General features: G+C 45.4%; 5 protein-coding genes across 5 annotated transcripts; 3 read left to right on the top strand and 2 right to left on the bottom strand.

Moving 5' to 3' along the window:
- On the bottom strand, positions 13877–14623 carry LOC8075332 (abscisic stress-ripening protein 2). The gene has a single exon (XM_002455560.2). The coding sequence runs from the start codon at positions 14477–14479 to the stop codon at positions 14174–14176; it is 306 nt and encodes a 101-aa protein (XP_002455605.1). The 5' UTR covers positions 14480–14623; the 3' UTR covers positions 13877–14173.
- LOC8075331 (abscisic stress-ripening protein 1) lies at positions 17207–18132 on the top strand. The gene is made up of 2 exons (XM_002457757.2): positions 17207–17623; positions 17924–18132. Exons 1-2 carry the CDS (start codon positions 17367–17369, stop codon positions 17970–17972), a joined length of 306 nt encoding a protein of 101 aa, XP_002457802.2. The 5' UTR covers positions 17207–17366; the 3' UTR covers positions 17973–18132.
- On the top strand, positions 21846–25475 carry LOC110433649. Its single transcript, XM_021456152.1, has 3 exons — positions 21846–22267; positions 22354–22513; positions 25311–25475. The coding sequence occupies exons 1-3, from the start codon at positions 21846–21848 to the stop codon at positions 25473–25475; spliced, it is 747 nt and encodes a 248-aa protein (XP_021311827.1).
- LOC8075330 (serine/threonine-protein phosphatase PP1) lies at positions 44314–49388 on the top strand. Its single transcript, XM_002457756.2, has 4 exons — positions 44314–45047; positions 46737–47296; positions 47520–47711; positions 48895–49388. Exons 1-4 carry the CDS (start codon positions 44846–44848, stop codon positions 48916–48918), a joined length of 978 nt encoding a protein of 325 aa, XP_002457801.1. The 5' UTR covers positions 44314–44845; the 3' UTR covers positions 48919–49388.
- Positions 49532–56319, bottom strand: LOC110433383 (peroxisomal fatty acid beta-oxidation multifunctional protein MFP2). The gene is made up of 18 exons (XM_021455356.1): positions 56016–56319; positions 54408–54479; positions 54206–54271; positions 54038–54094; positions 53881–53948; positions 53706–53787; positions 53542–53597; positions 53119–53421; positions 52933–53019; positions 52685–52859; positions 52450–52571; positions 52024–52187; positions 51700–51954; positions 51442–51563; positions 51229–51350; positions 50483–50631; positions 50242–50380; positions 49532–49928 (listed from the first exon to the last, which is right to left on the bottom strand). The coding sequence occupies exons 1-18, from the start codon at positions 56110–56112 to the stop codon at positions 49893–49895; spliced, it is 2172 nt and encodes a 723-aa protein (XP_021311031.1). The 5' UTR covers positions 56113–56319; the 3' UTR covers positions 49532–49892.

Genomic DNA, 71292 nt, shown 5'->3' with positions numbered 1-71292 from the left:
CCAATGCTTGGTTCAGTGGGTAGGTGACAAGATTGAAATTGTTCTAGGAGATTCTTCATATGTCATTGCATCAGCAGAGGCAGATACTTATGAAAGGACCAGATGCATTTCAGGAGAAATTTGGGAAAAGGATTTTCTCAAAGTTGCCGATTATGAAATTCCACCGATCCAAGCAGTCGATTCTGATGAGGGGTTTTAATGGATTGGTTTGCTGATGATGGAAAGTTAGGCCAGGGGTTTACATCGGCCGATGATTTAGTAGAAGTAGATATAGGTGATGGTGATAGGCCAAGGCCTACTTTTATTAGTGCTAAGTTAGAATCTGAGTGTAAGCAACAATTAACCGATTTGTTAAAGGAATATAAAGATTGCTTTGCTTGGGATTATACCGAGTTGCCGATTTGCTGGTTGATGCTGCAGCTGGACATAGGAACATTAGCTTTATGGATGGTAATGCAGGATACAATCAAATATTCATGGCTGAAGAAGATATTCCAAAGACCGTATTTAGATGTTCTGGTCTTGTTGGGTTGTTCGAATGAATAGTCATGACCTTTGGCTTGAAAAATGCTGGTGCTACTTATCAGAGAGCTATGAATTTTATCTTCCATGAGTTCATCGGCAAGTTGGTAGAAATCTATATTGATGATGTGGTGGTTAAGTCTGGAGATTTTACAAAACATCTTGCCGATCTGCGAAGAGTGCTGGAGTGCACAAGGAAGCATGGTTTGAAGATGAATCTTAATAAATGCGCATTTGGTGTATCGGCAGGGCAATTTCTTGGTTTCATGGTGCATCAGAGAGGAATTGAAATTAGTAGGAGATCTATTTATGCTATCAACAAAATAGTTGCTCCCACCAACAAGACTGAACTCCAATCTCTAATCGGCAAGATAAATTTTATTAGGCGATTTATATCTAACTTATCTAGAAAGATTCGTGCTTTTAGTCCTTTACTCAAGTTAAAAGCCGATCAAGATTTCGTATGGGGAAAGGAGCAACAATTAGCGTTAGATGAAATCAAGAAATATTTGACAAATCCTCTAGTTCTAATTCCACCTCAACAAGAAAAGCCTTTCAGATTATACTTGTCTACCGATGGGATGGTCATCGGTTCGGCTCTAATTCAAGAATTTGAAGGGAAGGAGCGTGTGATTTATTATCTAAGTAGAAGACTGGTGGATGCTGAGACAAGGTATTCGGCAATTGAAAAACTATCCTTATGTTTATACTTTTCATGTATCAAGTTGAGTCACTATTTGTTATCGGCCGAATACACTGTTATATGCAAAGATGATGTAGTACGATACATGCTATCAATGCCGATTATGAGTGGTAGGATCGGCAAGTGGATTTTGGCATTGTCAGAATTTGACCTACGTTATGAATCGGCTAAGGCAGTTAAGGGGCAGATTATGGCTGATTTTGTAACTCAACATTGTGGTGTAGTAAATGCCTTGGAAATTGTTCCTTGGACACTCTTCTTTGATGGATCGACATGTGGCCGGGGGGCAGGAATCGGCATAGTACTAATTTCTCCTCGAGGAAAGAAGTATGGTTTTCTTTGCTGATTGTTGCCACGCCAACAAATAATCAAGCCGAGTACCAAGCTCTAATTAAGGGGTTGGAATTGTTGAAAGAGGTTCATGCCGATGCTGTTGAGATCTTCGGTGATTCTATGCTTGTTATAAATCAATTGGCTGGAATTTATGAATGCCGAAGTGAAGTTTTGATAACTTATTATGAAAGGAGCATACAACTATTAAAGGAATTTAAGGATTTCCGATTAGAGCATATTCCTCGGTTGCATAATGAGGAGGCTAACCGATTGGCTCAGCATGCTTCGGGATATCAACCCATCTTGGGTGTATCATCGGTAACCAGTGCCGATGATTGGAGAAAGGAAATTATTGATTATTTAAAAGATCCATCCTAGAAGGTTGAGAGACGTGTTAGGTTTCAAGCAACAAAGTATGTACTCCTCAAGGAAGAGTTATTTTATCGGACAGTAGATGGAGTTTTGCTCAGATGTTTGAGTAATGATGAGGCTAGAAGCTTGATGGGTGAGATTCATGAAGAAGTGTGTGGAGCACATCAGTCGGCTTTTAAGATGAAATGGATGATTAGAAGGAACGGATATTATTGGCCAACTATACTTGAAGATTGCTTTAAATACTTCAAAGGGTGTCAAGGATGTCAGAAATTTGGCAACATTCAAAGAGCACCCGCGTCGGCTATGAATCCCATCATTAAACCTTGGCCGTTTCGGGGCTGGGCTATTGATCTCATCGGCCAAATGTTGATATTTGGGAACGCAATAAGGAATTGATCCGCAAGCGCACGGATATCGGTGAGCACTTCACCCGGGAGGTTATCCAGAGTATCGTATTTATTTTTTTACCACTAGGAGAAAGAGTGCATCTGACTAACCAGTCTATTACTACTAACCCTTTAGGCAACAAAGAATGTCTCTCGATGTGAGTGATAAATAGAGAAGACTGCAACCGTAGTCTCCTTCTAACCTTGGTAAGGATGATCTACTGTTCTATTGGGGAGGCTAACGGAATCTAGACACCACAAAGGATGTTCAACCCGCACCTATAAACCCTATCCTTCCTGCTAACGAGATATGGTCTGCAAAGGTAACTCGGAATTGTCACGTTCCTCACTACTACCACAGTCCAGCTAGTCAGGGAATATCTATGAGTACCCCAGCCTAAACACCACGTTTACGCCAGCAATGATTACTCTAAACTCTACGCGAAGAGATTAAAATAAACTCATAAACCAGAAGAACAATAAAACAAGAACTTACTAGAATTTAGAAGTCGAAATACTGAAGAATCCTAGGAGCAAGCTTCGGGTTAGGAGAACTTGATCCCGCAAGTACAAGCTTGGAGTAGACACCGACAGGCCGGGCTTCCTCCAATCTACACCTCCACTCTATCTCTCTCAATCTAGTTGCTAAGCCTAAAAAGAAATATTAATTAGAGAAGAGGTTTTCCTTCGAGGGCACCCCTCAATCTCTATGATAACTTCTTGTCTCCTCCAGGGGCCAGGGGGGTCTCCTTATATAGTCCTTCTCCTCTATGTGTTTTTGGATTGGTAGGCGAGGTGGTACTACGTTATTCTTGATCCAATAGGTCGGTGGAACATCGTGTGCGAAGAGAGTCCCGAAAGACTTCCAGCAGGGGGCGGGCGCCCAGGTCACCAGGGCGGGTGCCCTGGGCCTGGCCCCTTTCGGCCTCTGCTTTCTTCCCGTGGCTTCTGGAGTCTTCTAGATGGTAGAAAATCGCGTGGTGCGTTGATATCTCTATGTAATCCCGACATGTGGGCCTTTCTTCCTTATTTCCTGATAACCCCCTGCAGAAACAGATAAACAACAAAACTCGTGGAATTCTGTCAGATCAAACCCTAATTCTAGGTGTTGGTTGCATATTGGTCCTTTCTCTTGTTTATTTGATAATTAAAATTGATACTTAAGAACCGTCAACAAATACCCCCATACTTAGGCTTTTACTCGTCCTCGAGAAAAGGATGGTTAAGAACAACATCTGGGGTAAAATATTTTAAAACATTCTTTATATTTGCTGGGTGTTAAAATTCCTCTGTGTACTGTAGTCAGGGAAGTATATGGTTAAGAGTAAAGATCCTTTCTTCTCAACCCTATCACTTGGAGTTTTTGTATAATTTTGAAAGAAAGCTAGCATACCTTTTTATCCTCATAGGTTCTCTCAGATCACTCATTATCCTTTATATATCTCAATGAGGCTGTTTTCATTTGCAAAAATTCTTAAGTATACTTACTTTGCATTTATTGCCTGATCAAAACGGGATCCAAGGAGGGGAATGTCATACTCTTAGATCAAAGACTTTGGAAATTAAAACTTTGTCAACTCTTGCTGGCATATTGCTTATTAGAGGGAACATAGGCTATCATTTTCTCTCTTTTTTTTAATGGATACCGAGGTATCCCTAATTCTACTGCCGGACACTTGTCCATTTTTCTGCGAGGTTGTCGAGCACTTGCTCCTTTTTATTTCCTTGAAAATATCTTTATTTTTGTATAGCCCATGCCTCTAATGCAATAATACTTCGGAAGAGTGAATCTTTCTGAATAAATGTCTTGATCTTAGGAGCATGATAAATCTCTCAACAAGGGTCTAACTCATTTTGAACAAACTCAATACAGAGTAGATAGCTTTTATAATCATAATTAATATTTTCAGTTTTTATCAGGCATATAAAACACTGAGGATGGTAGCTAGAATTTTAAAGATTTTGAAATAAATTATCCAAGCAACAATGATATCAAGAATAAGAAACTCTACCATCTCACATTTCACACTATCTTAAGTAACACAGGGTTTTATAATGATTTTATAATAATTGCAAGTTTCAGGAAATATAACAGAGTGAGATTAATCATGATTAAAAATATTTTAATCTTTTTAATTTGTCATGTCGGAAACAGTATTCTGCATAATCCAAGATATGTGTATGTGTAAAGTAAAGTGTGCAGAGTGTGTACCTGAATCGTGAAGTGGTGTAGTCGGAGTGTGTTTGGCATGTTGAGGGATCTCCCCCATACTTGTTTTCTGCTTTCTTGCACAAAAAATAAAGTAGAGACACACGAGACATAATAATAATAATAATAATATTCTTTATTAATCTTGAGGCATTTATTACAAATAACTAGTAGCAAACTGACGATAGTAGTAAACTGATGATAATAGTAAACCTAAACCGAATTTAAAGATAGATGACTAAGATGCATTGCCTCAAGATCTAATCTAGATAACTTAGCGGCGCTCTAATTTCTTGATCTTCTTGTTGGCACTAGCAAGATCCTGCCTAAGGCCTAGTATGACGGTGTTGTGGTTAGAGAGCTACCTAGTGAGGGAATTAATCGAGGACTGGAGATCTATGATAACTCGGTCTAGTCTGCGAACGTCCTCCTCAATATCCATTATAGTCTTGCGACGCTTGGGAGGTATCTCAAAAGCATTGAGAGCGTGCTTCGGGGCTGCCTTTGGAGGGATGAAACGGACTTTGGCTGCTCTAATCCCTTCGAAGTAAGGCCTTTCCTCCTCCGTAGTGTAGCGTACGCTGCTGATCTCGCCGCTCCGATTGGTCTTGACTCCAACGACCCTCTCATTGGGTCTAGGTGGAAGGAGCCTTGTGCCGGTTGGCACCTTGATGGTGGTCTTCGTCTTGGATGATGATCCCTTGAGGAGTAGGGGTTGTGGCGGTGCGGTGAGAACTGGTTGAGCATGGTAGGATTGGGCGGAGCTGCGTTGGCGTAATGGCATGGCTTCTAGCTGTCGCTCTGTGTTGGCCGGGACGAGAGCACGGGCATCGGGATCTTCCACAGGCTCCATGTTGAGGTTGAAGGGGACGACTTCCCAATCATCGTGGTACTTCTCGGCCATTGGAGCAGCAAGGAACTAATCAATCTCTAATTGAAGAAGAAGAGAAGGCTTGGTGGCTTGGTGTTTGAAAACTGAGGTCAGGGGTCTGTTTATATAGGGGTCAAAAAGTGCCTCTAGGGGTTGATCGGGTTGCTCCCGTTGATGTGCGTGCGAAACTTTCCATCTGAGGGATTATTCGGATTTCCTTAAGTGCATTTTCTATAACAGAGAATGTCGGGACCGAGGGGGAACAGGGGCTGGGCGCCCGCCCTCTCTCTGGCCCCTCTGTGGGCCCACTTTCTCGAGCGCGTTTCTAGATGCAAAACTATTTAGAAATATATATATATGACCCAAAAAAACATCAGACTAAAAGGTTGGGCTCTAATTCTCCATGGGAAGGCAAAAATGGACTACGTCTATTTCTTCTAATTCTTTATTGGGCTCTAAAAATAATTTAAGACGTTGACCATTTACCTTGAATAACGTACCTTCGTCATTTTGAAGTGTGATAGCTCCATGGGATGATGAATTAATTACCTTGAATGGTCCTTCCCATTTGCTTCGGAGTTTTCCTTGCCCGAAAAGCTTCACCCTGGAATTAAAAAGTAGTACCTTATCTCCGGGTGTGAACTCCTTCTTCTTGATTCTCTTGTCATGCCAACTTTTGACTCTTTCTTTGTAGATCCTTGAATTGTGATATGCTTTCTCTCGCCATTCTTCCAATCACATGTTTGCTCAAAATCTCTAATATGAAGGTAAGGGTTTTCGTCTTCCTTTCTCGAAAAAGATAGGTTTTGAATCATGGCAATCAACCTAGAACTTAACTTATACTGGGATGTTTGGATAGGCTGTGATGACTCCCATGGTAAAAGGTCAGTTACTGAAGGGATTGCAGATTCATGGATCGATTTAGAATTTTGGTTTTCCATAAGGTAAGAATAAAGAAAATAAATAAAGAAAAGATAAAAGTATAGATACAAGCTAGTAGTAAGACTCAAGGTTATCTCAGCAAACCGTCTTTCTCCCCGGCAACGGCGCAAGAAATGCTTGTTGATATTTGGAAACGCAATAAGGAATTGATCCGCAAGCGCACGGATATCGGTGAGCACTTCACCCGGGAGGTTATCCAGAGTATCGTATTTATTTTTTTACCACTAGGAGAAAGAGTGCATCTGACTAACCGGTCTATTACTACTAACCCTTTAGGCAACAAAGAATGTCTCTCGATGTGAGTGATAAATAGAGAAGACTGCAACCGTAGTCTCCTTCTAACCTTGGTAAGGATGATCTACTGTTCTATTGGGAAGGCCAACGGAATCTAGACACCACAAATGATGTTCAACCCGCACCTATAAACCCTATCCTTCCTGCTAACGAGATATGGTCTGCAAAGGTAACTCGGAATTGTCACGTTCCTCACTACTACCATAGTCCAGCTAGTCAGGGAATATCTATGAGTACCCCAGCCTAAACACCACGTTTACGCCAGCAATGATTACTCTAAACTCTACGCGAAGAGATTAAAGTAAACTCATAAACCAGAAGAACAATAAAACAAGAACTTACTAGAATTTAGAAGTCGAAATACTGAAGAATCCTAGGAGCAAGCTTCGGGTTAGGAGAACTTGATCCCGCAGGTACAAGTTTGGAGTAGACACCGATAGGCCGGGCTTCCTCCAATCTACACCTCCACTCTATCTCTCTCAATCTAGTAGAAACTAGAAGATCTACTTCTACTTTACATTGGTTGCTAAGCCTAAAAAGAAATATTAATTAGAGAAGAGGTTTTCCTTCAAGGGCACCCCTCAATCTCTATGATAACTTCTTGTCTCCTCCAGGGGCCAGGGGGGTCTCCTTATATAGTCCTCCTCCTCTATGCGTTTTTGGGTCGGTAGGCGAGGTGGTACTACGTTATTCTTGATCCAATAGGTCGGTGGAACATCGTGTGCGAAGAGAGTCCCGAAAGACTTCCAGCAGGGGGCAGGCGCCCAGGTCACCAGGGCGGGCGCCCTGGGCCTGGCCCCTTTCGGCCTCTGCTTTCTTCCCGTGGCTTCTGGAGTCTTCTAGATGGTAGAAAATCGCGCGGTGCGTTGATATCTCTATGTAATCCTGACATGTGGGCCTTTCTTCCTTATTTCCTGATAACCCCCTGCAGAAACAGATAAACAACAAAACTCATGGAATTCTGTCAGATCAAACCCTAATTCTAGGTGTTGGTTGCATATTGGTCCTTTCTCTTGTTTATTTGATAATTAAAATTGATACTTAAGAACCGTCAACACCAGATTTACCCGCCATCAAGCAAGGGACATAAATTCATCTTAGTTGCCACTGATTATTTTACTAAATGGGTTGAAGCTATTCCTTTGAAAAAGTAACATCAGCTAACTTGATTGATTTTGTGACAGAGCATATTGTTTACCGATTTGGTATTCCTCAAACAGTTACTACTGATCAAGGTACTATGTTCACATCGGGAGAGTTTGATGAGTTTGTAATCGGTATGGGGATTAAAGTATTGAATTCTTCTCCTTATTATGCTCAAGCCAATGGACAAGCCGAAGCATCTAACAATGGGATTATTAAGCTCATCAAGCGAAAGATTGAAGAGAATCCTAGAAGATGGCACACATTATTGAATGAAGCTTTGTGGTCATATCGGATGGCGTGTCATGGATCGACCAAAGTTTCGCGCTATCAGTTGGTGTATGGGCATGATGCAGTGTTGCCATGGGAGATTAAGACTGGATCTAGGCGGGTCTCTTTTCAAAATCAGTTGGCTGCCGATGACTATGCTACTTTGATGAAAGATGAGTTGGATGATTTGACAGAACATCGGTTGAGAGCTTTGATGAGTATAGAAGAGAATAAAAAGAGAGTTGCTAGATGGTATGATAAAAAGGTAAAAGCTAAGGAGTTTGTCGATGGAGATTTGGTATGGAAATTAATTCTACCGATTGGGACTAAAAGTTCGAAGTTTGGAAAGTGGTCTCCTAACTGGGAAGGTCCTTATCGGGTAAATCGGTCTGCTCCTGGTAATGCTTATATTTTAGAAACTCTTGAAGGAGTTGAGTTTCCCAGAGCATTAAATGGAAAATATTGAAAGAAGTATTACCCAAGTATTTGGGTTGATGCATAAAATTCAAGTGCCGATAACACTCCTATCGGCTGGACGAAATGTACCTGGGACCGTGCATAATGTTTTAAAAGTGCCGATAACAGTCCTATCGGCTAGACTGGAATGGTCAGAAGTTTCTAAGGGCAGAACGAAACAAGCCTCCGATGAAGAGCTTACAGATTCAGCAGGGCTTGAATGGTCGATATGGTGCGCAGGCGAATCTGGTCAGCTTCTTCTATCTCCCGGATGTCCTCATCGGCAGAACCCTCTACTGGCTTCAGCTTCTTTTTCATCTGTAGTGCCTTACGGGCCTGGATGTTTCGTTCTTGCTGAAGAGTCTTGATCATCTCAGGCAGCTGGCCTTCTTCTTGCTGAGCTTGAGTTAAGGCCTCTTCCACTTGTTTGAGCTCGGCTAGCAGAGCTTCCCTTCTTGCCGATAGATCGGAAATCTTTTGTTTTAATGTCTCCCCTGAGGACTACAGAATGCCGATGCTCTTATGTTTCTCATCGGTAAGGCGCTTTACTTGCATTACTTCCTCTGTGAGTTGGGCGTGAGCAGCTCTATCGGCAAGACGTTGGGTAACTTTCTGGTATTGAAGCTGACGACTTTCTAGATGGGCAGCTTGGAACAGAATCTCTTCAGCATGGACCGGAATTTGACCGCGAAGGGTCTTAAACAGAGCTTTGGCTGGATCGGAGTCATCAACCAACTGGGCAGTATCTTGATGCAGCAGGGCCAACAAATCTTCTAGCTTGGCTTTAATTTCTGCCGATGAGATCCCTACTGCTTGGGAGGAGCTCGCTTCTTCACCCTCATCATCGGAAATATCGATGGCAAAGGAGAATAAGCTATCTGGGTAGTCCTGTTCCTGAAAAAAAGATAAAGATAAGTTATTTGATGGTCAAATATTAGTAATAAAGGATGGAAATCAGATAACTTACTTGCTTTAGAGCAATTTCACGCCTCTGGCTTGATGATACTGTCGGTACTATGGGTTGATCGGCTGGAGCTGCCGATGGAATGATATCAACTGAGAAATTACGAGAGTGATTATGATTAGCAAAAATAAGAGTCATCAGTAATAATGTTATGATCAGTGCTTTACCTTGAGGGGGGACAGTGCTTGTTTGTTGTGGGGGAGCAACCGATGATACACTCAAATCAGCTGGATCGGCAGTCTGCTCAGGTACATCGGCTAGTACTTCTTGTGGCTGAGGTGCCGATCGAAGAGGAGACGGTACTTGATGTGTTTGGATTTCTGGTGAAGAGGGGGAGAAGATGGTGCTGTCCTCTGGCGCTTTGGTTGCGACTTAGTGCTCTTGGGGCCTTTTCTCTTGGCTTGGCTGGGCTGGAGGGCATCGACACTTGTTTGGGTGCTTCTAGTCTTCGCCGATTTGCCAGTTTGCTGTTACAACAAGCCAGATTTCATGAATAAAAGTATGAAAGAATATTGATAAAATCTTGTTAAAAGATAAAGGTTACCGATGAAGTTCCCATAGCAACCGATGTATCCTGAAAAGATTATGTGAGAATGGGAAAAAATCAGTATAAGTAAAGGAGATTGAGAGTCTACCTTGAAAGCCTGTGCCATAGTAGTAGCAGCAACCGATGGGGAGGTCTTTGACCGCTTGGTGGTCGTCTTCTTGAAGCGCACATTCCGATGCGCTAGGGCTGCTAAACTCGGTGCGTCATGACCGATCAGGAAAATCGGACCTGATGGAAGAAGTTCGATCGGTCTTCCACTCCTGCTGACTGTTGGGACTGGATTGTTGACCTGTAAAAATGAAGACTTACAATGTTATCGGGAACCTTATAGTTGGGGTCAATCATGCTGCGATATGTTTGAGCCGATGTACTGAACACGTGTTCCTTCCATTCTTCCCACCACTGCTTGTACATCTGAGTGATGAAGAGGGCTGGGATCCATGCCGATAGATCAATATCTGACGTATCGGCATTTGGCTGAAGCTGAGCTATTCTTATCCACTCGAGTCCGCTGGTTATAGTCTCCCTTTGCTTCACCACATCGGCATGATAGAGTTTAATCGGCAGCTGCCTAAAAGCCAGTTGACGAGCCAGTGACGATGGATTGTAAAATTCATAAGTGGGGTTGGTATTCTTCCCACTACCGAAAATATTCACTAGATGGCCCTTGGAGTGATGATTGCCATCATCAGGTCATTGTCTTTGTTGAGAGTGTCACCAAAAGGGTGAAAAGTAAGCGGGAATCTGGTTTCTGGATCCTCATAAGGCATCCATGCCCGCTGATCTTTGGGAAGACCATCATATAAAGTCTAGAAAAATCGGCTGACTTGGTCTTTGTTGCCACCAGTACCAGGTAGAACTATAGCAGCCTCACCATAGTTCAGGGGTGGGTGAGTTGCCGATTCTTCATCAGCCAGTTCATGATCTTCAGCGATGTCTCTAAGAAATCATTGTGCAAAGAGGTCGAATCAGAGGCGTTTGTGCATATGAACATTGAGTCACATATTGATGAACCACCAAGGGCCTCCTAAATTGCCGATGGGTTGGCCTAACAGAAGCTTCTCAGCTACCTAGTGAAGGAGGTGATAAACAGAGCCTAGCAAGTATCGGCCAAGAGAGAAGCGACCACCGCTGGCTAGTTTCTCTGCTGCCGATAGATAAACAGAAGTTGGCCCTACCGATCGGCCACATAAGACAAATTTATCTAGCCACATGTTCAAGAAGATGGCGTGTTCCCTTTGGCCAACTGGTCCTGTTTTCCGATACTTCTGGATGTACCCTGACCAGTCACCGATGTTGCGAGTTTCTACTTTACGTTCAGGCTTACTATCAAACAGGTGACTATCATCGGCAGTTGCTATTTCCAGACCAGTAAGCATAAGCACATCGACAAGGGTAGGAGAAGCGGGGCCGTGGCCAAACAAGAAAGTGTTGAGAGTGTCTGACCAGAAATACGAGGCCGCTATCAATAGTGATTCATTTCTCTCCATGTCGGCAATAGATAGCCTGATACACTGGTCTAGCTTACGCTCACCCCATTAGACTTCATTTGAGTTACCGATTCTCAGGAACCAATCCTTCCATCCCTTGGTAGAACTGGGCCAGGATCGTAAAGTATCTTTCCACAGATCTAATGAAAAGTTCTCAGTTCTAAAGGGAATCCTATTTGTTTCTGCATTTATCAAATCGGTAGGATCTGGATTTTCCAGTGGGCCAAGGCATTGAAAGTGGGGTTGATCGGTTGGAATGACAATTTTCTCGACCAATTCCTAAAGGTTTGAAGGTTGGAAAAAGAAGGAAAAGAAAGAGAGAGAATACCAACTAAATAACCGTGCAAAAAATAGAAAGTACGGTAAAAAGGAGAAAGGTAATGCTGAATTGACCTCAGGGACGACGAAGTTGATGGCCATTTCTTCCCGAAAGGAGGAAGAGATCGAGGGCTCAAATAATCGTTGGAGGAGATCCTCGCTGGAGTTCTTGAGTTTCTCGAACAGTGCCGCCGCCAGGAAGGTGGGTTTGAGGATGTAGAATGACAAGGTAGAGGAAGAGTGCCAAGGAAGGAAGTATTTATAGGATAAAGTGAGCAGGGGCAATTCTGACTTATCTCTTCACCGTATCCGTGAAATCTGAGAGTGTTCAGGTGGATATGGTAACTGTTCGCACGGTAATCAAGGAATTGTGTAGGTGATTTGACAGCAAGCGGTCATGATTTTGAAGATATCTTACTATGTAAGATCTCCTGGTCGGCTTATCGGTAATCCTCTCTAACGGAAATGTTGTCGATGAACGTATATTTATGAAATTCGGTTCGAAAAGTTGAGGGATTCGAGGTATATGCTAGAGAACCGGGCTGAGGTTGTTTGGATTTGGCAATTAATGATTGTCAGGAGGAAATAATTGCGAAAAGGGCGTATTTATTGGAGAGAATTTTGGAGCATTAATGATTTTATACTCCGAAATTGGGGGGCATGTGTTGACGTCATTTTTGGACACGTATCTTTGGACGCGTATCTGGGAGTTAATGAAGTATAAATCGGCAGACGAAAGAGTGGTGACTGGTTACCAAAGGAGTTGCCGATGGTTTTCATGTCGATGGAGAAACAGCAGGATGTAGCCAATTCCAAGGGTGGTGATTGATCTATGCCGATTAATGATACTCGTGGTTGCCGATGCCGATGGAAGGTGGTTTGCCGATTGCCGATGACAACAGGGGGAGGTGCAGGAGTTGCTGACAGGATGATGGCGGTATGCCGATCGCTTGTGGTGGATAGATTAATGTTTTCCATAGCTATTAAAGTTCGTTTTGTGTACGGATTCCGTTCAATTTGGAATTAGAGTCCTAGTCGTGTCTGGTTGTAACTCTTTTGAACAGGGTATAAATGTAGACCCCGTAGCGATGTAAGAAGGATATACACAATCAATCAAACACAAGTTTTTACATCTATTCCAGCATCTACTTTTTCGACGACTTCGTCAACTCGCATATTTTCTTTTTACCTACGAGTTCTTAAGGATTCATCGAGTCAACCTCGGCGAGTTATCAAGTTCCGCGTGAATACCTGTTGGCCGTGACATCCGGGCGCATCGCTGTTGTTGGGACCAAAGTATTCGAGTTATCACCTTTGTCGATTGTAAGGTCAAATCGGCTGGCACGTCTTAACGTTGAATCGGGTATTAGCCCTTTGTGTTTGCAGATCTACTTTCTCACCAACAGTGACGTCGAGTTATACCACACTATGGGAGAACGAGAGGACGAGAGACGACATAGGGGCATGAGTGATTGAGGATGTCACAGAGACAACGAGCCATAGGAGATCGAGAGATGCCATGGGAAACATCAAGCCATACCAGGGGAGATCAAGAGATATCGTGGGGACATCGAGCCACAACTAGGGATACCGAGCAATGCCAATGGGAGATTGAGAGATGCATCTCATTGAGTAATATAACTTTAATGTTGTCTTTTTTTGTGCATTCGAGGTTGCAACCATCTCAAATCCAATCTAAAGACTTATATTTAATATTTGGACTTATAAATCATCTCAAATTTAAAAGTTTTCAACTATAACTTTTTAGATCTCTTTGATGCCTATATTAATTTTGATATAAAGTTTGTCTTGATCCAACTTCATACGAAAAAAATGAAGATTTTTTTTAACAAAACAAGCTAAACGATACATTTTGCATCGAACGAGAGCAATGTAAGTAAGTTTTCACTGTTTCTTTGTGTCTATCATCAATAACGATATATCAGTGCATACGATTGTTTGTTGTAGCCATAAATCGGGACTGATACATTTTATCACTGCTGGTTACAAACCAATCGGTATTGATAGTCCGAAAGTGATTGCAATTTTGTAGTAATAGTGAATAGCATGCAAGGATGAAATAACCTATGTCATAGTGTACATAAAGAACCGACCAAAAAGATATACAATAATAAATCAAATTTAAAATCAAACATAGGTCATCTAAAACGTACTAGTACGTGACACACAGTAATATATATACTAGGACGCTACAATGATATATATACATATATATTGGAGACCCCATTTATTTCTATACTAAAAAATACTATACTATATAAATCGGCGGTAACATATATATGAACGAGTTTGGCACCCGCGCCTGGTAAATGAAACTAGTCAATAATAACTAGTGGTGGTGTCCGTGGCGGCGGTGCTTCTTGGCGTCTTTCTTCTGGTGGTGTTCGTGGAAGGCAAAGCCGGCGCTGCCCACGGCGACGGCGGCGGCGACCCCTTCCTTGATCTTGTGCGAGTGCGCGTGCTCCGGGTCCTTCTTCGCCTTGTGCTTCTCGTGCACGGCGTAGGCTCCTGCGGCGACGGCGCCGAGCTGGCCGAGCTGCTCCATGTGCTTGTGGTGCTTCTCCTCCTTGCGCCAGTCGGTCACCTTGGACGCCTCACCGCCATGGTGCTTGCTGCCCAGGAAATGGTGCGCCATTGTTTCGATCGATCGAGTTGCGCTAGCTAGCTAGTGGCCTTTGGGGTTCGATCGATCTGCGTGATGATGATCTGCTGATGCTTGCCGGCCGGTGCGTTGATGGATGGATGGATGTATTTGATGATACAAAATGGATGAAACCTGCTCGTGTTTATATAGGATCGGAATGGATGGGAGCCGCTGTTGTTGGAACTGAAGGCGCGTAGATGGATTTTGGTGAATTTCGTTCACGCGTAATCGCGTACAAGATTTTTGTTTTGCTTGTATAAGTCACTGTCAAATAAATGAACGATAAGATCGATCACCGCATTGGTCGTATAGTTAGCTGGTTGCTTCGTAACGAATCCTATAGCCATGCTCCTCCAACAGGAACAGGAACGTTTCCAGGAAGCTTAGCTTGGTGTGTGTCCATGGCTCTATTTGCTGTTATGTACGTACGTGTCAGTGTGCAAAGCAATCCCGGCCGCGGACGGACTGAACAAGACTTTTATTTCTCAGGCCAACAGTGACACAAAGCTATGCGTCGGCAAGAACAACACCACCGGATTAAGTCATTGATCGACGCGGACATGATGATGTGGACCGATTAATTAATTGATGATTTTTTTCCTGGTGTATAAAAAACAACTGAGTGCTCCAGCTGATGTCGATGTAAATCAGTGACGACCAATCAGCCATCCAGGTGCTATCCTCGTACTTGCTGGTGCCTGGCCGGTGGCGGTGGTTGTTCCGTCGACACGGTTAAGCAACTCGACGGGAGCGCGTGTGCGCGTGCTTGCATGACCTCTTCCGTTCCCAAGGTGTTGGCGACCGACTTCTACAGCTTCGCCACAAACCGGTTGCCATAAAGTCTAAAGTCAGATTAATTAGCTAGTCATTAATAATAGTATAAAGTGTTAATTGTTAATGTTAATTAGATCACAAACCAACAAATTGAAGAAAAATTAGAGCGCTCACTAGGGCGGGCTTAAGATCAGGCTGTCTGACTTTTAAGTCAGACATCTCCGAACAACATGTTTGCACACAAATACTTCACTTGGTGCACTAGTATAGAAATCATTTTTAGCGACATCACTCTTTTCTATCAGAGGCGGTTCAACTAGCACGCCACTTCTAATCGTGTCAGTGACCGTCTCTAAAAATTCATCTTCAAGAGCGGTTCTATTAAAAAAACCACCTTTGAAATGGGTCTATCTTTAGAGGTGGTTGTATTAAGACAACCTCTCTCCTGAAAATGGATCTTCTTCAGAGGCAGTCCTCTTCACAAAACCGTATCTAAAAGTGACCTATTTTCAAATACGGTTCCTTAAGAGAACTGCCCCTACAAATGAATTAACAGAGGTGGTTCTCTTTAATCAACCATCCCTAAAAATAACCCTTGTAAATATCCCTTCTTTCTCCTCAAGACAGTCTGCATGCTGAGCACCATTAGCTCACTTGGAGGGTGAGAAATAGCAAAAATAGAGGGGGGAGGTTTTTCCCTTTGAACCTTTGAAAAAGAGTTGGGTTTGAGAGGTGAGATAGTGGCATCCCTAAACTCTTTTCACACTTTACATGTTCATTTCTTTCACCTAGAGATTTAGAGAGAGATATGCATGATGATATTTTTTTTTATTTTTCCTAGCAATTGTAGACTGAATTTTACCCAACTTACTTTGGCTCACATGAACTCTTTCTATACTTACTTTATCATTTTTTAAGCTTTAGATCTAGAATAATATAATATTTGTATAAAAAATAGACTGCTTCAATATTTATATGCAAATAATACACGGATGCAAATATACCTTTTATTTTTGAAAGGCATATATGGACAGGTCATGGATGTATACGAAACGAAGACATTAAGCTCCACTATTCAGCGCAATATTCAAATGCAAGACGAGTCAATGGAGGAGCTTTGTTAGGAGAGCTATACCTATAACATGTCAGCGAGCTCTCTTAAAACCTGAAACCCCCAAACACATTGGAGGGCCCATCACGTCACGTGACGGCTATGAAATTCTCTAGCCAGTCTGATCAGTATAGAGATTCGTCGTCATTGAACCATGAGCCATCAGCAGCGCAACGAAGAACCAACATCAATATTAGATGGAAAAATAGGGTAAAAAATATAATAGTTTTTTTTTGTCGATTGAATAGATGGATCTTTTAATCAGTTGTAATCCTCTCTCATATAAATAGAGACTGTGATCTTATCCTAGTAAAAAACTAAATTTGTGTAAGGTTACCACGAGGTCGGATAAGTTTTTCTAAGATTGAAACCTGATCAGGCTGGTTTCTCTTGGACACTACAAGCACACCTTGCCAAAATCAGTCTGGGCCGGTTTCGTGGACAACTCTAAATTAGCCCAGATCGCTCCAAATTTGATATTTTCTAGTTTATTACATGCGTTTTTAAATCTATCATCACTTTACGAATCATATTTTGGCTGTCAACAGTCGGTTACTTATAGTAGTTAAATAATTAACATTGGCTGTTTAGATTCACTGTTGATATTTAATTGGAGTATATGAATGCACGCAGCTGGAGTATATCTGTGTAGGGAAACTGCCGTACGTGGAGGGTGATCCGCGTCCCCGATAGACCAAGTCAACAAAACGCGTGGCGATTTGCTCGATCGATTACTTTGGTGCAAGGGCCGACCGTATGCGTGTGAATTCCGTATGCAAGCAAATCCGCGTTCGTTCCTAACAGACAGGAGTAATTCTAGTTTCTGTGTGCCAACACTGTATAAGTAGATGCGTGCATGCGGGTGGCATCTCATATCCCAACCAACCATCTCTCTATACATCTCGTCTACAATCACACAACGCAACGCTAACACACAATTCGCAACACACATACTGCTAGCGCTGCATATACATCGTCGTCGTTGCTGTAGCAATGGGTCGACACCACCACGACGACAAGCACAACAAGTCCGAGCAGGCCGCCGGCGATTGGCGCAAGGAGGAGAAGCACCACAAGCACATGGAGCAGCTGGCCCAGCTCGGCGCCGCTGCCGCGGGAGCATACGCCGTGCACGAGAAGCACAAGGCCAAGAAAGACCCCGAGCACGCACGGTCGCACAGGATCAAGGAAGAGATCGCAGCCAGGGTTAAAAATTTCGGCGAAATTTCGCTGAAATTTCGCGAATTTCGGTAATTTCGGTAGTGGCCGAAAGAAAAATCCGAAATTTTATTATATACTAATACATGTGCTATATAACTTTAGACTCATATTTTTTATTGTTTATATTGCATATTCTTCTATTCAATAGATGTGTAATCATAAATCATATTGATACTTGTTTAGATCTAATTTTTTAAAAAATCAAAGCATACTTCAATGCTAGTCTCTAAAAAAATTTCGACGAAATTTTGGCCGAATTTCGCGAAATTCGGTAATTTCGGTGGTGGCCGAAATTTTTACGATAACGAAATTAAAAACCTTGATCGCAGCCACCATCGCCGCCGGCAGTGCGGGGTTCGCCATCCACGAGCACCATAAGAGGAAAGAGGCCAAGAAGCACGGACACCACCACCACCATTAGTCGCTATCGTCATTATATTACCTGCTGTGATGGCTAGCTCTCAATATCCATTTCACATCATATATAATCCGTACCATAATATATATGAGCTACATATGCATGTATGTCTGTTTTTTTTGTCGATAGTACGTTTGATCTACTCTTATGGATTTTCATTGTACCTTTGTACATATTTACTGTATACTATATACGAGTATACATATTATTTATTTTTATCTATACCTATCTATAAAGAGCTAAAATTTCAGTCTGTCCAATAATTTTCTGCTCCTATCCGCGTTCGGTTTATCGGCTTCGGGTTTGCATAATCGGTCACCTCCTCCGTCCAACGTTTATACAGAGCAAAAAGAAAATAAAAAATTTTCTAAGGTAACCAATGCAAAATCTCCTATTATGTTTTTGTCTGCTCCCGTCGATCGCCTCTACTGTCAGTCGACCCAATCAGCGCATCCGGAATTGGTACGGTCGAAGAGAGAAAAAATAATAAAAAATTTTCTAGGGTTCTCAATGTAAAATCTCCAATTTACTTTTATTTTATTCTTTAAATCGGCTGAAAATTGATAAATACGTAGTAATTCATAGATAAATCTAAAAATTATAAAAAAATTTGGTTCAGCTCCACATATATAGATTCATACAGTAAACAAATAGTATCACAAATTTTAGTACACTTTTTTTGTTAGAGATGCTTGCCTATGCTTTTTAGTGTAAAATTAAAATTGTAGTTATCTTGCTCCAAGTATTATAAAAATTTTATGGTAACTTATTTAATGTGATGCTCGATTCATATTTCATAGCAATCCTAATCTAAATAAAAAAATAATGCTAGCAACAAACTTCTCATGTTTTAATATAATACTGAGGTATATTAAGAGGTAATATTAACTAATTTCTATTTTTATTATTAAATAAATATGTCTTCAAGCTACATATTATTGTAAATATTAACTATCTAATACCGTAGATGTTATGGTTATCAATAAAATAAATTATGGACTTTAAATTATATAAAAAAGGATAAATATAAATAGATATATAGCATTATGTCATCACTTTCTAGGGTCATTTGATGTTTTTCTTCCGTTGCAACGCATGGACATATTTGCTAGTATTTATAATATACTGATGAATGTTGTTTTTTGTCGACGAAAGCTGGTCGGCAATCTACCTTGGGGTATGCCCACGGTAGTAGTTTATCGGTAGACGGTGCGCAAGCTACGAACTTGATGGTGACGCAAGACACAGACAAGGTTTTTATCCAGGTTCGGCCGCCGTGTGGGCGTAATACCTACGTCCTGCGTCTGATTGTATTGGATTGTATTGAGAGAATAATGTGTCCTTAGGGCGGTCCCTTGCCCCTCCTTATATAGTCCGGAGGGCAGGATTACAGATCTGGAAACTAATCCTAGTCGGTTACAATTGCCATAGATAGTTCGATATCAATTCCTATTCCAACCGACTAGAATCCTGCTTGATCTTCACGTCTTGTTTCCTTGCGCGAAACTCCAAGCAGTCGGACCAAGCTTCGGGCTTGTCTCGTAATGGGCCAAGCCTCCTGGCCCAAGTCTAGCCGTAGGGGTATAGGGGTTTATACCCCCATAGCTAGTCTCTGAGCACCATGTATTGTGATGTAACACGTCGTCTTGAGCTTCTTCGATCAGCAAGGCTTGACATCTTCGATTAGCATGGAAGTCACCCAAACAGTTGCAACGGTATTTTGACCAACTCAAAAGATAGTTGACCAACATTGACGTCGAAGAAGCAGGTTGTTCGAAGAATGCATGGTGCTCTTGAGAAAAAATATTTCTTTTCTCGGTGAAGTGTGCCCACTTTACTTTTTTAAAAAGTACAGTCTTCTATAAAGCAAGCATATTCACCGCAAGGGGAAGTGTGCCCACTTAGTCCCCGAGCCTGGTAGTAGGTGACGTAGGCACGTGGTGCCAGGGTCAAAAAAGTCTTTATAGAAATTCTAAAACTGAGATGCATCGCCAGATGCATCGTACCGATGTAGTCCCTGAGCTTGCTGGAAGGCGAAGTATGAGCCTTGTAGCAAGGTCTAAAAAATTGGATTTACCATTCCCCGAGCATATAACGCTATGTGGTTGGTATAATCCCAAGTCTCCAAACTGGTAGACTGGTCGACCAGTACCCGAGCTTATAGTGCTCGGTGGTCGGTGCAGTCCCCAGGTCTCCAAACTGGTAGACTTGTCGACCAGTCCCCGAGCTTATAGTGGTCGGTGCAGTCCCCAGGTCTCCAAACTAGTAGACTGGTTGACCAGTCCCCGAGCTTATAGTGCTCGGTGGTCGGTGCAGTCCCCAGGAATCCAAACTGGTAGACTGGTCGACCAGTCCCCGAGCTTATAGTGCTCGGTGGTCGGTGCAGTCCCCAGGAATGTCATACACAGTCCTCCACCAATTCTGCTTGTTCTTTTGGAAAGAGCATCTTGCCACATTAATGCGTGATGTGATGAGGCATCCTGACGTATTGTCAGACGGCTGCGTGAAAAGGTGCGCCGGAACTGTGAAGCCGCTCTTTGCATGATTCAAGAAAAGGAAACCATCAATTATACAGAAAAGCCACCACATTAACTGTCGGTAATTATTGAAAACCGAAACGCCGCATCCGCCGCTAGGCCCGCTCACTTCCCAAGAATGCGGGAAGTGGAAGAGGTGGAGCCGTTGCCTATAAAGACTCAACACCACGCCCACAATCTTTACCCTGCCTTTGCCTTCAAGCCTTCTGTTCTTGCCATTCCTTCCTTCTGTAGCCACCATCAGTTCGTCCAGCTCGCAGTCATTCCCGCAACATCAATGGCAAAGAGCGACTCGAAGAAAAGGGCCGAGCTGATGGCGAAGGAGTGGAAGAAGTCCCGGTGCAGCACTAGGTCCCTCAACGACCTCGTCGGAATGGGGCTACTTCACAGCCAGGAGCTCGGCGGCTGGTGGGCGCCGGAAGGGGAAAGCTACCCCTACCCTCGTGTCGGTGAGATCGTCGTTTTTGAGGATTTTTTCAAAAGGGGCTTTGGGATTCCTGTCCACCCTTTCCTCCAGGGTCTTCTTCTTTACTATGAGATCGGGATCTGCAATCTGCACCCGAACTCCATTCTTCTTATCTCCACCTTTATTCATCTGTGTGAGGCCTATGTTGGAATAGAGCCGCACTTCGACCTTTTTCGCTACCTTTTTTGTCTGAGGAAGAAAGGAGCAGTTGGAGGCTCCAAGATTGCAGGTGGAGTATGCCTCAATCTGCGTGATGGGATGAAGAATCGGTATCTCAACTACCCATGGAACACTTCTCTCACCGAATGGTACAAGAAGTGGTTCTATGTCAGGGAAGAGCCGGGCAGCTCCATGTTCTGCAACGTGGGCTACATTCCCGAGAAGAGGGTCAGCTGCACAGACCGCCCAGCGTTTGCTGGTCAGGTGGAAGACCTGATGAAACTGATCGACTGGTCCCGCTTAGACGGGCCAAGAGTGGTCGGTAACTTTATTTGTCGTCGGGTGATGCCCTACCAGAGGAGGGTACACTCGGCATACGAGTACGCGGGGAGCCAAGACCCGACCAGGATGAGTTCCGATGGTCTGGAGAAGGCGGAAGTGCAGTAGCTGATGAACGAGTTGTTCAACTTTACAGACGACAACTTCGTTCGGAGCAGCGATTGGATGCACGCCTTCAAGTTGGGACGACCAGCTCCTAAGGTAAATAAATAATGTTTTTGACTAATATTACTTTTTGAGTACTTGTTCTCCCAATTGTTAACTTGTCTTTGATTCTACTGTAGATTGGAGACGTTGACCGATGCGCAGTGTACGTATCACTGGCACCTGGTATGGAGAATCCCGCGGGAGTAGACCTGCCAGAGGGCGATGCTGCTCGGTGTCCTCAGTACACCAGCAGCGAGGAGGAGCATAACCGTCCCGCCCCGACCACCGAGGACAGGGCAGCAGGGAAAAGGCCGCTGGCAGTGGATCCGCCCCCTGCGGAGGCGCTGCCGGCAGAGAGCAGCCAAGCGCCGAAGCGTTGTCGGCTCGTCAGGATCGCCTACGACGACGACGACGAGGAGGCGGCGCCCTCTTTGGTTCGAAGGCTGCGCAGCCGTCCAGACGTTGCGCCGGCCACTGCTGATCGGATGACCAGCGACCCGCCTGCCCCACACGCCGAGCCGACGCGCGTTGGAGAGACAAGGGCAGCGGCGGCGGCCGGTAGGACCAGGAGAAGGTTCTTCACAGCGACGCACAGGTGCTCCGATCTGTAAGTTGCTCAATCTCACTTTTACGCTTCATCCTATTTTTGTTGTTGCTGCATTTGACATTGGTTAAATGTCACCTTTTTGTTAGCGCGACATCGGACGTCGACCCTGACCACATTGCTGGCCAGAGGACGGCCGAGCCCGTGGCTGTCGTTGGAGACACCGCGCCGCAGACCACCCAGGAGCATGCCGAGGAGCAGCCCGCGACGACGACCGTGGCTGAGAGCACCGAGGAGCATCCGGCCCCGGCAAGGGCCAGAGCGGGTACCCCTACGAGGGACGGAGAGGCTGCGAGGACGCCTCCCCCAAGCAACGTTGTGGAGGAAGAAGGCAGAGCTCCGACTCCCCCGCCAGCTGAAGAAGGGAGAGTCCCAACCCCACCCCGAGCAGGGGCCTCTTCACCAGTAGGCTCCCCTAGCCTGGGTCAGGGTCCAGTGATGCCTGCGACCACGGCCGGGGGTAGTGCGGAGGGCGAGGAGACCCGGACGGCCTCCGACGATGAAGTGGAGGAGATCCAAGGTCGTCCCCAAGATGGTCGCCAGCACGTTTACGTGTGGCGCTAACGCGGGGACCACTTCATTGGTCATGAAGAACTCGCGGAAACGGAGGAGGCCGCGAGGGTGGAGCGCGCAGCGAAGCGGCTTGTGGACGAGGTTAATGTAAGTGGTATTTTGCGCTCCTCAAAGTTTATATGCATTGTTTCTGGATTCAGTATGTGTTCTTCTTGTAGGGCGCAATGAAAACGGCGAAGTACCAGAAAAGGTGCTTCGACCAGATTGAGGGCGTCGTGGCCGAGAACAAGGCCCTGTCCGCGCAGGTGGACCGGCTTCGGTCGGAGGCCAAGGAGAAGACGACCGAGATGGGTGCTCAGGAAGAGAGCCTGCTCGATCTCAATAGGCGATTGGCTGACAAAGATCAGGAAAGGAGAGGTCGGTCATGTATTCCGAGCAGCTGTATATAGCCACGTAGTCATTTTTGCTGACAAGAAATTGCTCTTGCAGACTTGGAGGAGGAGGTTGCACGCCTCCGACAAGAGAAGGAGAAGCTCGACCAGGAGCTTGCCGGGGCGCTGGAGACCGGGCGTCGAGCTGGCGAGGAGCTAAGTAACAAGAATCGGGAGTTGACTGGTAAGAACCGTATGTCCTTCTTCTTTGTTTACTCGACGTTCCTTGTCTTGTGCACGCACTAACTTCCTGCTTGGTCCTCAGTGCTCAAAGTAAACACCAAAAAGCACCTCGACGAGCTGATCAAGGACCGGGACTCCTGGAAGGCCAACTGCATCAAGCTTTGGAAAGGAGTGGCCCCGGTGCTTGATTTGATCAGCCCCGAGCTCCCTGAAGACCAGCCCCGCGCACCGAAGCTGACTCCGATCGAGAAGGCACAACGGGCGTGGGACTGGCTCCACCAGTTTGTCAAAGACGCCGGGGAGTTCACCGGTGGCACGTCCTCACCATGGAGAGGGGGTACCCCAATGTGGGGGTATAAACCCCTATACCCTTACGGCTAGACTTGGGCCAGAAGACTTGGCCCATCACAAAGATAGTTCGAGGCTTGATCCAACTGTTCGGAGTTTCGCGCAAGGAAACAAGACATGGAGATCAAGCCGGATTCTAGTCGGTTAGAATAGGAATTGATATCGTGCTATCTATGGCAATTGTAACCGACTAGGATTAGTTTCCAGATCTGTAACCCTGCCCTCTGGACTATATAAGGAGGGGCAAGGGACCCCCCTAGGACACATTATCTCTTGACACAATCCAATACAATCAGACGCAGGACGTAGGTATTACGCCCACACGGCGGCCGGACCTGGATAAAAAGCTTGTCCGTGTCCTGCGTCACCATCGAGTTCGTAGTTTGCGCACCGTCTACCGATAAACTACTACCGTGGGCATACCCCAAGGTAGACTGCCGACCAGCTTTCGTTGACAGTGGCGCGCCAGGTAGGGGGTGTGCGTACAGCTTTTTCGGCAAACAAGATGGTCATCGTTCCAGCTTCCGCGGCCGTGCCTGAAGGCCTCATGTTCACTGTCGGCCAGATTACGTGGACGACTCACGGCGGCGGTCTCATGACCACGGCTTCGGAAGAAACCCAGATCCGATCTGGGACGACGGCGGCGTCGGCTCCGACCACACTGACGCCGAGCACTCGACCACCGCTCCCTCGTTACAAGGGAAAGAAGGTCGACAGCTCGGACCTCCTCCGGGCCCTTGACCGCGCCGATCTCAAGCTTCTCGAAGCTTCCCGGCTAGTAGAAGGGATCTCGCGCCAGTCTGATCAAGTCACGCCGACAGATTTTTTCAACTCCTGCCGGCCAACTCGTGTCATCACACACGAACGGCTGGGTACGTCTCTGACGATAACTTCCACCCCCTTAGGACGGTCCGTCGAACTCAAAGCTGATCCAGATCAAGTTTTCCCTTGTGGGCTAAACAACTCAGCCATCCACTATTCACAACACATCCAATCCCTTTTCAACGGGACAGGTTGGTTGCCAAAACAGAGCGGTCGACCAGCTCGTCACTACGTTAACATGGTGACTATCCGAGAACTACGGGACGGCCAGGCTTCCAGCACAAACTCCAGCATTGGATCCGTTCCCACTGAAGTTATAAACTCCGAGGACGAAGACCACGACCTGGATCTACCACCGTACCCTCCGGGTTTCTCTCGCTTCCCGGTCTTCCCACCCCGGCGAGGAGACCTCGTCCTCAATGTCAGCGGCGATGAGCCGGTCGTCGATGGAGAGACCAACGAGCAGAGGCAGCTCCGCGAGCAGCGCAATGCCGACCGCGCCCGGCGACGCGCAGACGAGGAACGACAACTCCCGCCGCACAACCTCAGCGACGCTTTCGACATGGTCGGAGATCAACAAGTCTACAAAACGCCAAGCGCTAACGTGGCCGTTGCTATGGCAAACTTAGACCGACTCCCTGACACTCCCGAGTGCCAGGGTGTCCGATCCAGCGTACGCGCGCATCTGATCGCCGCGATGGCACAGACGGCCACCCTGCTCAAAAGAGTCCAAGCTATCTCCTACGCAGATGTCTCCTCCGACCACACTCATCGCAGCCGGACCTCACCGCAACCCAGCAAGCACCACCATAGCTGCTCCCCTAATAATCGTCGGAGGGGTTCACGACGCGACAACGGTGGTCGGGACGCCGGCGGCCACCGCGAGCAGAATCGTGGCCGCGGCCAGGAAGTGAACCAGGACAGGGATTTACGACACAACATCCCTCCCAAGGACGCCCGGGACCGCATCAACAGGCGCGCCACAGAAAGAGCAGTGCACGAAAACCTGCGTCGCATTGAGTACGACGCCACGCACGGTCCTCCCGGCCTGAGACAATTTTCCTCACATCTCCGCCAGGTCGTGTGGCCCCGAAACTTCAAGCTCGAGAAGCTCAAAAAATACGATGGCAAGGAGAACCTAGAAAACTGGATCACTCTCTATGAGATCGCAGTTCGTTCAGCAGCGGGAGATGAGCACGTCATGGCCAACTACTTCCCGGTCGTCCTCGACCAGGCCGGTCATCAATGGCTCCTGGGCCTGCCCGAGGACTCTTTCGACTCTTGGGAAGAACTCCGCCAAGCGTTTATCGACAACTTCATCGCTACCTGCGAGCAGCCCAGGAACAAGTACGACCTCGAGAGGATAAGGGACAGGAAAAACGAGCCTCTGCGCGACTACATCCGACGATTCTCGGATATGTGCCTTAAAATTCCGAAAATTTCCCACGACGAGGCCATATCTGCTTTCATTAAAGGGCTACGCTTCCACGAAGCACTGAGAAACAAGCTACTGCACAAAAGGCTAATGACGATGGCCGAACTCCTTGCCACGACCAAAAATTATGCCAACGCCGACGACACAGAAAAGCTCATCCGAGACGATGCAAGAGGTCCCGACCAGCTCCCTCGACGAGACGACAGTCGTGGTCGTTTCGACAACAGGAACCATTGTCGCCCCAACAACCGCAACCACAGAGAAGGTTGGGATAGGCGGCATGACAATCGTGATGCCTTCAGAGGCAAGCGCCCTCGTGACCACGACCACGAGGTGAATACGGTCAAGCGTCCCAACGGGCGGCGAGACTACCAGGAAGACTACAACAAGACATTGAAGGGACCATGCCAACTACATCCAAAGTCTAACCATACGATGGAGGAATGTCGCGTACTCAAAAGCATCTATACGCGGCGGGCTGCTCAAGAAGACCCCGCCAAGAAAAACAGGAAACAGGACGGGCGTGATAACGAAGACGAGGACGAGGACCAGGATAGGGACCCACGACACCAGTATGTCAGTCCCACCGACGTGGTCCACTCTATCTTTGGGGGCAAGGTCTCCATCGAGTCTAAGCGAGAAAGGAAACTCTTAAAGAGACCCTGCCTCAACATAGACAACACGGATGGCCTGATCGCCGATCCGAAATTTCCTCCCTGGTCGCACAGGGAGATCTCCTTCAGCAGGAAGGATCAGTGGGCCGCCATCCCGGAGCCAGGACGATTCCCTCTAATACTGGATCCCTGCATCAACAGCATCAGATTCGAGCGCGTGCTCGTCGACGGGGGAAGCTCCATCGACATCCTCTTTCGCAATAGCTTGCCTGCTCTCAAGATAACCCCGACACAGCTAAAGCCCTACGACGCTCAATTCTGGGGAGTCCTACCGGGTCAAAGTTCAGTACCCCTTGGGCAGATAACGCTGCCTGTCCAGTTCGGAACATCCGACCACTTTCGAACAGAGTTCGTCAACTTTGTGGTCGCCGACTTTGATGGAACTTACCATGCAATACTGGGCCGACCATCGCTGACAAAGTTCATGGCAGTTCCACGTTACTCATACCTGGTCCTCAAAATGCCTACAGAAAAGGGCGTCCTAGCTGTTCGAGGCAATGTCTACACCGCATACACTTGCGAGGAGGAAAGCTTCAAGATCACCGAAGCAATTGATCTTTCAATCCGCATGGCAGAAACAGCAGCCCAAGCTGCATAGCTCCCTCCTGACCAGCTCCGACTACCCGAGCAGGAGACCGCTAGGAAGAATTCAAAGTCCAAAGAATATAAGGAAGTACAGCTGGTCGACGGCAGCCCCGAGAAGACGGCCCTCATCGGGGCCAATCTGGACCCTAAATAGGAAGACGCGCTCGTCAGGTTTCTATGGGACAACGTGAGCGTTTTCGCATGGAAACCCGCAGACATGCCCAGCGTCCCACGAAACCTGATCGAGCACTCCTTAAACGTCTCGAAGACTGAAAGACCCATCAAGCAAAAGCTGCGACGGTTTGCTCGTGACAAAGAGGAGGCTATTAGGACAGAAATAACACGGCTTCTAGCAGCCGGATTTATAAAAGAAGTGTATCATCCCGATTGGCTCGCCAATCCAGTTCTTGTACGCAAAAAGAATAATGAATGGAGAATGTGCGTTGATTACACTGATCTCAATAAACACTGTCCTAAAGATCCTTTTGGTCTCCCTCGCATCGGCGAGGTGGTCGACTCAACGGCCGGATGCGAACTCCTCTCTTTTCTAGACTGCTACTCTGGTTATCACCAGATCTCGCTAAAGGAAGATGATCAGATCAAAACGTCTTTCATTTCTCCTTTCGGCGCATATTGCTACACGACCATGTCCTTTGGACTCAAAAACGCCGGAGCCACCTATCAACGGGCCATCCAGCAATGCCTCCACGATGAGATTCGTGATGACCTCGTCGAGGCTTATGTAGACGACATCGTCGTCAAAACAAGGGACGCAAGCACCCTAATCGACAAGTTAGACCGAACCTTTAAGGCACTAAACAAATACAAGTGGAAGCTTAACCCCAAAAGGTGCATCTTTGGGGTCCCTTCTGGTCTACTACTCGGCAACGTCGTCAGCCGCGATGGCATACGACCGAATCCTTCAAAAGTAAAAGCAGTGCTCGACATGTGACCACCTAAGAATGTCAAGGATATTCAGAAGCTCACCGGATGTATGGCCGCTCTCAGCCGCTTCATCTCAATACTAGGAGAAAAAGGCCTCCCTTTCTTCAAACTCTTGAAGGCGTCGAAAAAATTCTCCTGGACAGAGGAAGCCGACGCTGCGTTCCCCTAGCTCAAGACTTTCCTCACCTCACTGCCTGTTCTCACAGCACCTCAGCCTAATGAAGACCTACTCCTTTACATTGCAGCAACCGACAGGGTTGTCTCCACAGCAATAGTGGTCGAGCGAGACGAGCCAGGCCACATCTACAAGGTCCAGAGACCTGTTTATTTCATAAGCGAAGTCTTAAACGAGTCTAAGGCCAGATACCCACAGATTCAGAAGCTCATATATGCCATCCTCATAACGTCGAGGAAGCTAAAGCACTACTTCGACGGCCATCGGATCTTGGTAACCACCAGCTTCCCTCTGGGGGACATTCTGCGCAACAAAGATGCCAACGACAGAATTGTAAAATGGGCAATGGAATTATGCCCATTCTCCTTGGATTTCCAGAGCCGCACCACCGTCAAGTCTTAGGCCCTGGTCGATTTCATCGCAGAGTGGACGGACCTCAACGAGCCTCCCGTTTCCGACATCTCCGACCACTGGTCAATGTTCTTCGACGGGTCCTTGAACATCAACGGTGCCGGCGCTGGCATACTTTTCGTGTTGCCTAACAAGGACAAACTACGTTACGTCCTTAGAATCCTCTTTCCGGCGTCAAACAAAGTCGCTGAGTACGAAGCATGCCTACACGGCATACGACTAGCCGTCGAACTGTTAGTCAAACGCATCTACGTCCACGGCGACTTCGCTTTAGTTATCAACCAGCTCAATAAGGAATGGGATGCAACACACGAGAAGATGGACCTCTACTGCAAAGAAATCCGCAAATGGGAATCCAACTTCTATGGCATAGAGTACATCCACGTGGTCCAGGATAAGAACCAAGCAGCGGATGCGCTGTCAAAGTTAGGGTCATCTCGGGCCTAGATCCCGCGAGGTGTTTTCGTTCAGGACATCCATGCCCCAAGTGTGGGCACAGACCTGGTCGAAAAGCAACCTAATGAGGCAATGCTCATAGACGACGCTACTCCGACAACCACAGGCCGTGACTGGCGCACCCCTTTCATCAGGTATATATCGGACGGGTTGGGCTTTCAGGCTAAAACAGAGAATGAGCGCCTCATTCGATGATCCAAGAATTACATACTGGTGGATAGCAAACTTATGCGAACGAACGCAAGTTCTGAAGTGCTGCTCAAATGCATATCCCAAGATCACGGCATCAAGCTCTTGGATGACATACACGCTGGATCCTGCGGCAACCACGCGGCCTCAAGAACACTGGTCGAGAAGGCCTTCCGAGCAGGTTTTTACTGGCCAACCGCGGTCGCCGACGCCGAGAAACTTGTCCGACATTGTGAAGGATGTCAGTTCTTCGCTAAGAGGACCCACGTACCTGCTCACGAGATTCAAACTATCCCCTCGTCCTGGCCTTTCGCCTGCTGGGGCCTCGATATGATCGGACCATTTAAGCCTGCTCCCGGCAACTTCAAGTTTGTCTTCGTGCTAATCGACAAATTCTCGAAGTGGATCGAATACATGCCACTGGTTAAAGCAACCTCCGAGAAGGCTGTGGAGTTCCTTAATCAAATCATACATAGATTCGGGATCCCCAATAGTATAATCACTGACTTGGGCACTCAGTTCACTGGCACTACGTTTTGGGACTTCTGCGATGACAGGGGCATAGTCATAAAGTACGTGTCAGTAGCTCATCCATGAGCAAACGGCCAAGTCGAGCGCGCGAACGGAATGATCATTGATGCCCTAAAGAAAAGGTTGTACACCGTGAACGACAGAGCACCTGGACGATGGATGAAAGAGTTACCGGCTGTGGCCTGGGGTCTCCGGACACAGGCTAGTCGCAATACAGGTGTGTCACCCTACTTCATGGTCTATGGCTCCGAGGCAGTGCTCCCATCTGATGTAACCTTCGGATCTCCAAGAGTCGAACACTTTGACCAGTCAACAGCCGACATCGCTAGGGAGCTTGAAATCAACTGCATGGAGGAGAGGCGTCTAACCTCATGTCTCCGAACAGCAAAGTATCTCGAAGCCATCAGGCGATACCACAACAGGAACGTCAAAGACCATTCCTTCGTGGTCGGTGATCTGGTACTCAAGTGGAAAACAAGCCAGGAAGGAACGCACAAGTTATCCACACCTTGGGAAGGTCCCTTTGTGGTCGTCGAAGTCACACGCCCTACATCCTATAGACTGGCGTATCCAGATGGAACACGCGTGCCTAATTCTTGGCACATAGACAAACTGCGCCGTTTCTATCCATAAGTTCCAGTACCTTTTGCTTGTAACTTTCTTATAATTAAGCAATACCTTTTTCGCTATATATTGTTTACACGCAGAGCTTTCGAGGAGCACAACAATCTTCCTCTGCGGCGAAGATTCTTAACGACTATCAGTCAAACACAGTGATACATCACTCAGATAACATTACAGTGCTCAAAATTATGGTCATGACAAAATCAAACTTTATTACAAACTTTACATATAGAGTTTACAATAAACACCCCGTTGGGCGGTTCCTAGTCTACTTCTACAGACTATCCTACGGGCCTACTGCTCGGGCTGATCACCCGCTCGGCCTTGCTGCTCAGACGAAGGGGTCGGGGCCATCGGCGCCTGGCTGGTCGAGACCGCAGGCGTCGACCGCCCATCTCCGGCAATGGACGCTCCCGACAACTCCCTGGCCGACCTGTCTGATCCCGGCTGGTCGGGGGGAGTGGCCGTCCCGTTAAGGTTGATGTCGCCGATCACTGTCGACGACAAGTCATGCAGGCCAGCACGAAGTTCGTCTGCCTCCTGCGGACCAACCTCCTTGGGGTACCCTCTCTCCACCCTGGACAGGTCGACTAGAGGATAGTGGGCGCGCACCATGCTGAGGACGTGCGCACCGGCGAATTCCCCGGTGTCCTTCACGAACTGCTGGAGCCAGTCCCACGCCCGCTGCGCCTTCTCGACTGGCGTCAGTCTCGGCGCGCGAGGCTGGTCTTCAGGGAGCTCGGGGCTGATCAAGTCCAGAACCGGGGCCACTCCTTTCCAAAGCTTGATGCAGTTGGTCTTCCAGGAGTCCCGGTCCTTGATCAGTTCGTCTAAATGCTTCTTGGTGTTCACCTTGAGCACTACAAAACAAGCAGGCGGTCAGTTCGCAAATAAGAAAAGACGCGTTGAGCAATCAAACAAAAAAGGAGTAGCAAGGTCATTACCAGACAACTCCCGACTCCTGTGGCTCATCTCCTCGCCAGCTCGGCGCCCGGTCTCCAGCGCCCCGGCAAGCTCCTGGCCGAGGTACTCCTTCTCTTGCCGGAGGCGTGCAACTTCCTCCTCCAAGTCTGCAGGAACAATCCTCCGATCAACAAAACTAACCACGCGGCTCCATACAGCTGCTCGGAGTACGCGACTGACCTCTCCTTTGCCGATCTTGGTCGGCTAACTGCCGGTTGAGGCCGAGAAGGCGCTCTTCCTGAGCACCCATCTCGGCCGCTTTCTCCCCAGCTTCCGACCGAAGCCGATCCACCTCCGCGGACAGGGCCTTGTTCTCGGCCACAATGCCCTCAATTTGGTCAAAGCACCTCTTCCGGTACTTCACCGTTTTCATCGCGCCCTGCAAGAAGAACACATGTCGAACCAGGGGACATAGCGCATAAGCATCGAGCAGCACAAAGGACCACTTACCTTAACCTCGTCCACGAGACATTTTGCCGCGCGCTCCACCCTTGCGGCCTCCTCCGTCTCCGCGAGCTCCTCATGTCCGATGAAGTGGTCCCCGCGTTGGCGCCACACGTAGACGTGCTGGCGACCATCACGGGGACGACCTTGGATCTCCTCCACGTCATCGTCAGAGGCCGTCCGGGTCTCCTCGTTCGCCGCACTGCCACCGGCCGCGGTCGCAGGCATCACTAGCCCCTGGTCCAGGCCAGGGGAGCCTACGGGTGACGAGGCCCCTGCTCGGGGCGGTGTTGGGACTCCCCTTTCTTCGGCTGGAGGAGTCGGGGCTCTGCTCTCCTCCTCCACAACGTTGCTCGGGGGAGCTGTCCCCGCAGCCTCCTCGTTCCTCGTCGGGGTGCTCGCCGCGGCACTCGCCGGGGCTGGATGCTCCTCGGCGCTTGTATCAGCGGTTGTCGCCGCAGGCTGCTCCGTGGCCTGCGGCGCGGCGTCCTCAACGGCAGCTACAGGCTCGGCCACCCTCTGGCCAGCAACGTGGTCAGGGTCGACGTCCGATGCCGCGCTAAACAACAAGACAACATTTAAACAATGTCAGAAATAGCAACAAAACGCAGAATATCGCAGTACGAAAGTAAGATTGAAAACTTACAGGTCAGACCGCCTGTGTGTGGCGGTGAACATCCTCCTGGTCCTACCGGTCGGTGCTTGCGCCCCCGTCTCTACGACGCACGTCGGCTCAGCGTGCGGTGCAGGAGGGTCGCTGGTCACCCGACCAGTGGTGGCCGGCGCAACGTCCGGACGACTGCACGGTCTCCGGACCAGAGAAGGCGCGGCCTCCTCCTCATCGTCGTCGTCGGTGATCCGAACGAGCCGACGACGCTTTGGCGCCTGACTGCTCTCCGCCGGCAGCGCTTCCGCAGGGGAGGGGTCCGCTGCTAGTGGCCTTTTCCCCGCCACTCTGTCTTCGGTGGTCGGGGCGGGGTGGTTCTGCTCCTCCTCACTGCTGGTGTATCGAGCACACTCAGCAGCGTCGTCTTCTGGCGGGTCTACTCCCGCGGGGTTCTCCATGCCAGGTGCCAGTGATACGTACACTGCGCACCGGTCAACGTCTCCAATCTGCAACACAATCAAAGACAAGTCAACAACTAGAAGAACAAGAACTAAGGAGGTAACATCAGTCAGTAACATTACCTTAGGAGCTGGTCGCCCCAGTTTGAAGGCCTGCACCGATCACCGCTTCGAACGAAGTTGTTGTGTGCAAAGTTGAACAGCTCGTTCAACAGCTGTTGCACTTCTGCCTTCTCTAGAACTTCAGGACTCATTCTGGTCGGGTCCTGGCTCCCCGCGTACTCGTACACCGAATGTACCCTCTTCTGGCAGGGCATCACCTGATGACAGATGAAGTTGCCGACCACTCCTAGCCCGTTTAAACGTGACCAGTCGATCAGCTTCATCAGGTCTTCTACCTGACCGGCGAACACTGGGCGATCTGTCCAACTGACCCTCTTCTCGGGAATGTACCCCACGTCGCAGAACGTGGAGCTGCTCGGCTCTTCCCTGACATAGAACCACTTCTTGTACCATTCGATGAGAGAAGTGTTCCACGGGCAGTTGAGATACCGGTTCTTCATCCCGTCATGAAGATTGAGGTATACTCCACCTGCAATCTTGGAGCCTCCAACCGCTCCCTTCTTCCTCAAACAGAAAAGGTAGCGGAAAAGATCGAAGTGCGGCTCTATCCTAACATAGGCCTCGCACAGATGGATGAAAGTGTAGATAAGAAGAATCAAGTTCGGGTGCAGATTGCAGATCCCGATCTCATAGTAAAGAAGAAGCCCCTGGAGAAAAGGATGGACAGGAACCCCAAAACCCCTCTTGAAAAAATCTTCGAAAACCATGATCTCACCGGCACGTGGGTCGGGGTAGCTCTCCCCCTCTGGCGCCCTCCAGCCGCCGAGCTCTTGGCTGTGCAGTAGCCCCATGCTGACGAGGTCGTTGAGGGACCTCACGCTGCTACGTGACTTCTTCCACTCCTTAGCCATCAGCTCGGCCCTCTTCTTGGAGTCGCTCTTCGCCATTGACGTTGCGGGGATGACTGCGAGTTGGGAGGGCTGATGGTGGTTTGCAGAAGGCAAGAATGGAAAGCTTGGAGGCAATGGCAGGGTAAGCAATATGAGGGCAATGTCAAGCTTTTATAAGCAACAACTCCACCCCTACCACTTACCGCATTCTTGGGAAGTGGGCGGGCCCAACGGCGGACGCGGCGTTTCGGTTTTAAACAATTACCGCAGTTAATACGGCGGCCTTTTTGTATAATTGATGGTTTCCTTTTCTTGAACCGCGCAAAGAGCGGCGGCACAGTTATAGGCGCACCTTTTCACGCAACCATCTAACAATGCGTCAGGAGGCCTCGTCACATCACTCATTTATGTGAAAAGATGCTTTTTTCAAAATAACAGACAAAAATTGGTGAAGGATCAATGTTCCTGGGGACTGTACCGACCACCGAGCACTGTATGCTCGGGGACTGGTCGACTAGTCTGCCAGTTTGGAGATCTGGGGACTGTACCGACCACCGAGCACTGTATGCTCGGAGACTGGTCGACCAGTCTGTCAGTTTGGAGATCTGGGGACTGCACCGACCACCGAGCACTGTATGCTCAGGGACTGGTCGACCAGTCTGCTAGTCTGGAAGAACTAGGGACTGTACCAAACACTAAAGCGTTATTTGCTTGGGGACTGGTTGATAAGTCAATCCGCTGGCAAACGAGCATGAGATGCTCGGGGACTGGATAATTTTACTTTTTTAGACCTTGCTACAAGGCTCATACTTCGCCTTCCAGCAAGCTCGGGGACTACATCGGTACGATGCATCTGGCGATGCATCTCAGTTTCAGAATTTCTCTGAGGACTTTTCTTCTGACCCTGGCACCACGTGCCTACGACACCTACTACCAAGCTCGGGGACTAAGTGGGCACACTTCACCTTGCGGTGAACTAGCTTGCTTTTTTGCTAGAGCATACTTTTTGGAAAAGTACAATGGGCACACTTCATCAAGGAAAGAAATCTTTTTTTAATTAAGAGCACCATACATTCTTCGAACAACCTGCTTCTTCGATGTCAATGTTGATCAAGTGTCTTTTAAGTTGGTCAAAATACCGTTGTAACTGTTCAGGCGACTTTCCTGGTTATCGAAGATGTCAAGCCTCACTGGTCGAAGAAGCTCAAGACGGCGTGCTACATCACAATACATGGTGCTCGGGGACTAGCTGTGGGGGTATAAACCCCTATACACTTACGGCTAGACTTGGGCCAGAAGACTTGGCCCATCACGAAGACAGTTCGAGGCTTGATCCAACTGTTCAGAGTTTCGCGCAAGGAAACAAGACATGGAGATCAAGCCGGATTCTAGTCGGTTAGAATAGGAATTGATATCGTGCTATCTATGGCAATTGTAACCGACTAGGATTAGTTTCCAAATCTGTAACCCTGCCCTCCAGACTATATAAGGAGGGGCAAGGGACCCCCCTAGGACACATTATCTCTCGACACAATCCAATACAATCAGACGCAGGACGTAGGTATTACGCCCACACGGCGGCCGAACCTGGATAAAAAGCTTGTCTGTGTCCTGCGTCACCATCGAGTTCGTAGTTTGCGCACCGTCTACCGATAAACTACTACCGTGGGCATACCCCAAGGTAGACTGCCGACCAGCTTTCGTCGACACCCAAGGAGGTTGGTCCGGAGGAGGCAGACGACCTTCGTGTTGGTCTACTTGACCTGTTGTCGACGGTGATCGGCGACATCCACCTCTGCGGGACGGCCACTCCCCCCGACCAGCCAGGGTCGGATAGGTCGGCCAGGGAGTTATCGGGAGCATCCATTGCCGGAGATGGGCAGTCGACCCCTTCGGCTGGGCAGCAAGGCCGAGTGGGTGATCAGCCCGAGCAGTAGGCCTGTAGAGTAGTCTGTAGGAATAGACTAGGGACTGTCCAGAGGGGTATTTATTGTAAACTTTGTATATAAAGTTTGTAATAAAGATTGATTTGTCGTAACTATAATTGTGAGCGCTGTAATGTTGTCTGAGTGATGTATCACTGAGTTGTGTTAATAATCCTTAAGGATCTTGGTCCCAGAGGGAGATTGTTGTACTTGTCGAAAGCTCTGCGTGTAGAAAAGTATATAGCGAAAAAGAGAAAATTTTATTATTGCTAATCATGAGAAATTTACAAACAAAAAGTACTGGAACTTATGGATAGAAACGGCGCAGTTTGTCTATGTGCCAAGAATTAGCCAGGCGTGTTCCGTCTGGGTACGCCAGTCTATAAGATGTAGGGCGTGTGACTTCAGCTACCACGAAGGGTCCTTCCCAAGGCGTGGATAACTTGTGCGTTCCTTCCTGGCTTGTTTTCCACTTGAGTACCAGATCACCGACCACGAAGGAACGGTCTTTGACGTTCCTGTTGTGATACCGCCTGATGGCCTCGAGATACTTTGCTGTTCGAAGGCATGAGATTAGGCGCCTTTCCTCCATGCAGTTGATTTCAAGCTCCCTGGCGATGTCAGCCGAAGACTGGTCGAAATTTTCGACTCTTGGAGATCCAAAGGTTACGTCGGACGGAAGCACTGCCTCGGTGCCGTAAACCATGAAGTAGGGTGATACACCCGTGTTGCGACTAGTCTGAATTCAGAGACCCCAGACCACAGCCGGTAATTCTTTCATCCATCGCCTAGGTGCTCTGTCGTTCTCGGTGTACAGCCTTTTTTTAGAGCATCGATAATCATTCCGTTCGCGCGCTCTACTTGACCGTTGGCCCGTGGGTGAGCTACTGACACGTATTTTATGACTATGCCCCTGTCATCGCAGAAGTCCTAGAATGTAGTGCCAGTGAACTGAGTGCCCAGGTCAGTGATTATACTATTGGGGATCCCGAATCTGTGTATGATTTGATTAAGGAACTCCACAACCTTCTCGGAGGTTGCTTTGACCAGTGGCATGTATTCGATCCACTTCGAGAATTTGTCAATTAGCACGAAGACGAATTTGAAGTTGCCGGGGGCCGGCTTAAATGGCCCGATCATGTCGAGACCCCAACAGGCGAAAGGCCAGGATGACGGAATAGTTTGAATTTTGTGAGCAGGCACGTGGGTCCTTTTGGCGAAGAACTGGCATCCTTCGCAATGTCGGACCAGTTTCTCGGCGTCGGTGACCGCGGTTGGCCAGTAAAAACCTGCTCAGAAAGCCTTCCTGACTAGTGTTCTAGAGGCCGCGTGGTTGCCGCAGGACCCGGCGTGTATGTCGTCTAAGAGCTTGATGTCGTCATCTTGGGATATGCATTTGAGCAATACTTCAGAACTTGTGTTCTTTCGCATAAGTTTGCCATCCACCAGTATGTAATTTTTGGACCGTTGAATGAGGCGCTCGTTCTCTGTTTTGTCTTGAAATCCCGATCCATCCGATATGTACCTAATGAAGGGGGTGCGCCAATCACGGCTACTGGTTACCGGAGTGGTGTCGTCTATGAGCATTGCCTCGTTGGGTTGCTTTTCGACTAGGTTTGTGCCCACACTTGGCGTGTGGATGTCTTGAACAAAAACGCCTTGCGGAATCTGGGCCCGAGATGATCCTAACTTTGACAGCACATCCGCTGCTTGATTCTTATCTCGGACCACGTGGATGTATTCTATGCCGTAGAAATTGGATTCCCATTTACGGATTTCTTTGCAGTAGAGGTCCATCTTCTCATGGGTTGTGTCCCATTCCTTGTTTAGCTGGTTGATGACTAGGGCAGAGTCGCCGTGGACGTAGAGGCGTTTAACTCCCAGTTCAACGTCCAGTCGTATGCCATGTAGGCATGCTTCGTATTCGGCGACGTTGTTCGACGCCGGAAAGAGGATCCTAAGGACGTAGCGTAGTTTGTCCTTGTTAGGTGATACGAAAAGTATCCCAGTGCCAGCGCCATTGATGTTTAGGGATCCGTCGAAGAACATCGACCAGTGGTCGGGGGTATCCGAAATGGAGGGCTCATTGAGGTCGGTCCACTCTGCAATGAAGTCGACCAGGGCCTGAAACTTGACGGTGGTGCGGCTCTGGAAATCTAGGGAGAATGGACATAATTCCATTGCCCATTTTACAATCCTGCCGTTGGCATCCTTGTTGCGCAAAATGTCCCCCAGAGGAAAACTGGTGGTTACCAGGACCCGATGAGCGTCGAAGTAATGCTTTAGCTTCCTTGAAGTTATTAAGATGGCGTAAATGAGCTTCTATATCTGAGGGTACCTGGTCTTGGACTCATTTAAGACTTCGCTTATGAAATAAACGGGTCTCTGGACTTTGTATACGTGGCCTGGCTCATCTCGCTCGACCACCATTGCCTTGGAGACAACCCTGTCGGTTGCTGCTATGTAAAGGAGCAAGTCCTCGTTGGGTTGAGGCGCTGTGAGAACGGGTGGTGAGGTGAGGAAATTTTTGAGCTGGGTGAACGCAGCATCAGCTTCCTCTGTCCAGGAGAATTTTTCCGATGCTTTTAGAAGTTTGAAGAAGGGGAGGCCTTTTTCTCCCAGTCTAGAGATGAAACGGCTGAGGGCAGCCATGCATCCGGTGAGCTTTTGAATATCCTTGACATTCTTTGGTGGTCGCATGTCGAGTACTGCCTTTACTTTTGAGGGATTCGGCCGTATGCCGTCGCGGTTGACGACGTTTTCGAGTAGTAGTCCCGAGGGGACCCGAAAGATACACTTCTTGGGGTTAAGCTTCCACTTGTATTTATTTAGTGCCTTGAAGGTTCGATCTAGGTTGTCGATTAAAGTTCTCGCGTCTTTTGTTTTGACGACAACGTCGTCTACATAGGCCTCGACGAGCTCATCACGAATCTCGTCATGGAGGCATTGCTGAATAGCCCGTTGATAAGTGGCTCTAGTGTTTTTGAGTCCGAAGGACATGGTCGTGTAGCAATACGCGCCGAAAGTAGTGATAAAAGATGTTTTGATCTGGTCGTCTTCCTTTAGTGAAATCTGGTGATAACCAGAGTAGCAATCTAGAAAGGAGAGGAGTTCGCATCCGGCCGTTGAGTCGACCACCTCGTCGATGCGAGGGAGACCAAAAGGATCTTTAGGATAGTGTTTATTGAGATCAGTATAATCAACGCACATTCTCTATTCATTGTTCTTTTTTCTTACAAGAATCGGATTGGCAAGCCAATCGGGATGATATACTTCTTTAATGAATCCGGCTGCTAGAAGCCGCGTTATTTCTATCCTAATAGCCTCCTTTTTGTCACGAGCGAACCGTCATAGCTTTTGCTTGATGGGTCTTGCAGTCTTCGAGACATTTAAGGAGTGCTCGATCAGGTTTCGTGGGACGCCGGGCATGTCTGCGGGTTTCCAAGCGAAAACGCTCACGTTGTCCCTTAGAAACCTGACGAGCGCGTCTTCCTATTTAGGGTCCAGGTTGGCCCCGATGAGGGCCGTCTTCTCAGGGCTTCCGTCGACCAGCTGTACCTCCTTGTGCTCTTTAGACTTTGATTTTTTCCATGGAGTCTCCTGCTCGGGCAGTCGGAGCTGGTCGGGTGGAAGCTATGCGGCTTGGGCTACTGTTTCTGTTATGCGGATTGAAAGGTCAATTGCTTCGGTGATCTTGAAGCTTTCCTTCTCGCAAGTGTATGCGGTTTAGACATTGCCCCTGACAGTTAGGATGCCCTTCTCTGTAGGTATTTTGAGGACCAGGTATGAGTAGTGTGGAACTGCCATGAACTTTGTCAGCGATGGTCGGCCCAGTATTGCATGGTAGGTTCCATCAAAGTCGGCGACCACAAAGTTGACGAACTCTGTTCGAAAGTGGTCGGGCGTTCCGAACTGGATAGGCAGTGTTATCTGTCCGAGGGGTACTGAACTTTGACCTGACAGGACTCCTCAGAATTGAGCGTAGTAGGGCTTTAGCTGTGCCGGGGTTAACTTGAGAGCAAGCAAGCTGTTGCGAAAGAGGATGTCAATGGAGATTCCGCCGTCGACGAGCACGCGCTCGAATCTGATGTTGTTGATGCAAGGATCCAGGATTAGAGAGAAGCGTCCTGGCTCCGGGATGGCGGCCCACTGGTCCTTCCTGCTCAAGGAGATCTCCCTGTGCGACCAGGGAGGAAATTTCGGATCGGCGATCAAACCATCTGTGTTGTCCACGTTGAGGCAGGCTCTTTTTAAGAGCTTTCTTTCTCGCTTAGACTCGATGGAAACTTTGCCTCCGAAGATAGAGTGGACCACGTCGGTGGGATTGACATACTGGTGTCGTGGGTCCCTGTCCTGGTCCTCGTCTTCGTCTTCGTGATCGCGCCCGTCCTGTTTCCTGTTTTTCTTGGCGGGATCGTCTTGAGTAGCCCGCCGCGTGTAGATGCTTTTGAGGAGACGACATTCCTCCATCGTGTGATTGGACTTTGGGTGGAGTTGGCATGGTCCCTTCAACGTCTTGTTGTAGTCTTTCTGGTAGTCCCGCCGCCCATTGGGACGCTTGACCGTATTCACCTCGTGGTCGTGGTCGCGAGGGCGCTTGCCCCTGAAGTCATCACGATTGTCACACCGCCTATCCCAACCTTCTCTGTGGTCGCGGTTGTCGGGGCGACGATGGTTCCTGTTGTCAAAACGACCACGACTGTCGTCCCGTCGAAAAGGCTGGTCGGGACCTCTCGCATCGTCCCGGATGAGCTTTTCTGCATCATCGACATCGGCGTAATTTTTGGTCGTGGCAAGGAGCTCAGCCATCGTGGTCAGCCTTTTGCGTAGTAGCTTGTTCCTCAGTGCTTCGTGGAAGCATAGCCCTTTGATGAAAGCAGATATGGCCTCGTCGTGAGAAATTTTCGGGATTTTAAGACGCATATCCGAGAATCGTCGGATGTAATCGCGCAGAGGCTCGTTTTTCCTGTCCCTTATCCTTTCGAGGTCGTACTTGTTCCCAGGCTGCTTGCAGATAGCGATGAAATTGTCGATAAACGCCTCGCGCAGTTCTTCCTAGGAGTCGAAGGAGTCTTCGGGTAGGCCAAGGAGCCATTGGTGACCGGCCTGGTCGAGGACAACTGGGAAGTAGTTAGCCATGACGTGCTCATCTCCTGCTGCAGAACGGACTGCAATCTCGTAGAGAGTGATCCAGTTTTCTGGGTTTTCCTTGCCGTCGTATTTTTTAAGCTTCTCGAGTTTGAAGTTGCGAGACCATACGACTTGGCGAAGGTGTGAGGAAAACTGTCTCAGGCCGGGGGGGCCGTGCGTGGCATCGTACTCAATGCGTCGCAAGTTTTCGTGCACCGCTCTTTCTGTGGCATGCCTGTTGATGCGGTCCCGGGCGTCCTTGGGAAGGATGTTGTATCGTAGATCCCTGTCCTGGTTTACTTCCTGACCACACCCACGCTTCTGCTCGCGGTAGCCGCCGGCGTCTCGACCACGGTTGTCACGCCCTACATCCTTCCTACGATTATTGGGGGAGCGGCTACGGTGGCGCTCGCTGGGCTGTGGTCAAGTCCGGCTGCGATGAGTTTGGTCGGAAGAAACCTCTATGTAGGAGATAGCTTGGACCCTTTTGAGTAAGGTGGCGGTCTGTCCCATCGCAGCGATCAGGTGTGCGCGTACGCTGGATCGGACACCCTGGCACTCAGGAGTATCAGGGAGTCGATCCAAGTTTGCCATAGCAACAGCCACGTTAGCGCTTGGCGTTTTGTAGACTTGCTGATCTCCGACCATGTCGAAAGCGTCACCGAGGTTGTGCGGCGCAAACTGCCGTTCCTCATCTGCGCTGTTCGCGGAGCTGCTTCTGCTCATCTGTTTCTCCTTCGATGACTGGTTCGTCGTTGCTGACATTGAAGACAAGATCTCCCTGCCGGGGTGGAAAGACTAGAAAACGAGAAAACCCCAGGGGATACGGTGGTAGATCCAAGTCGTAATCTTCATCCTCAGAGTTTATGACATCGGTAGGGACGGATCCTGTGCTGGAGTTTGTGCTGGAAGCCTGGTCGTTCGGTAGTACATGGATCGACACCATGTTGATGCAATGCCGAGCTGGTCGACTGCTCTGTCTCGGCGACCACCCCGCCCTGTTGAAAAGGGATTGGATGTGCCGTGAGTAGTGAACGGCCGAGTTGTTTAGTCCATAGGGAGGACTCTGGTCGGGGTCTACCTTGAATTTGACGGACCGCCCCGTGGGGGTGGAAGTTATTGTCAGAGACGTCTCCAGCCGTTCGTGTGTGACGACACGAGTTGGCCGGCAGGAGTCAAAAAAGTCCGTCGGCGCGACTTGATCAGATCGACGCGAGATTCCATCTACCAGTCGGGAAGCTTCGAGGAGACTGAAATCGGCACGATCAGGGCTCGGAAAAGATCCGAGTCGTCGACCTTCTTTCCTTTGTAATGAGGGAGCGGTGGTCGAGTGCTCGGTGTCAGCGTGATCGGAGTCGACGCCGCCGCCGTCCCGGATCGGATCTGGGTTTCTTCTGAAGCCGTGGTCGTGAGACCGCCGCCGTGAGTCGTCCACGTGATCTGGCCGACGGTGAACGTGAGGCCTTCAGGTACGGCCGCGGAAGCTGGAATGATGACCATCTTGTTCGTCGAGAAAGCTGTACGCACACCCCCTACCTGGCGCGCCACTGTCGACGAAAGCTGGTCGGCAGTCTACCTTGGGGTATGCCCACGGTAGTAGTTTATCGGTAGACGGTGCGCAAGCTACGAACTTGATGGTGACGCAAGACACAGATAAGGTTTTTATCCAGGTTCGGCCGCCGTGTGGGCGTAATACCTACGTCCTGCGTCTGATTGTATTGTATTGTATTGAGAGAATAATGTGCCCTAAGCGGGGTCCCTTGCCCCTCCTTATATAGTCCGGAGGACAGGGTTACAGATCTGGAAACTAATCCTAGTTGGTTATAATTGCCATAGATAGTTCGATATCAATTCCTATTCCAACCGACTAGAATCCTGCTTGATCTTCACGTCTTGTTTCCTTGCGCGAAACTCCAAGCAGTCGGATCAAGCTTCGGGCTTGTCTCGTAATGGGCCAACCCTCCTGGCCCAAGTCTAGCCGTAGGGATATAGGGGTTTATACCCCCACATTTTTTAAATTTATTTTGGCTCCATTATTCTTAAATAAGAAAATAGACATTCTTATTACCATGCTTAGTACTAGGCCTCGGACTGGGCCAAAAGTGAGGCCCATGAGCCATGTCTACACCTCGGCCTTGTGGGGCATCAAGGCCTCAGTAGTTGCACGCTCACTGTAGGCCGTAGGATGCAGAATCGTTTTCTAAGGTGATTGTGACGTTGAACTGATTTCTTGTCTCATTTGGTCTTTTGATCTGATCCGGTGAGATGCATGATCGAGAGGCGTGCATGGGAGAGAGAGAGAGGGGGGAAGGGAACGATCTATTTTTTTGGTGTGTGTGTGGGTGGGTGGGGGGGGTGTTTAGTTAGCCTTGTTTAGATAGGAAAATAGTTTTTTGATTTTAACACTGTAGAATTTTTGTTTTTATTTGACAAATATTGTCTAATTATGGAGTAACTAGGCTTAAAAGATTCATCTCGCGATTTACAGGTAAATTATGCAATTAGTTTTTATTTTCATCTATATTTAATGCTCCATGCATATAACGCAAGATTCGATGTGACGGAGAATTTTAAAAAGTTTTTAGTTTTTTTGGGTGAACTAGGCATTGTTTAGATCCAAAATTTTTTTTGAATTTTGACACTGTAGCATTTTCGTTCTTATTTAACAAATATTGTCCAATCATGGAGTAACTAGGCTAAAAAGATTCGTCTCGCGATTTATAGGCAAACTGTGCAATTAGTTTTTGTTTCCATCTATATTTAATACTCCAGGCATGTGCCGCAAGATTTGATGTGACAGAGAATCTTGCAAAGTTTTTTGTTTTGGGGGGTGAACTAAACAAGGCTAAGTTCACCTAAAATCCAAAAACTTTTCAAGATTTTCAATCACATTGAATATTGTGGCACATATATGAAATATTAAATATAGATGAAAAAAATAACTAATTGCATAACTTATTTATAATTTACGAGACAAATCTTTTAAGCTTGGTTAGTCCATAAATAGACAATAATTATCTAATAAAAACGAAAATACTATAATATCTATTTTTTTCACCTCCTCAACTAAACATGGCCTACACATAAAAAAGAATGTGATCCATTAAAGTTATGAATTATTTACGGGCCAAATACATCGAACCAAAACAGTTCCTTAGTTTTTTAAGGGAGGCTGATGCATGACGGACAGTATTTAACGATTTCAGCAAACCGTGCACATTTTGCATGGATAAAACACGGGCAGCATTCAAAACACGGGTTGATTTGGATATCGGAATCAAACCCAAGACCTTACTTTATAAAGCCAAAAAAGTTGCATTAGTACCACGTAGAACAGTTCTGGTACTAGTCTTAGGGATATATATAATGCACATTCGTAGAATCCAACGGTCATCTAAAACGGCGAGTTTTGGAGAACCTGACCAACCCATGTCCGGCAGCAGACTGCAGACCGGATCAATTCATACCAGACCCACCCGCCCAACCAAACCCGTTGAAGAAACAAGCTTTCTTGCCAAATCCAACCTCGCAACGAATAGTAATCACGCCCCCAGCATCCGCACGTCCATTCCCCATCCGACGGCCGGTACCGCTCGACACGGTTTCAATGTTCCCTTCGCCCCCACACAACCATAATTGTGAAGGAGGGACCGCCAGCGTCACCACCACTATCCATTTTCATTCAATCCGTCCGCGCCGGCGCGCCTCCATTCCTCTCGTCGTTTCCCTCTCCCTCCTTCCTTCTTGGAGGACCTCCGTCGCCGAAGGATTGAGCAAAGATGATGATGACGCGGGCGTCGATGGGGGCGATGGATGCGGCGGCGGTGGACGAGGTGGTGCGTCGCCTCGTCGAGGGCGGCCGCGGGGGCCGGCAGGTGCAGCTGTCCGAGGCCGAGATCCGCCAGCTCTGCGTCGAGGCCAAACAGGTGCTGCTGTCGCAGCCAAACCTCCTGCGCATCCACGCGCCCGTCAAGATCTGCGGTGGGCCTCCTCCTTTCGTGCACCTCACCTCACCTCACCTCACCTATGCATGTGCATGCTCCCATTTTGGGTTGGGCTCCATGTTCTGTTCAATCCGGGTCGGATTCTGATTGCTGCGGCGCGGTTGGGTTGGATTTCTGATTGCTGCTGCGTTCCGGTGAGTCCGTGCATGTGCCGTGTTCATTGCGGCGGTTATGGGAAATTGCTACTTCCTGGATTCATCATCATTAATCGATTCTCGATTCATTGATGCTCGTTTAATTCCTCATTTTTACAGCAAGCGTTTTAATTTTAGGCATTGCAAGGTGCTAAAATATGCAGTCTGTGAATGCCTCGTCATTGTTCCTGTCTCATGATCGATAAGCTGGGTTGCCACGGTATTTGCTATTTGGGTACGCCTGGCCTCATCCTTTTGTGCATTTATGGGAGGAAGGAAACCGCACTTTTGGTTACCTGTTCCTGCATGCTTTGTGCGTTTTTGGTAATGCTTGGTCTGGAAGTGTAATGCCATTATCAAAGCTTGCACCCTTCCCTGATGGAAGGGTGAAAAAGATATGCTGGCTAGTGCTGCTTCTTGTTGGTGTTGGAGGTTGGTAGTCTCATTAGTATGGATTTTGGAGTCATGGCAAAAGTTGGTAGAAAAAGCTAGGCTTGGCTTGTGCGCATTGCATCATTGTTCTATTGTCTGATAGATTGTTTGAAATGGATGATTCAAAATTATTGAGTACATTCTTCAGGTGTGTACCTGGATTGCATTTCTAGTGCTTAGTTGCCTGCACTGCAGGAAATTCTGATGATTGTTTGGATCACAACTAAAACTTTGTATGTACATATGTGTTGTGAACAGAGGAAGAATAGCTGCATTACATTATCCCTATCATATGGTAGCCTCCCTGCTCCAAATGCTGCTTCACCATGGTTATGTTGTTTCTTTGGTGTACAATCTCTTCCCATTGAGTAATTTCATTCTAAAGCACACTGTCAATTTTTTCCAGGCACTAGTAGGCACCCTAGTAAGCAATGATATGACTGGTTTATGTGTAGTACTTGTGATTTGACACTGTAACTTTGGTGTACCCCTAAATCACGAGCAAAAGCTTGACATAACACTGCTCATGAATAATTTTACCACTCTGTGATTGGCTATATCTTAAGCAATCATGCATGTAGTTGAGTCTTATAGAGAAGTCAACTCTAAGCACTTACTGTCTAACCAAACATGATATTTGCTTCTGTGGTGAGGTTTATAAAACTGAAGGCCTTTGACTATTGGAATTGCATTATGTTGAATTTACCATTCTTGGGATGTTGTAGTGTACAACTGTCAGATTTTGCAGCACCATATATTGCAGATCCTATCATCATGAATTCATGATGCACGAATGGTCATTTTGTGTAAATCAGGGAAGGAAAATTACACATAGGAGAAAAAATGCCCTTTGACATATGAGCGTCCCCTTATGCTGTGCATCTCTCAATTTCATCCTGACCTTTAGTTATGATGTTGTTTCGATTGATACCTGCTTGGTTGCTTTAAATTCCTTAGAAGAAAAAAGTTTCATCTATGTATGTTGTCTTCCTGGTCATTTCTGCATATGTACAGAAGAGAGATACAATTTATTGTGTTTCGGCCTTTTCTTATGCTTTGAAACTTGTCTCTAAGGAACGCACATGCAATGTGACATGCAGGTGATATCCATGGACAGTTTGTTGATCTCTTGAGGCTTTTCGATTTGGGTGGTTATCCTCCAACTTCAACTTATATTTTCCTTGGAGACTATGTGGATAGAGGCAAACAAAGCTTAGAAACCATATGTCTGCTTCTGGCATACAAGTTGAAGTACCCTGATAATATATACCTTTTAAGGGGAAACCATGAAGATGCCAAAATTAACAGAGTTTATGGTTTCTATGATGAATGTAAAAGGAGATTTAATGTTCGACTCTGGAAGATATTCTGTGATTGCTTCAACTGCTTGCCTATGTCAGCACTTATTGATGACAAAGTATTATGCATGCATGGTGGCCTCTCACCAGAGTTGAATAGCTTGGATCAAATAAAAGATATTGAGAGGCCTACTGAAATTCCTGACTATGGTCTTCTGTGCGATCTCCTTTGGTCTGATCCTAGTCATGATACAGAAGGATGGGGGGAGAGTGATAGAGGTGTTTCTTGCACTTTTGGTGCAGATAAGCTTGTCGAATTTTTGGATAAGAATGATCTCGACCTTGTGTGCCGAGCTCATCAGGTAAACAAATGTATTTCAACCATTAGTCTTTATTTTCAATTTTCATTCTACAGTGCTGTGGGTGTTTAAGTGTGTGTCATTGGGATTTTCCCCCCTGTGTTTCAGACCTTTCTTCTTAACGAAATGATATGCAACTCTCTTGTGTGTTGAAGAAATAATATTTTATTTTCTTCTTTTGAGATTCATGTCACATTTTTTAACGTAATTGTCCTTACCTCCCTAGGTGGTAGAAGATGGCTACGAATTCTTTGCAGAAAGAAGACTAGTGACGATATTTTCAGCTCCAAACTACTGTGGCGAATTTGATAATGCAGGTGCTCTATTGAGCATAGATGAAAGCTTGATGTGTTCTTTTCAGATCTTGAAACCAAATGAAACAGGTGGACCACATTCAAGGAAACCTCTTCCAAGCAAGGTAATTATCAAGCTCCAAATGATTTAATCTTGAAAATCATTTAAATTTTCTCTTGTATTTTAATTTTTTGGGGGTAAAGTATGTTTATCCCATCTTTATTTCAGATTGTGTGTTTTTGTTGTCTCACTCTCACTTTTATTTCCCATATTTATATGAGAATGTTGGGTTTGGGCCTATATTGCACGTCCTATAGGGCTATATTTTGACACCAAGAAGCGAGTGACTTTTGTTGTGCATAGCGTGGATGGGTACTTTACTTCTCACATAGCGCGGATGGGTACTTAGGTAGCAGAGTAAATTCAACAATTGACACGCACATGTGCATAATCTTGGGCTTAACTGAAGTCACTGTCCAACCTCTGACAGATTATACCCTCCTCTCGCACTAGCATTAATTGCATAGTTTACAACGATGTTCATGTTGCTATATAATTTATACCAATGAGCCTGGCATACCTCCTGAATCAGTTTGCTTCTTATTCCATGCTAATTTTTATGGTTGTCATGCTGGACTGACATGAAATTCATGGTCCTTATAAGGCTGATATGATGACAAGGGATTATACACTCCTAATGAGGTTTTCATTTTTCCTACATCTCAGACACTTGTTGGTCCTCACAAAACTTTTCACCACAGTAGTTTACATACTATGTAACAATATCTAGCAAGTATCATCAAGCACAGAAGCATCTAATTTGTCGATGTGGGGTTGGGAGAACGTTTTGCCTGCTGAGTGCTGACCTGCTGTGAATGGCTGCCATCAATCCTTTTGTTCATGCTATGCTGATGTGCAGATTGCATCATGCATACAAAATGGAAGGCTGTAATGAAATTTTGAGTCATTATATCTGATAGTATATTTTTCCAAGTGATACACCCTGCGTGTTCAAGAGAAACAAATTTGCCCAGTGGCAAAATAATCTGTTAGCAATGTACAAATACATCTTCCCTTTAAATTCAAAACAGCATTCTAGTGTACTCAGCGGCATTTTAATAGTCATTTTCATAACTCGCATTCCTTTTGTCTGTGTGGATCCCATGTGCATGATGCATCTCAATGCACCTAGTCTTTTTATTTGCAAGCTATATAACCTCTAAGTTCATTGTTTGAAAGGAAATAATCATATTTTTTTGTTTTCAATACTTATCATCTCAAATATTTGTTTTTCCATTTCTTAATAGGCACCAAAAGGAGAGAATGTCTAATTTGTATCCAGTTATCTATACTCACAATCAATGTCAGCTCGAAGGGGGCGATCTCGTTGTCTCGGATCCACCAGGGCATGGCATTAGCATTCTACAGGCAATTTCTCTTACCCTCTGGAGCGGCAGGGCTCTACATCACTTTCTAAAATTTGTGTGGACTCAGTCGGCAACACTTACATTCTTCTGTACAGCAGCAGTGTTTCTAACTCGGCATATCGTCCGTTCTGGTAGTTCATTCCCACAGCTGCAATATTTAGTCGGGGTGTGCAGCAGCTGTTTTTTCGTTAGCTTTTTTTGGTGATGTTTGTTTGCTTGATCGCTGTGAGTTTTGTTTGCTTGTGTATCTTCATCAGGCTCTGGGGTACATACATCCTGCAATTGTGTAAATGATTTTGTCTAACGAATGTCTGTTGACATAAAGATTGATGTTTACAGTAACAACCACACTAGGTGGTGCTACTGTGCCTGTATACGTGTTCATCCATGGTCGTGCGAATTATTAAAAAGTAAAAGATGGAAACTCCGACAATTAAACATTGATCGGATACATGTTTTGCCCTTTCAAGATATACCCTAGGCTTATTTTCCGATCATGCATGACACATCGTTAGGGTTTGTTTAGAATTTGAAACAGTGCCTCAATCTCATGAAATTGCACAAAAAAAAACTGTTTTAATTTTTACAGGTGACAGAAAACATTTTTGTATTTTGAAGGGTGCCCTATAGCTGGGCTTGCAACAATATAAAGGAAGACACCACCACCGTGCTACAGTTCCCTACTTTATTTCACAGTAGCATATTGCGTTCCATGACTGATAGTGGTCTACTTCAGTCATCTACGGCTCCATGCATTCTCGCAACGCAACAACGCTGGTCTACTTCAGGGCACTCCGGATGCTCCATATTCCGCGCGTTCGCTGGAGTGTATTATTCAGTGTAGTATCCTCCGTCCACAAGGAAACCTGGTGTTTGTCTTATAGCCGAGCCTGAGCTTTCTTTGCCGGTGCACTCTGCAAATGAAATTTGATTTCGAATCAGGTGCTATGGTGATAATATAATTGAATTATGAATAGATAAAAAAGAATACAAAATGTTACAGATAAAATAAGAGGATTAGTGTAGGTAATTTAATGCCATCACACTAGCATTTTGTAAACATGCTAACTAGCGGCAAAATTCAGAGTATTGCATGACAAGGTACCCATGTGCAAGATTCAATGTAAATGCTAAACTGCTTTTCGAATGTACATACGATAGAAGTAAACTGATATGGTGTAAGACAAGGATAGCAGCTGAAACGATAATGACAAATGACTTGCTCACCAGAGGAATCCCTTTCGCAGCTCTCTCAGCGAGGTAAGAGCAAGGCTTGAAGAAGCCACCATACCGCTTTGTCCACTCCTCCAACTTTCCATGGATGTAATTTGCACCGATGGAATCTGCCCAGTATATGACACCGCCCCTGCTTGTAGCAGCGAATAGAGTGTGAGCAGTTATTCAGTTATATAATTACAAATGAACCATCGTTCAGTTGAAAATTGGACCACGGTTCTCAAAAGCAGACCTATAAGGTGGGAACCCCATGCCGAAGATTGAAGCAATGTCTAGATCAGAAGCCTTCACTGCAATACCCTCATCAAGGACTCGGCAGGCTTCATTTATCACCGGGAAAAACACCATCTCAACTATGTCTTTCTCACTTAGCTTCAGCAACTGGCACAATAGCACCAAAGTTTTCAGCGTTAGAAGCGACCTTATCATCAGTTCAAAAAAACAATATAACATTTACTTTACCAAATGTTATATCACGTCATCCTAACCATCACATTTAGCATAAATAAAAATGACTTCAACACCGTGTTGGCTATACTTCAGATAGTCTTACTATTTAATCGACACCATCAAACCACAGTTCCCTCAAAACCTGTTTCCAAACTAGTGAACCAGGTTTCTTTTAATTAAGAAGAAATATGCACCAAGGTTTGCCTTGATGAGGACTTGGACTTAGGTGCTATTGCCCTTACACGCTCAAGACAATTGAGTTAGGCACCCAAAAAGGCATCATGGCTATATGGAAAGTACATAACACCACATCTTGAGGTGCTGTATTGCTGTCAGCACAAATGAGACTGTACATTAATGACAACTTCTCAATTGTCAAGAGACTAGGAAGTAGGAACAGACAAACAAAAAGAAATTCACGAGGCCACAGCCACCAAGTCATTGTATTATTTGGAGAAAGAAAAAACTGCATATTTCTCGAGGAATAACAGAAGGGCACGGAGAGTCAAAAGGATTATGAAAGCAAACCTCAGGATCTGGTGCAACTCCTGCCATGCTCCTAGATTTTTCAATATATTTCATAATTTCAGGATCAGGAGTGGCCTTCCTCTTGCCCTCATACTTGTAAAATCCTTTTTGGGTGGCTTCACCTGAGTTAATCGTTTCATAATAAACCAATAAAGATATGAGCTGCATAGAGAACAAGCTGACAAGGCAACAGAACTGTTTGATTATGCTTACCTGCCCTATTGTCCTCCATCATCAGAGGAAGTAGCATTGATTTGTAGACCCTCTCTGAGAAGTTTTCCAGGTATTGCATGCCAGTGGCTACAGCCACACCAAAACCAACCAGATCTGCCAGTCTGGATATATGAAACAGAAAAGGAGCAACAGTTTTGAATCCATATGTAGTCACTCATAAACAACCTCATGAAATAGAAACGAAGTTGCAGAAACTTATAGACTGAACGACAATAATGCAAAGGTTCGATATCTTACCTGAAAGGACCCATGGGCATTCCAAATTTTGTACAGGCACGATCAATCTTATAAACATCCATACCAAGATCAACAAAAAAGAGTGCTGATTGAGTGTATGGAAAGAACATCCTGTTAACTGCAAAGCCAGTACAGTTCCCAACCACTATTGGTGTCTTCTTAATCTTCTTCCCAACGTCCAGCAAGTCAACAACAACTTGTGGTGAAGTGTGCTGAGTACGAACTATTTCCAGAAGTGGCATTACATGTGCAGGACTACATAATACAATAAGTCAATATAGTGATGCCAAAAAAAACACATGCATCAATTTTACGCTGCATTACCTAAAGAAGTGTGCACCAACAATACGATCTTGAGACTTTGTTTTCTCCCCAATCAGATTAAGATCAATTGTAGATGTGTTAGTAGCAAGGACGCAATGTGAAGGACAGTACTTCTCCAAGTCCGCAAATATTTGCTGCTTCAACTTCACATTCTCAATAACTGCCTGCAATTATGACAAGCAAGCTCTTAGAGAGATAGGCTATAATCAGTTAGATTTCAATGGTGCCTGTGCTTATGAGCATCATCATTCTGAGTGCCCTGTTATTGTGGCACTCCAAAATGTAACCATCAGCTCTGTAATGGTTCTAACAGCAAGTTGCTGCTAATCAATACAGTTTCCTTGTCAAAAAAAAGAATAATGATAAAGGAGCTCACTAGTATCTTTTGGTGCATGAATGATGGCAGGGTAAAGAGAAAAGACTTGCCTCTATAACGAGGTCCACATCTTTGAAACGTTCATAATCAAGGACACCTGTGACGAGAGACATAGCCTTCTCATATCTCTCTTCGGTCATTTTCCCTTTCCTTACTCGACTCTGCAAATTGGCTGGGGAAACAAAATAGTGAGTAAGTTTACTTAATATCATTGTACTGATTGAAATATCAAAATATTTTCGAAACAATAAGCAGGATTTAAGATGATGCTAAACCATGTTCCACCTTTGATTCTGTCGATTCCAGCATTTAGGAATTTCTCATTTACTTCTTTAAGTACCACAGGATAGTTACTTAATATCATTGCAGTCGCAATTCCTGAACCCATAAGTCCACCACCTAAAATGGCAACTTTAGTTATTTTCCTAGGCATCAACCCCAAGTCTGTAGCACCTGGAATCTGTTCCATGTAATAAATTAGTACATTGTATGATTCATATATTAATACAAAAAGGCATCCTCGTACATCGTACCTTAGACGTTGCCCGCTGAGAAAAGAACACATGAACTAAGCTTTTACAAGTATCTGAGAAAAGCAGTTCCTGGAAAGAAGTTGCTTCCTGCATTTTCATCAAGTAAATGTGCCCAGAATTTTGTAAATGCTATCCATCAATAAAAATTTACAATAAGCATGAAGAAACATAAATCATATCAAGTACCTTCCAGAGTCCAGCTCGTGGTCCTGCAACTATACCTTCTTCAATGACATCAATACAAACAAGTGGGTGATGTAGATTAGCTGCCTGCTTTTGAGCTTGAGCTCTTGCAAACTTCAGAATTTCCCTAGCCTCCCCAAGAGGTTCTAGCTTGTCAGTCTTATAAAGGCTTTTGATCCAGGGCCTCCTACATTCATATATATCCAAAGCCCATTGACGAGCAGTATTCACCAAATCATTAGGAGAAACCAAGGCATCAACCAGACCCAGTTGGTGTGCCTCACCACCCTTGATTGGCTTAGATAACTGGAAAAATGATACACAAATATTAAAATAATTGGAGCAGCTCGACACATGTAAAAGAAGATACTGCCAGAAAACATAATCCTGAAGCTCCAAAGAGGAAGGAAAGAAGCCAGAGCTTACCAGCATCATTTCCAAAGATTTTGTCAGTCCAACTAGTCGTGGGAGTCGCTGTGTTCCTACAGTTAAGAAATAGGGAACCATATGGTTGAAAGGATGCTCAGAAATGAATCTATTTGTACCTAGGACATTAAGAAATTCTTGTATAAATAGTAACATGAATATACCTCCAAATCCTGGAATAATTCCTAATTGAAGTTCTGGAAGACCTAATTGAGCTGTTGGAGTTGCAATCCGTGCATGGCATGCCTAAATGAATACATAAACATTTTCATTAATGTTATCACCTCTGAAATAATGAAAATTAAATGACGGTCACAAGGACATAAAACAATAAAGTACCATGGCAACTTCTAAACCCCCACCAAGAGCAAGACCATCAATTGCTGCCACTGATGGCTTTGTAGCAGCTATTTAGGACAATACATAGGAAAATGATCAAAACAATTCTTCAACAGAAAATTAATAACCAGTCCAGAGAGGTGAATGAATTAAATACCTTCTACAGTATCTGTGAGAATATCTATTGCTATGTAACCAACCTTTGGTTGCATTTCTGTTAAAAAAATAATAAACCAGTTAGTATTGAGAACTGTAAATAAATTAAGAAACAATTATACGATGAGATAGTGCAGCGAGAAATGGAAAATAGTAAAGTATAACATACTTTGGCCTCCCTGAAGACCACCAAAGGAACTAATATCAAATCCTCCAGAAAATTTCCCTCCTTTCCCTGTCATAGGTTATAAAAGAAATATTGTCGTCAGGCAAACAGGTGGAGGGGGGATTGAAGGTGCTGCAGTCTGGTCTCTGCCTTCCAAAATTGACACATGTATTGCTTAAAGGAATGAACTGCTTTATATATATACCTGTAACAACAATCGCTTTAACATCGCTTCTCCGAAATGCTTCTTCATAGCTTTCCTTTAAGCTATATAGGACTGAAAGAAAAAGAAATGCAATTTTGAAACAACATACTTAGCAGCAAATGTTAAAGATGCAATGTACTCTAAATTATAATACTGAATCTAATGATTTGAGAATCATTCTGACTGGCTTATATATAGATGCATTTGAGGAGCCTTACATATGTATTTTTCTAAGTGCAATGACCCTAAACAACAATAGCTTTAACATACTTAGCAGCAATGACTCTAAATTATAATACTGAATCTAACGATTTGAGAATTATTCTGACTGGCTTATGTATCGATGCATTTGAGGAGCCTTACGTATGTATTTTTCTAAGTGCAAACAGGAAGAGATGTTAGTTCATCAATTGTCTGTGCTATATGGTTAATTGTTTGTGCATATAAACTATATGTGTACATTGCATCGGAACATGCAAAATGCCATATAATCTAAGTGCAACATTATCCTTTCTTTCTGAATGAAACTATCATGTTTGTAATTATTCCATGTTTCTAGAGTTTTGAAAATTGTGCATATACACCCAACACAACAGGAAATCTTTTTGAAGTTCCATGTAGTTAACACTGGATTGCGCCATGTGTAAACTGTAAACGAAGGATATTTTAAGATAGCAGTGATTTGGATGCAAATAATGGGATTTATTTAATGTTTTTAACTAAATCTTAAAAACTCCAGAACCATCCACTTATAACTGGGAGCAAGTGGATGAAAATATGCAGACTATAAAAGTTACAAATTGTAATCATTTGCCTTTCATATTTAAATATTCAATGTTATAAGTTGTTTGGCTGATAGGCTATGGCGGAAAGCACTGTTCGCTGATTTGGTGTGATTGAAAAACACTGCTGAATGGGTGGCAGATTCGGCTGATAAACTCAAGTGAACATAAGAAAGAAAACATGATAAACAGGAGAAAGAAAACAAAACTAAAAGAACAAGGTGCTTTGTTATCACGATTGAACTGGAAATTTTGTTTCAGTTATTATATTCATTTCTTTTATTCACAGGAATACAGATTGTGAAATCAGGATACTGAAAAACAGAACATATAACCAAGATTTAGTTCATACATTGAACTAAAGTGGTAGGATTTTGCAAACAGCCCCCAAAACCACTCAGCATGACAACATCTAAAAAAAAGAGTAGAAATAACGAGGTTTCTCGCAAGATGCAGTTAAATCACACAATTGGTACATGGCGGTATAGCAAACGCACCATATATTTCACAGCAGATAACTTGGAACTACGCCAAGTGCCAGTCCCAATTCAAAATTTGCATAATAGCACTTTAATTCAGCAAATAAAATAGTTAAATTGAGAATGTCTTTACAGTTCCGCATAGAGCCCCCCACCCATCCCAAAGGGCGCAATTTTGGATCACGTAGATCACGGAGGGCAAAATTAAGCACAGCAGTGGCAGGAATCGGCATAAAGGAGGTACTTGTACATCTCCCCAAATCGAATTCGACCACCCGCGGACCTCAAACCCCAATCTCGCATCAACCAGCCGCCAGGGGATGACGGGGTTCAGCGGAGTACCATACCGTCGATGGAGAGCGAGTTGACAGGCGGATTGTGGATGGTGATTACGGCCACGCCGTCAGCGCCCACGTCCAGCTCCGTCCTCCCCTTGGCCGCCATCGCCGCCGCGATCTCTTCTCCGATGGTTCCAAGGTTTCTTGCTGCCGTTGCTTTCTTGCAGTTATGGCTTTGCTTGGAGTCGGGAGCTGGCAAGCTACTACTAGTGCCAGCATTTATCGGGACCTCCCAATTATTATTTATGGCGCGTACCGCAGGCGGTTAACGCTGACGCGATGTGCTCATCTATCTACTATGCTCTGTTTCCCGAGAAGGCATGGGACTCGGGGACTCGGCTCAGGTGCTGCGAAAATTGAGTTTGTAGATTAGGATATTGTATATGAAGATAACTTCGGTGCGTCAAAGGATCATATGCAGATCTGCATTTGTGTTCGTTTTGAATTCTTGTACAAATTCTACAGGCAAATTACCCTATTCATTGTTTTACCGCGAATTCTAGAGGATGTGTCGTATGAAACGTAGACTGTATTTAACGGGAACAGACCGAACAACTTGTACTTGTCGGAACGTTGCGATCGTCGCAGATATTTGTTGCCTGACGCTCTAGAAGACATAGAACCTGTGTGTTTGGTTGAAAACCTAGCCTAGCTATGGCTCACTTAGATTAGTTTTTAAGGCGTTTGGTTGTCTAATATAATATTACGGGATTGGGGAAAGTTTCTGGCCGGTTCTTTCCTGACTAGAGTCAGTATTACATATAAGCCCTCTTACAAACTACTATTTACATCAACAGCTCCCCCTCGAGATGGGCTAAAGATATCTATCATGTCCATCTTGTTACAACTCAACTCATTCTCACTAGGCCCTAAACCCTTAGTAAAGCAGTTTGCTAGTTGACCACGTGATTTTACATACTCTAGCCTTAAAACCCCACTATCAAGCTTTTCCTTGATGAAAAATCTATCTATCTCAACATGCTTGGTGCGATCAAACTGGACAGGATTATTTGCAATGTTGATTGCAGCAACATTGTCACAGTGAAGCATCATGGTCTCATTTCTCAACACTCGCAGCTCCTTCAACAAGCCTTTCAACCACAACATTTCGCACAAGCTCAATGCCATTGCCCTATATTCAGCTTCTGCAGTAGACCGTGCCACAACTGCCTGCTTCTTGCTGCGCCAAGAGACAAGATTGCCGCCCACAAACACACAATAACCAGATGTGGACCTTCTGTCATCCCTACTACTTGCCCAATCTGCATCACAATATCCTTCTAGGTCTAAATGCCTGTTCTTCTTGAACCACAACCCTCTTCCAGGTGTCCCTTTCAGATACCTCAATATTCTGTAGACCAACTCCATATGTCTTGTTCTAGGATCATGCATATACCTGCTTACCACACTTACTGCATAAGAAATATCAGGTCTTGTATGGCACAGGTAAATCAATCTTCCAACTAATCTTTGATATGTTTCTCTGTTGACAGAATCTCTAGACTCAGCACTAATTTGATGATTCTTATCAATTGGAGTATTGCATGGTCTACATCCTAGCATCCCAGTTTCTGTCAATAAATCGAGGACATATTTTCTCTGAGAGAGAACTATCCCCTTTGGTGACCTGGCAATTTCAATCCCAAGAAAATACCTAAGTGGTCCAAGATCTTTTACATCAAAGGTTTTCCCAAATTCTCCTTCAACCACTTGATTTCCTCCGCATCATCTCCTGTAATCACAATATCATCCACATATACCGCCATAACTGTGATAAATGTCCCTCTATGCTTATAGAAGACCGTATGATCACCATTGCATTGAGTGTATCCCATACCACAAACTGCCCTTCTAAACCTGTCAAACCACGCCCGAGGTGACTGCTTTAGTCCATACAATGACTTTCTAAGCTTGCACACCTTCCCCGCAGTTTGACTATTTGCAAACCCCGGTGGAATTTCCATATAGACTTCTTCCTGTTGGTCACCATGAAGAAATGCATTCTTTACATCCATTTGATGAAGCGGCCAACCAAAATTAACTGCACAAGAGATCGAGGTCCTAACTGTGCCCATCTTTGCCACAGGAGCAAAGGTCTCATCATAGTCAATGCCATATGTTTGACTATATCCTTTTGCAACCAATCTTGCCTTGTACCTATCCACCTCTCCTTTTGGATTTTGCTTCACAGTGAAAACCCACTTACAACCCACTGCTCTCTTCCCCTTTGGCAGTGGGACCAGTTCCCATGTCTTGTTCTTTTGAAGAGCATTCATCTCTTCTTCCATTGCTGCCTTTCACTTAGGGTCCTGTTTTGCACACTTCCAGTCCCTTGGAATAGGCACTGTTTGTAGTGATGCAACAAATGCTCTATATGCAGGTGAGAGACGAGAGTATGAGAGGAAATTAGCAATGTCATGATCTGTACTAGGATGCTCAAATCCATAGCGAACAGGGGTTTTCCAAAATTAGATCTAGTATCTCTACGTTGTGCAAGAGGTAACTCTACATGCTCAGGAGTAGAAGGGACATTACCACTTGGCCCCAGGGAGCTCAATGGAGAGAGGATCGAGGAGAGATTTGGGACTGATGAAACAGACTGTTGTAGCTGTGATGTACCAACTTGCTCCCCCTGACTTCTAAACATCCTCCTTCGGTACACTATTGGCTCCTTTGCAACTGTTTCCCTATTCTCTACCAAACATGGTGGGTTCATCGCAACAATCACCTCTTCACCCCCTTTAACAATCATCTCCTCACCCTCATCACCGCCAGTCATCTCTCCATTCTCAATCATCTCACCACTCCTCATATCCTCAGCATTATCTAGATCCACCTCCTCCTGAACTTCAGACACATTCATTGGACATGGGATAGCACCAACAATCACCTCCTCCTTTTGGGCAGCAGCTCCTTCATTCTCCCCCTCTCTACTGTCACCATCAGTGACTGAAGAGAATTCTTCCAAGAATGGATCAAGATCCAATAGTTTTGTATAGTATGGTTCAAACTCACGGAACGTCACATCCATACTCACAAACAATTTCTTTCCAATAGGGTCCCAACACTTGTAACCCTTTTGTGTGGAGGAATATCCAACGAAAACACACTTCACCGCTCGAGGATCTAACTTGCCAACTGAAGGTCTATGGTCCCTGACAAAGCAAACACAACCAAATACCTTAGGGGTACCTTGAATTCCTGATGTCCCAACAAAAGTTCAGCTGGAGATTTCATTCCAAGAATCCTAGATGGCATACGATTAATTAAGTATGTTGCTGTCAACACTGCCTCACTCCAAAGATACTTAGGCACATTCATTTGAAACATCAACGACCTTGCTACCTCCAACAAATGTCTATTCTTCCTTTCAGCTACGCCATTTTGTGATGGAGTGTTAGGACATGTGGTTTGATGAATGATGCCATGACTCGAAAGATATGCCCCAAAATCCTGATTTACATACTCCTTTCCATTATCTGTGCGGATAATTCTAATCTTGGCATTAAATTGATTGACAACCAAATTATGGAAGTCTTGAAAACATCGAAGAACTTCATGCTTACCTCTAAGCATGTAGATCCATGTCATACGAGTATGGCAGTCAATAAAAGTGACAAACCACTTAAACCCACTCAGCGATGTAACTGGGCAGGGACCCCAAACATCAGAATGTATCATCATAAAAGGTTCACAACTACGAAGACCAATACTAGGATAGGTTGTCCTTGTATGCTTCCCAAGTTCACATGCATCACACATAAGTTTGCTTCTATCCACACCCTTAAACACAATAGGATACAACTTATTTAAACTTTCAAAAGGCACATGTCCTAACCGACAATGAAGCAAGTAGATCTCCTTCTCCTGTGCTCCAACAACTGCTGCCAATGCTGACTCCTCCTGTTTGATTACCCACAACCCATTATGCCTGACTCCAGTCCCAATCACTCTCCCCGTCCTCTTCTCCTGAAAAATACAAAGGTTTTCATCAAATGTAACAACACATTTGAATTGATCAACTAGAGAACTAACTGAGAGAAGGTTGACTGGGAAGGAAGGAACATGCAAGACAGATGATAAGTAAAGGGATGGGGTACACTCTACAGATCCTACACCATGAATGGGTTGAGATGTGCCATCAGCTGTTTGAATAGTTTCAGAGTATGAGTGTGGAGTGTAAGTTTTAAAAGAACTAGATATGCTTGTGACATGCTTGGATGCTCCTGAATCAATAACCCATTCTATGTTATGCCTATATGTGGATGCAAGTGCCTATTGAAAGGTCCTAATATGGCTAGAGGGGGGGTGAATAGCCTATTTAAAAATTCTCGTTGTCGGTGGGGTTAGCGGGGTCAAGGATCACAAAGTCATTCTCCGTGACTTCCCACACTCTATCATTGATTGATCCAAGGTACATCTTCATTTTTCTCTTCCAATAGTCAAAGGAACTTGTGCCATCAAAGAACGGTGGTTTGCCCCCAACATGGTTGAACACTATTTGAGCCATAATTTGTGCACCGAGGTTGTTAAGCCTTCACAAACGGTGACCACAGCTCCGATACCACTTGAAAGGTCCTAATATGGCTAGAGGGGGGGTGAATAGCCTATTTAAAAAAATTCTACAAACTCACCAGAGCAAGAGGTTAGTAAATAACAAAGCGAAGCTTTTTGCTCTAGCTCTAATGGGGTGTTTGCAAGCCACCTATCCAACAATTCTAGTTGATATAATCACTAGGCACACAAGAGCTATGTTACTACTTACAATAGAAAGCTACCTAAAGTTTCTATACAAGTAAGTAAGCTACTCTAGTTTGCGGGAATGTAAAAGAGATGGTTTGAACTTTATACCGCCGCGTAGGGGGGATGAACCAATCAATAATTTGAAGTCCAATCACCGGGAGAAATCCAATGAACAATCACAATGAAGACACACAATTTTTCTCCCGAGGTTCACGTGCTTGCCGGCACGCTACGTCCCCGTTGTGTCGACCAACACTTGGTGGTTCGGTGGCTAAGAGGTGTAGCACGAACCTCGTCCTCACTAGGACACCACAAGAACCTACCCACAAGTGAGGTAACTCAATGACACGAGCAATCCACTAGAGTTACCTTTCGGCTCTCCGCCGGGGAAGGTACAAGACCCCTCACAATCACCGGGAGATGGCCACGAACAATCACCAACTCGTGCCAATCCTCCTCCGCTGCTCCAAGCCGTCTAGGTGGCGGCAACCACCAAGAGTAACAAGAAAACCGCAGCCAAATCGATCCCCAAGTGCCACTAGATGCAATCACTCAAGCAAATGCACTTGGAATCACTCCCAATCTCACAAAGATGTTTAATCTATGAAGGAGATGAGTGGGAGGTGTTTGCTTAGGCTCACAAAGATGTCAAGTATGCTAGAATGCCAAGAGAGTGAGCCCCAAGCCGGCCAAACACGTATTTATAGCCCCTCAAACAAATGGAGCCGTTGGCTCTTTCACTGGGCGAAATACGGGGTCACCGGACGCTCTTAAAGGGGCACCGGACGCTCAACACCAGCGTCCGGTGCTCCAACATCAGCCACGTGTCACGCTCGTGTCAGAATCTAACGGTCACCTGCAGTGCACCGGACGCTGAGCAAGTGCACACCGGACTCATGCGCAGAGAGCTCCGCAAACTCGCAGGGTCACCGGACGCAAGCCACCGGACGCACCCTCAGCGTCCGGTGCTCACCGGACCCATGCGCAGAGAGGGTCGCAAAACGCCCGCACACCGGACGCTAACCACCGGACGCTCAAGCCAGCGTCCGGTGCCTATCGTCCGGTGCCTAACCCTAACCGAGTCAGGCAGCCTGCACACCGGACGCTCAGACACAGCGTCCGGTGCCTCTGAGCCAGCGTCCGGTGAGTGTTTTCTCAGCGAGAAACACTCCCACGACTTCTCCAAATTTCCCACCGGCGCAATAGAAAATATGCACTTCATTTTCTCGAAAAGCGCCGAATCCCGCCTCGCAAGCTCGGCGGGAGGGAGAGAGGAACCCATCCTCTCTCTACCCTTCAAACTCCACCTCCTTCTCAAAGTGTGCCAACACCACAACGTGTGTACCAACAAGTGCACGTGTGTTAGCATTTTCACAATCATTTTCTATGAAGGAGTTAAATTAGCTCACTAGGTTCTAAATGCATGCACATGAACAATGACACCTAGTGGCACTTGATAACCGCTTAGCCAAAGAATTCCCCTCTTTATAGTACGGCTATCTATCCTAAATGTGATCACACCCTCTATGGTGTCTTGATCACCAAAACCAAAACCCTAAGCAATACCTTTGCCTTGATCTCCAAAGGGTTTTGTTTTTCTCTTTCTTCTTTTCCAAGTTGAGCACTTGATCATCTTGTGGTCATCACCATCATCACCATGACCATCACTTGCTCCATCACTTGGCATGTACCAACCTCATTAAGTCTACACACACTTAGTATAGAGGTTAGTACTAGGGTTTCATCAATTATCCAAAACCAAACTAGGGCTTTCACCAGTCAATGTGACAGATGGAACATCCCCTATGGTAGCAGTAGTGACATGAGAGCCACTCTCTGAGGTAGCCACATTAGCCTGAGGACCACCTCGGCCTCTACCACGTGTGCCTGCACGACCTCCGCCACGACCACCACGACCTCCTTGATCACCATGAGCACCACCACGACCTCCACGAGTTCCACTTCTACCACCGTACCATAGCTTTTGGGAAGGGGACAATTATAACTCAAGTGTCCCTCCTCTCCACAATTGTAGCACTTTCTCTCTGACACTGAGGTGTAGGCCGATTTTACAGGGTTATTACCACTCATCATGTGTTGTCTGCTCTCCTCAATAATCATGGCTGACACAGCTTCCTCCATAGTAGGAAGACTATCTTGGTGACAAAAGGCAGCCCTCCTGCTCTCAAACTCAGGATCCAAGTTCCTCAAGAAATGAGTCACTCTCCTGTCCTCTACCCACTTCTGGACCTCCTGGGCATCCTGTGGATCCCTCATATGAAGTGGAGCATAGTGGTCTAGCTCTCCCCACAAGTACTGCAATTCACTAGCATATTGCTCCACTGACCGCCCCGCTTGTTTCACTGCATCAGCCTTGTTCTGAATCTCCATCATCACCATCACGTTCCCTCGCCTGGAATACATGTTACTCAGGGTTTTCCATATCTACGTTGCAGTAGGCATAGCTTCCACCATTTTAATGACAGATGGTGACATGGATGCCAATAACCATGCCACTATAGTAGAGTTAGTCGTACGCCAAACTTTCCACTCGGGGCTAAGCTTGTTAGCTGGTTCAACACAATCCTCCGCCACGTAGTGCTCTACCCCTTTCCCTCCTAGAAGCACCTTTACTCTTCTAGCCCAACTCAAATAATTTTTACTTCCCTCTAGCTTCACATCATTTGGCATTAGTTCCAACTTCAGCTCATGTGGTCTGGAACCAATCATGCCCATCTCTAGGAGCTCCAAAATCATAGACCTCATCTCACTCTTCATCTCACTCTTAGTAATTAGTGGATCACCTCCACCACTACTACCGCTGTTTGATGCCTTATTTGCTTTCCCTTCTGCTTTCTTTCTTGCTTCCTCTGTATCCATTTTCCTAAAGCACCAAACCAGCACCGCAACAACTCTCTGTATTCCCACCGATCTGCACTATAGAGCAGCACCCTTTTCTTTCCTTCAGCAGCAAACACAATACGAGCCTCAGAGCTATCAGAACGCACGCCCTACACCTGCACGTGCAGCTCCGTGTCCGTACGGACGCGCCACACGCCTGCACGCGAGCACTACCCACTGCCGCCTGCACGCGAGCTTCTCCTCGCTTGGCCGTGTAGGCCGCTAGCCGCAGCAGGCTGACGCTGCTGCCTACTCCTGCGTGGTCTGGCGCTGCTACCTGCTCCTCCTCGCGTGACCGCGCAGGCTGCTCGCCACCGCACGCTCGCGCCTTCGCATGGACGGCTCGCACGCGCGCAGCCCTTGCTGCGCCGCCGCTTCCCTCGTAGGCACGCCCGCTGCCTACTGCCTGCTGCACTGGCGCTCAGCTCTGAGTGCCACCGCCGCCGCCGCTCGAGACACAGGTAACCCTAATTCCGGCTCTAGTACCATATTGCGGGATTGGGTGGCTGGTTCTCTCCCAGACCAGAGTCTCTTTATTTTTTATCTTCTCAGTATTACATATAAGCCCTCTTACAAACTACTATTTACATCAACACCTAAAATCATCCTAGGAGGATGGGTCTATCAAACCACTGGAGCCCGGCCAGCTTTGAACGGCCAAATCTTCCGTTTAATCCTAGCCTGGCTTAGCCTAACTCATGGTAGACGTTGCAGTCACCTCCCGTTGCGAGAGAAAGCATGCGAGTTCCGCCTGCCTCTTCTCATTCGTCCTCTCTACTTGTCCACCCTCTTTGCTTGTCCGTCCTTTCTGGCGCTCAAGAAGCTGGGGCACTCCCCCCTTCACCTACCAGCTTCTGCTCACCCTTACCAGCGACGGAATCCTGCTGCCAGCGGTGGCTCCACGGTGTGCTCCTGTAACACCCTAAAACTTGCTCTTTTCAAAATAGATGAAAATTTATTCAGTTTTGTATTTTGTGCTCATGAAAATATAAGGAAAACAATATTTTTCATTAAATTAAAATTTATCATAAGCCTTAGCAATATTGTTGTGCATACATGCTGGTGCATATGTTTTGATGTGATGTTGGCTTGTTGCTCCTTTATGTGTTGAGTGAGCAAAGTTTTTAAAATACGTTTAGTAGATCGATCTTCCTTGACCAGTACGTCTTTATCTTTATCTACAACCAAATTCTTGTTTCTAAGCTCAAGTTTTTATTAAGAGCTTCCAAAAATCTTTACTTTGTCACTAAAAACACTTCTTGTAGTTCCTCGTCCATCGAGCAATCTCTACAAACTTTTCGGGAATTTTTCCATCTTCTATTCTCACTTTTCTATGAGCATAAATCTAATTTTTAGATGCCCCAAATAATCTTATCATGGGCTCCAAATACTTTATTTGAGTTTCTCATGTTCCATAATGTCTCTGAATTTTCGGAGCTTTTGGAATATTTTTCACAGTTTAAATAATAATTCTAGACTTTTCTAGAATTATTTTATCCATGAAAATAATTAATTCCGAAAATAATAAATCTATTACTATTTTCCAACGTCAAAGCCCAGTTACAATAATCATAATAAATCCCAAGACCATATTTTTATTTACTAATGGGCTTTAGTAATTAATTAGACCTATTAGTAAAGATGAATGTTGCAAATCAATTAGTACCATACCGCTAGTTAACGTGGAGGTGGGGAGTTTCTCTCCCTATATATATATATACCAACCTCTTAGGCAAAGCACACCAAAAACTACCATATGGAAAGCCTCTAGTTTGGGGATTCCTAAAATAGTAAAATTATATTTTATCATTTCTCTACACGTTATGTTGCCTCTTCGTCATCAACCAGAAAGTCGAGCACCATGCCCTGGTAGCACACGACACCGTTCGTCTTCCAATGCCGTGGCTTGCCATGCTAGTTTCCTGCCGCGAGACATGGCTGAAGTCGTTGTTGGCGCTTGAGTTGTCCATGGACGGTACATATCCACTCATCTCCTTTAAACCTTTGTTTTTCTTGCTAACTCCCAATATTTATAGTTAATCCCGCTTAAATCATTTAGCGTTGGTCTTTGTAGCTCCGTTTTGCTCTGTTCGTTAGTTTCATACGTAGCAGCAATGTTAATTCGTCACATGTTTTATAATTTAATTAGTAATTGTTATGGGTACGATTAGCTTTCTATTTTTTTAAAAAAATAATAACATATGAGTTACACTTCAATAAGTTATACGCAAGTGTGAAAACAATTTGATTGCTATCACTAATGTGTTCTGAAATTAACACGTCATATGCAATTGAAATGGATGTTTTCATATATTTATTTTCTTTAACAACTTAAGTTTAACTAATCTGAAAACTACTTAAATATTTCTAAATAAAATATGATTAGTTTTACCTTGGCTTTCTAAACATAATTTGACTTAACTCAATTTAGGTATTTTTCCCTGTAGTATCTTATACATATTATATATATAAATAAAATAAATAAAACTTATAGTTTTCTTTTTCTCGTAAAATAAATCTTATGGTAGTCGTTTAGTTCTATTACGCTCTCATTAGCGTGCTTTTTACGTCTGTGTGCTTGTGGCGATACGTAGATTAGTTTCAAACCTTTTTATTGTTTGGTGTTTGTTCTAATTTAGTTCTATTATTTGCTTCGTGTATGTTTGGCTCCGTTTGCTTGTGTGTTTCTATTCGATGATCGAGTTTAGTCGGTGAGCAACTCGTGGTGATCAAGAGCGCTTCAGTGATCAAGATCTGAGCCTTGGCAACAAGTAAGATTAGCAGAACCAAAAGGATCAGCAAGAGCAATTGGATTAAGGCAAGTATAGCATTTGGATTTTATTTCTGTGACCATGATCCTGTGGCTAGATTAATGTTAAGTAATAAATGATAAAAATGACTTTTTAGCCACTTGATGATTTATCTGTACGTGATCACCCGGGACAACAGTGCAACCATGAGGGCTATAATGGCTCTGGCTTTAGCTCAGTATGAAGATCTTTTCTAGCTTGTTAGAGGTTACCCGAAAGGGCGGAGGGGCTGAACCGTTTTGGGTATAGTGTGGCCTCTGTCTGTATGTTTATAGGCTGCGAGTCATTATGCCATCGGAATGGGGGCTCTATATCTGCGCGCAAAGGAAACCTTGCGGCCCTAACATGTTAGACGAACTTTTGAAAGGCTTCATAGTGATCCCTGCCGACCTTCCTTGGTAGTGGGTTAAGAGGCTGATCACCTCGGGCGAAAGGGTAAATCATGACTCATGGGTAAAGATGTGCAACCTCTGCAGAGGGTTAAAAACTAGTATACTAGCCGAGCTCACGGTCAGGAGCGGCCTTGGGGACATCTACATTAAGGGTGATGATTCTTGTGTGTTAAATATGCTCATTGTTTATTGTTTAATGCTCTACATTAATTATGTCACATTGATCATGAGATTGTGAGATCTATACAATCTAGTTGCTATACTTGTGGAGTTCGACATGGACTCACTCTTGCTATTTCCCCCACCCTTCAGGAGAAGTTTAGGCTTGTGATCAACCAGTCAGTTGGATCCTGTAGAGAGAAGTTAATACCCGAAGTTCGGAGTTGTCTATCCGCTGTTTGCTATCAAGGTTGTCTCTTTTATATTAAGTATGTTATATATTTATGCATTGTCTTTTGATATTACTCTATATTTGTAGCTATATGTGAGATTTGCCTTATAAAACTCGCATATGGTGCGTATCTAATTTTGTCCTTAAAATCGGGTATTACAGCTCCGCCACGAGCCTCTTTGACACGGCACTCGCCACGCCGGCCTTCCGCCTCTTCATGAGCCAGCTGGCCAACACGACGCGACACTCGCTCGTGGACCGACGGCCGTGGATAGAGCTGCTGGACCGGTCTGCCTTCTCCTACCTAGACTCCCTCTCTGAGGCCACCTCGCGGCTACTTTCGCGTCAACTATGTTGCCGTCGTCGCCTTCTCCCTGGTGGCCTTGCTCCTATCGCACCCCTACTAATAATATCGACAACAGGCATAGGATAACTATCCATAGGGTAGCTTTATTTAAATCTCTAAAATCAATGCAGACTCTTACTTTACCATTTTTCTTATACATAGAAACCACATTAGAAATCCATTCAGCGTATCGACACTGCCGAATGAATTTTGCTTCATATAATCGAGTGATTTCTGCTTTGACATCGGCCTCTGGTTTAATCCTTCTTGGGGCTTGCTTAAAAGGTCGATACCCAGGTTTAATCGGTAGCCGATGCTCAACTAATTTTCTATCAAGATCGAGCATTTCATAATACTCCCAGGCAAAACAATCTTTATATTCTTTCAACAAAGCTACTAATTTTTATTTATATTCAGGATCTAATTTAGCACTTACATATGTCGGCCTAGTCTTATCACCATCACTTATATCTACTGCCTCTAGCTCATCGGTCGACATAAATCCTTTGCCCATATTGTCTTCGTCTTCATCGACTAAAGAATCCATCAATTAAAACTCTGAGAGCCGACTACTTATATTAGTTGTTGATCATCATCAAACACTTTGATGACATGTCCTTCGTATATCTTTCTAGAGAAACATTCCATGCCTTCAAAGTTTCATTTATTTGTGTTATGAGTATTAGAATTATGGTACTTACAATACCTTTTCTTCTTAAGTTCTTCAGCCGAAGGTATCCTATGATTCCCTGTCACCTTGATTTGCCCTTTCTCCAACAAGTATTCAAAGATTTTGTCAGCCTTGGTGATGTCGAAGTTGAACTTCTTTCTTTCTTCTTCTGTAGATTTATTCTTGGCCCATGGAATATATTCAGAATATTTCCAAACCCAATCCACAACAGCTATTTCATCACTTTCAACTTCTTCATCACTGTCATCGACTAATTCTGAGTTAGACTCATAGCCGACATTGCCTACCTTCTGAGGCCTATCAAAGTGTCTATACTTAAATTTAGTTTCCATACTAGATAATTTTCTGGCCAAAACAGCTAAATTGGGACAATCAAACCCAATCTTCTCTCTGATAGCTGGTATTAGCCCTTGAATTGCAATGTAACCAACTTAGTTTCTGAAAGTGTCAAGGAGTAGCATTGATTCTTGACCTCTTTAAACCTTTGTAAATAGTGAAGTGCAGATTCATTATTCCTTTGCTTAACATCAACCAAATCTGTGATACCTTTCTCCATGAATCCTGAATCAAAGTAATGATGGAACTTGGTCTCTAAATCTTCCCATCCTTCGATAGAATTATGTAGCAAAGATGCAAACTATGAGAATATCGGTCCAGATAGAGAAAGAGGAAAGAACCTCACTTTGAATGTAGGTTCATCAACCATTTCACCAAGTTGAGCCAAATACTAACTAACATGTTCCATAGTTGATGTCAAGCCTGTTCTAGTAAATTTAACAAAATCTGGCAACCTATATCTTGGTGGCAACAAGATTTGATCGAACCATTTTGGGTATGGTTTCTTATATGAAACTGTCTTGTTTTTGGGCTTTAAGCCAAACTGTCGCTGAACCATATCAGTTACTTGGTTCATTAGCTGATCTATTTGAAACTGGGTCCCTTGCTGATTGTTTGACTCTGGATACCCATAATTTTGAATCCTTTGATTATTTTGCTGATATCTAGGGTTTTCACAACCATTCAAAGTGTAATGTTCAGAAACAGAATGATAGCCAGGGGTAGTTCTCTAGGTGCTAGTCTTCCTTGATACAGAGGAGCACTAAAATCCCTAGCCAGCCTCCAGCTATGAGGAGCAATTTTTGCAGCCGATTGACCATAATTCAATATTGGTTGTTGCACTAACTGCTGAACAGTGTTGCAGCGTTGACTTCCATTTGCAAGTTCTCTAGATACATGGTCTCCCGATGTTTGTCCAACAACTGTTTGCTTATTCCATGCAGGAGAAGAATATGTTGGACCCATATTCTATACATCCAAATTAAAAGCTTCTTTAATAGTATTAGTAATACCATTCAATAATATTTTATTATGATTAGCCAAGGTTGCTACCATGGCTTTGCTAATAGTTTCACTCATAGCTTGATGTTGGTTCTGAACAGCAGAGTCATGGTCTCCTTCCAGAATCACCCTCAAGAAAAGAGTCTTCTGGTACACCATCTTATCTCTAGTCCTACTGAAAGAAAGCAAGCACTTCTCCTAGTATTGGTTCACAGCAGTTACAACCAATTCCTTCAACTGATCTGGGAGTTCATCCATAGTGACATTGAGCATGTTATCATTCTCCATGTTGTTGATTGATTGTCCCACCGAGCGTGCCAAAAGATGTGTTGGTGCAAAAATTAGGATCTCACACCAACAATCTTTGAGGGCTCTCAGAAGGAGTACAGGAGCTGAAGTCCTAGACCTCCTTAGCCACAAACGCACGAGCTTGATGAGCTAATTCTGGGATGTGTCAGTCAATTTGACCTGAAATTGACAAGGTAGAAGTACAGAAGTCAAATTATGGAACCTGTCGGTTGTTGCCAGACAGTTCCGAAATGTATGGCCTCGAGAAGCTGTTGAAACAAAGAAAATTAACTAAAAAGTCAACTCCTAATAAAGATGCAAAAAGATAATCATTGTCGAATATATTGAATAATCGCATCTCATAGGTGTAAATAACCGGATTGACTATTTAGCCGATACGCTATATGTGAGGATAAGAGATAGCTTACGTGCATTATCCCTTTATCCATTAAATAAACAATAACTTATTAAAACTGGTCTAAAGGTCTGTGGTCTTAATAAATTACTTTTATAATTTACATTAAATCTATATTCACCTGGTCTAAAGGCCAGTGGGCTTCAATAAATTCAACAAAGATTACTAGTTCATTTAATGCCATAATCGGGTTTATGCACGCACGCTATTCGTTTAAGCTTAACTGGATCGGCTATTTAGCCAATACAGTGTCCATGAAGCATGAATAAGATCTATCTACCTCGTTATGACCAAATTCAATTATTATTTTCAAATTAATTATAACATAATAAATATCTCGAACGCACAACATGTAACAATCAAGATCAACAAGTTAGCTATCTTAATTTTGCTTGATAATAATTATTTACTTAAGGTTTATAATAAGCGTGTAGATTTGAAGTTCAAGCTAGCTCATCAAATCTTGATTGGGTAGAATATTGTTAGTATAAATAAAACATTAATCTTTAAACAATATTGATAACTTAATGAATCTATTAAATTGCCAATTTAATAGAGCCGATAACTAACTTGAACCAATATTTATAAGTGATTGAAGCAATACAGCCTTACAAATATAATTCAAGTTGATAACTAGTTTATAATCGAGTTTGACATGAGTTCAAACGATGCAGCCATGACAAACTAAATATGAACCACGACAAAACTTACAAGCAAACCGAAGGTCAAAATCAATCGATGCAGCTCGATTCGTCGAAGGTCACGTCGAGATCTACTATTACTCCTACTCCTAAGATTGGTGGCCGAAGCCAAAAAGGGTTTGTATTGTGATTGCGTATATTCTTACAAGGATCAGGTTTCTAATATTTATAGTCTAGAGATCTAGTCACATGTCCTAATACGACCTATCTCGAAAAGGTAACCCGGACTCTAACTTTTCCTTTCTTAATTGAACCCAACACGTCTCCTTC

The sequence above is a fragment of the Sorghum bicolor genome, chromosome 3 (assembly GCF_000003195.3).
Source record: "Sorghum bicolor cultivar BTx623 chromosome 3, Sorghum_bicolor_NCBIv3, whole genome shotgun sequence".
NCBI classification, from domain to species: Eukaryota; Viridiplantae; Streptophyta; class Magnoliopsida; order Poales; family Poaceae; genus Sorghum; species Sorghum bicolor.
The sequence above is the reverse complement of the archived record's forward strand: the minus strand, read 5'-3'. Positions and strand labels throughout refer to the sequence as shown.

Bases quoted from the DNA above. Each gene is read 5' to 3' on its own strand.
- LOC8075332 (XM_002455560.2), bottom strand. From the start codon at position 14,479: ATGGCGCACCATTTCCTGGGCAGCAAGCACCATGGCGGTGAGGCGTCC.
- LOC110433383 (XM_021455356.1), bottom strand. From the start codon at position 56,112: ATGGCGGCCAAGGGGAGGACGGAGCTGGACGTGGGCGCTGACGGCGTG. The intron at 54,095-54,205 runs GTATGTTATACT...TTTTTTTAACAG, and splicing joins TGGTCTTCAGGGAGGCCAAA to AAATGCAACCAAAGGTTGGT. The intron at 52,860-52,932 runs GTACGATGTACG...TACATGGAACAG, and splicing joins CTCAGCGGGCAACGTCTAAG to ATTCCAGGTGCTACAGACTT.
- LOC8075331 (XM_002457757.2), top strand. From the start codon at position 17,367: ATGGGTCGACACCACCACGACGACAAGCACAACAAGTCCGAGCAGGCC. The intron at 17,624-17,923 runs GTAATTTCGGTA...CCTTGATCGCAG, and splicing joins CTGAAATTTCGCGAATTTCG to CCACCATCGCCGCCGGCAGT.
- LOC110433649 (XM_021456152.1), top strand. From the start codon at position 21,846: ATGGAGAATCCCGCGGGAGTAGACCTGCCAGAGGGCGATGCTGCTCGG. The intron at 22,268-22,353 runs GTAAGTTGCTCA...CCTTTTTGTTAG, and splicing joins ACGCACAGGTGCTCCGATCT to CGCGACATCGGACGTCGACC. The intron at 22,514-25,310 runs GCAAGGGCCAGA...TCTCCTACGCAG, and splicing joins CCGAGGAGCATCCGGCCCCG to ATGTCTCCTCCGACCACACT.
- LOC8075330 (XM_002457756.2), top strand. From the start codon at position 44,846: ATGATGATGACGCGGGCGTCGATGGGGGCGATGGATGCGGCGGCGGTG. The intron at 45,048-46,736 runs GTGGGCCTCCTC...TGTGACATGCAG, and splicing joins CGCGCCCGTCAAGATCTGCG to GTGATATCCATGGACAGTTT. The intron at 47,297-47,519 runs GTAAACAAATGT...TTACCTCCCTAG, and splicing joins TTGTGTGCCGAGCTCATCAG to GTGGTAGAAGATGGCTACGA.